Here is a 72,089-nt window from a genome sequence, read left to right on the forward strand (position 1 = left end):
TTAATATCTAATGACCCCATATGAAATTACTGAAAATATCTGTATAGAAAATGCACAATATATAAATTTAACCATAACAAGACATAAAGCCTCCAATTCCATACATTTTAACACATTTGATATGCAGAAAAATGAGAAAAGGCTTTAAAAATTAAAAAAATATCACCTATTAGGGCCACAAAATTCAATTTCTTAAATTATTAATCGTGTTATGCAACAAAACGTTAATAATAACGTCACAGGGATATAAAAAATCATCGCAATTAATTTTATATCATAACAAACGGAATATTTTGATTTAAAAGAGGAAAGGATTAAAATGATAATAACCATAAAAGCGTTAATTTGAATATTGTTGATTTCCGGCCACGATAACATATAATTCCGGCCAACGCAACGTAATCAGCAGCCTGTTTCCGTGTTCGAATCTGTCGATTGCAATTTCAGATTCAAATGCATATATTGTTTTATTGCTCAATGAATTGATTGATGAATCCGGATTCTGCATGGGTGGTGCGTGTATGAGATAGAGGAAAAATGAGAGCAAAAGAAAAAAAAGAATGAATGATGGGTTCACCTAATTCAGGCGTCTTCTTCTTCCCTCCAATTTTTTGTTACTAATAGAAATTTAATTTTAATTATGTGTGTGTGTTTTGATCTTCTTTAAAAGAGTGAATTACATAAATGGTCCTTAGACTTTTATTTATATTTTCACTTTTTAGTTACACAATGTAAAAAATGATGACTATATACATGTTAGAATAAAAGAATTAATAAAGTATAGTTTTATATTTACAATTTACGATTCATATACATGATATCATGTGAGATTAAAAGTATGTATAAAATTACTTATCAACCTTATTACTATATTTATGCTACTCAAAATTTGTTAAAGTTTAAGTGGTCTAGTTCGACTAGACTCTACTTGACCGACTAGGCTCTATCCCGATTTGAGAGATTAGTCCCCGACTAGTCCCTACGCTACGACTAACGATTTTTACAACCTTGTTTCATTGAAGTTGTATCAAACCGGTTAAGTTACCGCATTTAACTGAATAGAAAATGATTCAGATGCATAAAACCTTCTACGTCACTTTATCAGGGAAAAAAAAAGTTAGATTATCATTGAAGGCTCAAAGGGACTATTTAGCAGAAGCATACCGAAAAGTATACATGTTCCAGCTTCTCCTATTACATTCAAGGATGGTATTTATAGATTGAGCTATTGTCACACTTCATAGATAAAAGATAATCAAAATCAAGTTATTTGGACAAAGATGAATATGGTAAGAGTATAACGATTGAGAGCAAGAAAGCTTATGGAAATACTGTAATGTGCAACACATCAAATGTAGCATACAATTTTTAATTAGAACTCGAAATTCAATTCAAATAGCAGCAGCACACAAATTCATCACTAGTATATCCAAAATGTACAATATAAGCCTGTATCTGACCAAACCTTCATGTTACTTTTATTACTACACAAAGACTAGTAAGTTAGATTCCTATTTATTCACCGTTTTAACGCGAAGGATAAATCAATCTCAACAACACTTGCATATTTTCACGAAACCTGGAGGAGCAGCATCACATTTTTCACATTCTTTCTCCAGTAAGAGCGGCGGTGTTTTAGCCAAATTCTCGTGTTTTGGACGACGAAGAACTCCCCAAAGAAAGTGATTCCCTCGAAATTCTATAAACAACCAAAAAAGTTGAGAAATGAAATGGATTAAACTAATAGAACCTAAATTTTTTTCACATATAATTAGTCATAGATTTTTTTTATGAAGTTACCTTGAGAATTTTGTTGTAGAACTCTTGACGAAAACACGAGTAAGTCGAAACTTACTACATTGCTTTTCATCATCAATTTTTCTCTCCAAAGGAAGTCGGTTATAGAGAGATCATTCTCCAATCTACAAATAATTAAAAAAATAAGATGTTTTCGAATCAATGTTATTATTATAAATGAAAGAATGTAAATATAAATTTAAATTTCAAATATTTTCCAACTAGGCTTGCTTCCAAGTAGATAAGATGTGTTATGAACAACCAAAAGGTAATGAGTTAAAATTGTGTTTTACAGAGGATGAAATGGGCGGGTTGGGTAATTGTCAAAGGATTCGTGTTAGATAGCAAGAATATAGGATAGGTAAAAATGGGACCGGCAGGGTCAGATTGGTTGACCTGCTAGCATCATGTTATAATAATAAGCATATTAACCACCTCATTTTTCATGGGCTGCTCTTAACCTGACCAACTCGTTCAAACGTTTCCCTGTTAAAGTTTTGAACTTTATTCATTTGACTCTGCTAGCATAAAAATAAGACCCCAATTTTAACCTGTTTTCACTAAAACAGAACAGAACAAAATCTATACACATAAATACATAATAGAATGAAATCTAGGGTTGAGATGTAAACCTCTTTTTGAAAGTTGGGAAGAAGTACAAGCCGATGTCATTGGTATCAGGAACGTAGCCTGGAAATACTTGCATCCATATGTCTTGAGTAGGAAGTAGCGTAAACACAAGTTCTTTATGCATTTCTTTCATATTTTTAACAGTCTCGTACACGTTATAGTCTACTCTTGATGGCAGATGAGCCTTGAAGGCATCGTTCAACTTTTCATGGCCATTTGGTAGAATAAAACTTCCCCTACCAAATTAATATAATCTAATGTCAACCATCTTTTTCTAACACACAACCATATTTATTATATATTCAGTTAGCAACCTTTTGACTTAAAAAAAAAAAAATAAAAAAAAAAAAAAAAATAAACCGTCGAGTTTTTGACTCTAAACTCATCGATAGTCTTGTGATGTTAAATAACTAAAAAGATAAAGTAATAACAAATTGATAATCCTGCTTCTGATATAAGTAAGAACAAATTGGCAGATTACATGGTTGGAAATTGCTAAAATGAGTGCAAGAATAAATAATTTGTATACCTCCAGTAAGAAAGATACGAAGGAATATATGGATTATCCTCTTCAGAAAAGGGCAATGCAACCATTAAATGTGGTTCCCAAACATCACAACTCCCTGTTTCCACGCCAGCACCTATTAAGAAAGATATTGAAAAGAATGATATGTATGCTGCAGCTAGAGGTGACAAAATGGGCAGATTCGGCGTAAACAATTAAACAGTGAAAATACATTTTGGATAAGTTTTACCCATTTCATCAGTTTAAATAAAACATAATATAATATAATATTAATATATAATATAAATCGACAAATGACATAAATCTGTGTACCTGGTTTTGTATTGGTTTTCTCAAGTTTTTCAGAAGATTCAGGCATATCGTTTTGTTTACCAACATCCAATTCTTCGTTTCTGGGTGACGCGACCACAGCCTTTGCTGAATGATTTCAAGAACAATATATGACAATTATAAATAGCTACAATAACATAATAGCGAAAACAATGAACAAGGACAAGATAAAGATAAAGTTGCTCAATTTACAAGTAAATGGGTCGAAATTGCAACTAGTCTTTCTGAATATAAGCTAAAAAGTTTGAGACAAAGACTTCTACAAAGAACACACAGATATTATACCTAATTTCATACCTGTTTCCTTGACTTGTTCAGTAGATTTAGGCGACTTTACATGTTTACCCCTATCAGCTTCTTTTCGGGAATACACAACCACACTCTTAGCTGAACAATTTTATAGAAATACATGTAATTAAGCAAGGTAACATAATAACATAAAGACCACAACATATCAGAATTTAAGATAGCATAAACTCTTATTATTATATTAATAATTAATAATTAATACAAACCTTCAATAAACTTTCTTTTACCTCCCGTACAAGGAGCAGATCGGTTACCGGGTAGTACTGCATCATCACCTCCATTTTTAGAACCCATGGCAATATTAACTAAAGCATTAATTAAAAAAAAAAATTTAACTTTCAATCACAAACAAACACAAATTATAATGATTTTTACCTTTTTGGCCCGCTGATTGTTTAACAGCAGATTTCTGCACATCTGTCTTCTTAGGAGACTTTAGAGACGATGTTGTATCACCTCTATTTTGTAAAGGTGAGATAACAGTTTCTATAAGGAGATTATGAAAGTTACATCAGCACTTGCAACATGAATTTCCTTATAATTTGTATTGACAAACTGTAAATTTGTAAACAAATGCATTCATTCTAAAAAAAAATTCATAAAGCTTTAACCTTTTGCGACAGTTGATCGTTGGACGACATGTGGCTCAAACTCGGTACTCCTTTTAGGTGTTGGTGATTCAACAGATTTCGTTTCACGTGCAGGAGGCTTGATAGAGGATGTAGCAGTACCCTTGTGTTGAAAATACTGGACAACTTTTTCTACATAACCATTTATGAACAAATTATTTCAAAAACAAACTACATATATGAATATGTATTATACCTGGCAAATGGGTCAGGTTGGATCGGTTTGGGTAACGGGTCAAAACGGTTTTGACGAGAAATGGGTCATGGGTCAAACAGGTAAAAATTTTAAACGGGTCCAAACGGGTCAGGTTGGGTCGGGTTGGGTGACAGGTCGAAATAGGTAATGGGTCAAATAGGTCCAAACAGGTCATATACTTTTACATTTGATTTTTTTACATTTATTATATTGTTTTAGTTATTATTATTTATTATATATAAAAAATATTAATATAAATAATAATTGATATAACCATTCATGGTTTTATAAATGATTGACAGATGAATCTTGTTATATTCGACCCATTTGACCCATTTACAAGACCCATTAGACCTTGTCTATTTATTGAACTTTAGGATTTGATACCCATTTGACCCGTTCTTTTATATTTTGTATAAGACCCAATAGGTTGAAGAAAAACTCATTGGACTTTTTTTTTTTTAGTTTTGCTTTACATTGCCAAACCTAATTTTTTTTAAGACCCAATTGACCCGAAAGCTTGACCCAATTCACCCAAATTAGAGAGGTAATGAATTATGAATATCAAGAAAAAGATTTTCACCTCTCGGGCTTGTTGACTTTTGACTCCGATCATGTAACACTGATTTAATAGGCGTCCTCGGTTGTGGTGGTCGCATACGAGCAGTTCTTGAGGGGTTATTAGAACCCGATGAAAGCTTTACAGCCTCATCACAGGTGATGTACTGTGTTTTACCCGTATCGACCCGTGCCTCTTTGAAACGGTGGCGGCTAGCCGGACTCTTTTTGTTTGGTGTAAAATTTGATCTTTTCGGTGCAGAACAAGATTCGCGTTTGTGATCTCTTAATGTTTTTGTTGGTGAAAGCAGCTTACTTTGTTCACATTCGTCACACGTCCAAAATGCGGGAGCCTCGTCCATAACTACCCTCATGCAGTAACTGAAAAACCAGTCAACATATTATTTAAAGAAAATAAAAGTTGTTTATAATAAACACTTGACCAAAATACCCCACCTACTGTCCAAAACACCACTCACTGGTTTCCACCCCTGTGCCAGAATTCTAACTGTATTGACACATTTGACCCGGCCGTTTCCACGACCCAATACACGACCATATGACACCAAAACGAGCAGTTTACTACTACTATATAACATAAAAATGACTTATAGGAGATAATTCTTACAGATGCTGGCGAGAACTTGTACACTCGCAACATGTTATGATTGCTGAAGAGTCACCGATATCACCACATATATCACAAACTTTCACCTACAATTTAGTACATATTTTGAGAAATGTTAAATCATATTTTTTAAGAAGTTCATTGTAATGTTGCTTTTGTTCAACTTGTATGGTAAAAGGTCAAGTAGTATACATCATGAATGTCATTAAATTCTAGGATGACTTTTATCAGATGATCAAAACTGGTAACAGTGGATGCCTGATTATGGAATCTAATCAGTCAATCCACAAATCAAATTTCCAATTAATTTTGAATTAAGCAGAAAAAGAAAGTTATCAAAGAAACTGCCATGTAAATTGTTCACATAATCTGCAGTGGAAAGATATCTATTATCAGTACAGTGTATAAATCTTCTTTTTATTATCCTATCCTATTATATTATATTTATGAAAAAACATCACCCCACTAAAAATTTAATACAAATAAAATAAAAAATGAATACAAAGCTGTCCCCCCACCACCCAACTGTTGCAAAACAAGGGGACTACTGTATGTTATTACTTGGTCCCACATCAGAAAAATGATAACCACATGTCCAGTTTGAACATGATACTATCATGTTCCAAGTGAAGTAGATTTCAAAAAATATTTAGCACATGTCTATAGCAACTTTAAGATAACAACTTTTTTAAGAGCCATAAAAGAAACAACAAATATCAACTTATAAAAGCTTTCTTTCATGTTTTTTGGAAGAAAGTTCCTGTTTCTATACAAGTTTCCCCCAAAAAAAAATATAAAAAAAATCAACTTATAATAATGAATGCAATGTATTACTCATGGATGGGTCATTGACTCATTGTTATCCACAAGTTTTCATAGAACATATGAAAGAAAGTACAACTAAAAGCTTCATTCAAGTACAGAACATAAATGATAACCAAAAATTATTAATTGAATATTGATTACATAATATACATATAATTAATATATAATGTAAATAATGATCATTTCAACCCTACACATATGAATAAGATATGAATAACATATAATGTAAGCCAATCATTAAGACTCGGAATGGTAAATCGGTTGCTAGGTAATTTGTTTGGGCGTTTTCCTTTTGTTTTTTAGAGTTTTATTTTGTGTTGGTCTTTGTAGTGGCGCTTATTCTTGTTTACGTTCCGGTATCGTTGCTTCTTTAAGTTGCTTAAAGCTCGGATTTAGTTAGCTCTTGCTCATTGTTTAGTAATTATAGTTTGTTTACTGCTTCCGAGCCTTGCAGTCGTTTATGGATTCGATTGTAACTTTGTTCATTCTTTTCATCTTCTGATGAAAAGATTCGTTATAATGTTGTAGTTTTTGCAAAAAGAAAAAAAAATAGGAATATCATACAAAGGTAATCTGTGAAACACAATGTGTCTTTTATTTTTATTATAATTATAAATATAAAAATATAATAATAATAATTAGTACAGTAATTAGTAATAATCTAGTAATATAACATATACGGAATAACATGTACAAACTTAGGGTATCCTAATAAACAAATTCCAAATAATCAGTCGAACCTACAAGTAAAAACCAAAACCAAATCATTTTAGAAAAAAAAGTAAAACCCTAAGCACACACTATTTGAAGTTTGACCAGTACAAAGACTTGGTCAACTTAAGTAGTACAGTAACAAAAATGCAAAAACTATGTATATATAGTTGTTGAGTGTCATATAAACTCAACTTAGCTTCTTAACTTCATCATCATCCACCAAGAAATCAAAACCCCATTTTGTAAAACCAAAAAAGTTTTTTACTTTTTATAGTAAAATTGTAGTATCTGAAGCAAAACATCATTTTTAGCAAAACCCTGATACAATCTAACAAATGGGTTTCGATTAATGGGGTTTTAGTAAAGAACTAGCAAATATTTGGAATAATTAGTAAATAAACAGAAGATTAATTAACATCTAGGGTTTGTAGTACAGAAATACCATATTTTGTTGGCGAGTTGGGTGTACACAAATGACACAAAATTCAGCTTCTATGATTGATCCAAAAACTGCGATCAAAAGTTTGGTTGATGTTCTGTACTCGTATAATAGAACACAGGTAGTGTTTGTTTTTTGTGTTCTGAAATTAAATTAGTTAATTAATTAAAATTTTAAAGAAATACGAGTAAGAATGTTTTGATTGGATGCAGAGAAGACAAAATTACAATTGGCGCAAAAGAGGAGTATTTTATAACGGTACGGAAAGACATGAATGTATATTTTTATTCATGAATAAAAAAAGGCCTGATCCTTGCATCAAAAAAATTTAGCCTTACACCATCAAATATGCATTACAATGTTGTACAGTACAATAGTTTAATGCACTTTTGGTGACGTATGGTTAAAATTTAGTGGTGTACGAATCAGCTACCATAAAAAAAAGAGGTGATTTTCGCACACCACTTTTAATTCATGTACACCTAATTACCTATTTTACCCTTATATATATATATATAATAATAATAATAATAATAATAATAATAATAATAATAATAATATAAGTTCAACTCTTTAGGAGTATAACTGTAAGTTTATGAGGCAAAAGTGTACATGAATTAAAAAGTTGTGTGTGAGGATCACCTCTCATAAAAAAAAAATACAGTAATATAATAATATTATAATTATATATTAAGGAGTATATTATATTATTATATCTTAAAATAATACTGCGTATATAATATATTATATCAAGCCGTAAAATACTCGCCATCCCCAGTAATCTAAACAGAGAAAAATCATAACTAACTAAAGGCAGCCTCAAAATCCTAACTAAAAGTTATAAGGTTATTCATGTTCGGGTTAACAGCAATCTATCACCGGGCATCACAATATTCGAACCTTAAACTTCTTGCAAAGCTATCAGGGACCTAACAATTGGCCTTGCAAAGCTATCAGGGACCTAACAACTGGTCTATCTTGTGATGATTTCAAAAATCCTAATTATAATTATTTATTAAGTTTCTATGCTTTTTATTATATGACGAGGTTCTTATAATATATTATAGGGAGTGATTATAATGCTTGTATTAAGTAATGCCTAAAGATTGAAGCATATGAAGATTAAACTTGAGTCTCCTTTAAAAATTCTCAAATCTCTAATCATTAAATTACCCTTTTAAAGAGATAACGAGGCGGGGTGGCCTCGTACTGCGGAAGGAAACGTTTGGTACATTCGTTAGACAAAAAGGATAAGAAACATGCAACTTGACCTTCTTCTCCCTTCACATTCTTCATTTTGAAAAACGAAAAAAATATATATAAATGAAAATAAGCACACTCCAACGGATTGTTTTTTAAAATAATCCAAACTCCAACGATGATCAACCCAACTCGAAAATCCGACTTGGACCTCGACGCAGACCCACGACACCGAGCCGACGCCTAGCAAGAGTGGTGCGACGGTCGGTTCTTCGCTGATGCCCCACGCCAACGCCGAAGGTCGACTTCTAGTGCTCTTAGTTGTCAAGAGAACCACATTATCGTGTGGCAATCTTGTTCCGTGAGACTAAATGTACTACTGTGTAATATTTGGAGTCATAATCTATTACGGAGTAGTAAACATGTAATTTTACTGAATGACTTGTGTGATTATGATTCACAAGACTTAATTTTGTACATTAATTAATTGATTGCTATATCTTCCTTATACTTCTAGTAGTGAATCCTAGCAATAATACGTGAGAATCAATCAAAACAGAGTTATCCATTTTCGAAGCTTGAAATTCAAAATTCACGATGAAATATTAATGAAACTGTATAAACTTGATTGCAATAGATGTTGGTTTATTTTGGCTAGTAGAAGATATGTTTATCCCACATTGGTGGGAGGAAGATGTGAGGGGTGAGTGACTTGGTTATATAAGAGGGGCTAAGTCTTCATTCCAAATCGCACCAATCAATACACTTTAAGTATTTGATTATTTCTTTCTTTCTTACCCTTGTTTGAGAGTTGTATTAGTTAAATATTTTGGAGAGTGTAGTTGGCTTAAGAGAGTCGTCTATATCATTGTAACAATTTGTGATATAGTGTATTTCTCTCTTTGGGGGCCGGTGGTTTTTCTCCTGTTTTGGAGTTTCCACGTTAAATCTTGTGTTGTGTATTGTTCTTATTTCTTTACTATTATTGTTGGGCTGGGTGGTGAGAATTAGTGAGACCGTAATTTCCCAACAACTGGTATCAGAGCGTCAGGTTTGACGGGGGTCTCGGTTATAGGAGTCGGAGTATGCTCTGTGGTTGCCACGTGAGTGGATCGTCCACATCAGAAACGAGTTCTATTGATCGTATAGGGTATCTGGTTAGACAATATTTTTTCTGATTCGTAGTAATAGTTGGATTTGTTAGTGGCCTAGTTGTGGATTTCCGATTTAAAGGGTCCTGGCTACCTGCTACATCTTTTGGCTATTCGAAACGTGAGCAAAATCAGAGAAAGTTGTTGTCTATAGGATACGGATACGATGTCGAAGTTCAGTCCAATGAGGTTTGATGTAGAGAAATTTGATGGGATGTGTCATAACCCGTCCTTAACCATAAGAACGAGTTAGATAACGTATGATTTCATTGCGAGGTATTGACCTCTATATGCGACATTTTTAAAAGAACAACTGCATTTATTTTACATTACAAACCATAACTCTTATTTTAATACAAGCTTTAGACAATAAAAAGATGATTATCGTTTAGCGATAATCTTAGACTTACAAACTTTACATGTGATGATAACAATACGATTTCTAGCATATTTTACATTACAAATCCTCCGATATGCAGTTTTATTTTTGACACAAATATGCATACTCAAGATCTTGTTTAAATTCAACATGTTGCAGCGGAAGCTTTTAGTTATCACCTGAGAATAGACATGTTTAAAACGTCAACATAAAGTTGGTGAGATATAGGTTTAATGCCGGCAGCGATATAGATATATAGACCACAAGATTTCATATATAAACATTTTAATAAAAATATTCTAAGTGGTTGAGCACTTGATAACCATACTTAACATTTAATCACGTCGCATATTCCCTTTATTATGAAATCTTACTACACCGTACCAAGTGTAGTCACGAAACGAAGTACTGTGCAACCGTTGAATACTGGTCGTCCAGTCCGGTTGGGGTTGTCAGGCCCGATAGATCTATCAACAGGATTCGCGTTTACAATACCGCTGTAAATAATAGTTACCAAGCTACAGGGAAGTATGCCAGTGGTACAACTCAACGTAGAATATATTTTTCAGTTACTTGTGTCCATAACGTAAAACATAAAATACATGTATTCTCATCCCGAAATACTTAGAGTTTAAAAGTGAGACTATATACTCACTTTTGCCTTGAAGATATATATATTTTGACTTGGTCTCCGATTGATATCACGAACCTATCCATATATAATATATCAATATATTTTCATTTTAAACAATCGTCACATATATATACTTATAATACTTTTAATGTCTTCTTAGTCCGTAGTTAGCAATTCAATTTTAATGGTTCATATTTAGGTGTTTAATAAATAAATAAAACCCCCCCTCGAAATAAATAAAACCCCATCGTATTCGTATTGGTCGGGATTAATCTTGACCCACGGTACCGGTGTTGTCAAATGACGTGTTGCGTACATAAAGTACCGGTGTTGTCAAATGACGTGTTGCGTACAATCATGGGATCTTATGATTAATCTTCTCGTATTGTTTACGGGTGATCCTGAAATATATAAAATTAAATTATGAGTACATATATATAAAATATCATGTTATTTTAAAAAGATGTGATTTATTTAATTTTTCTCCAATTATTTTCGTGGCTAAACTAGTCTTGGATATCTGATTTTGTTTTGGTCATAGTTTCTTCGTTACAACTCCGTTTTCGTTGGTTCAACTTGCCACTTCCTTGGATCGAGTCCTTCTTTAAGAATATGAACTGTAAATACCTTAGTTTGTATTCGAAATCACAGGTCATAGGTCAAACTTTGGTGAAACTTATGAAGTTAATCATTTTCCATCATGTAAACAACCTTAAATGATTATTTTTCTAAAAGTACTTATACTTTGAGTTAAATCATGAAATTTTTATGTGTTATCATATTCATAGTAAATATCATTTTTCCAGAAAATAAACCTCCAATTCAAGGTTCAAGATAGTTTTTAATTATCCAACCCAAAACAGCCCCCGGTTGCACTCCGACGTCGTAAAAACAGTTTTTAAGGTGTTCTTTGAAAAACCAAGTTATACCTTGTTAAATTAGAATATATTTATGATATATTACAGGTCTTGAAGTATTTTAAAAGTTAAGTTATAAGGATCTATTTAGTTTGCAAACAAGTTTGAAATCATTCAAACTATGTTCTTGTTGTTAAAATTGTATACCATAAAATAAGATAGCTATATATATATGAATCGAATAAGTTTATGAACAAAGTTACTACCTCAAGTTACTTGGACAAGATTTCTGTAAAATAGGAGTAAAAACCTAGAACCAAAAGAGTGGTGGAGTTGGATGAAAGATTGGAAGTAAACTTGTGTTCTTGGAAGGATTCTTGAAGTGTTTTTGTAAGGGTTTTCTTATGGTGTTTAAGTGATGTTCTTGAAGCTAGATTTTCATGGTGATAGGCTGAGATGGTTAAGGTGTTTAAGGGTTATGAAAGGGTGTTCCTAACTAGCAAAATGATGTAGCAAAGTTGAAGATGGATGGAGTATTTAAGGTGGTGGTGGTGGCGTGAATGATGAGGAACAAAGACATGATCTTTGTTGTATTTTTGTGTAATAATTCATGCATGCATCCAAACTCTAATTACCTCTCATCTAGGGCAGTAATAATGGCTAGTTAGGTGGTGATTTGATGTGTATATACTAATAGTAAATATGTATAGAAGCTAGGTATGATACGAGTACATATACTCTAGATATACGTATAGAAATCTTGTGAAAAATGGAATGAGAATTCAAATATAGCTATCTTTTGTGAATATACTTATATGGTTTTATGTATTTAAGTCCTTAAAAAGTGATTAAATACATTATATATACGATATATGTATAAACATTATAGGTCATAAGTATTTATGTCAAATGACGTTACGTATGGTTATCGTTTTGAAAACTTAAGTTAGTAGTTTCAAAATATACTTATAACTTATTGTTATTAATACAAAATGAGGTATTAAAACATTCTTAGATCATGTTAAATATGTATATATACATATATATACACAAACGTATAATTATCATATGTTATATAGTTCGTGATATCATCGGTCAAACTAGACGGTCAAACGTTGTGTAAAACTCTTTTCAAAAACATAAATCTCAACAATTTGGATTGCTTATCATGTTGGTAAGGTTTAATTTATGTAAATATTAATCTTATAAGTATAGAACGATCGAAAAAGTGCGGGTCATTACAGTACCTACCCGTTAAATAAATTTCGTCCCGAAATTTTAAAATTGTACCTATTTTGCGTCATCGAGAAACAAGTGTGGATACTTTTGTTTCATCTGACCCTCTCGTTCCCAAGTAAACTCAGGACCTCTTCGAGCATTCCAACGAACCTTAACGATCGGTATGTTGCTCTGCTTGAGCTGTTTAACTTCACGGTCCATGATTTCGATTGGTTCTTCGATGAATTGTAGTTTCTCATCGACATGGATTTCTTCAAGAGGAATGGTGAGGTCTTCCTTTGCAAGACACTTTTTAAGGTTTGAGACGTGAAAGGTATTATGTACTCCGGCGAGTTGTTGCGGTAACTCGAGTCGATAAGCTACTGGTCCAATGCGTTCGATGATCTTGAACGGGCCTACATATCTTGGGTTCAGTTTACCCCTTTTGCCGAAACGTATTACACCTTTCCATGGTGACACCTTTAACATAACCATGTCACCGATCTGAAACTCTAATGGTTTCCTTCGAACATCGGCGTAGCTCTTTTGGCGACTACGGGCTGTTTTCAATCTCTCCTTAATTTGTACTATCTTCTCAGTCGTTTCGTGTATGATCTCGGGACCAGTTAATTGTCGATCTCCTACTTCATTCCAACAAATAGGAGATCTACACTTCCTTCCATACAGTGCTTCGAATGGTGCAGCTTTAATGCTCGCATGATAACTATTATTATACGAGAATTCTGCTAACGGTAAATACTTATCCCATCCGTTTCCAAAATCGATCACACATGCCCTGAGCATGTCTTCAAGAGTCTGAATTGTTCTTTCACTCTGCCCGTCAGTTTGCGGATGATATGCGGTGCTCATATCCAAACGAGTTCCTAGGGCCTCTTGTAGCGATTGCCAGAACTTTGATGTAAATCTACTATCACGATCGGATATAATGGAAATAGGTATTCCATGCCTTGAAACAATTTCCTTTATATACAATCGTAATAGTTTCTCCATTCTATCCGTTTCCTTTATAGGCAAGAAATGTGCAGACTTGGTGAGACGATCAACAATCACCCAAATGGTGTCGTATCCCCAGGCAGTCTTTGGTAATTTCATGATGAAATCCATGGTAATACCATCCCATTTCCATTCTGGGATTTCTGGTTGTTGAAGTAACCCTGACGGCTTCTGGTGTTCTGCTTTGACCTTGGAACAAGTTAAACACTCCCCAACATATGTTGCAATGTCTGTCTTTAAATTAGGCCACCAATAATGTGTCTTAAGATCTTGGTACATCTTTCCAACTCCAGGATGTATCGAGTATCTTGTCTTATATGCCTCATTCAATATCAACTTCCTTAATCCACCCAACTTTGGTACCCAAATACGATTTGCAAAATATCGAATTCCGTCTTCCCGTTGAACGAGTTGCTTCTCATACTTCTTCATTGTTTCATTTCCTATGTTTTCTTTAGTAAGTGCTTCTCGTTGAACCTCTTTGATTTGTGAGTTGAGATTCATGCGAATTTTTATGTTCATCGCTCGTACTCGAATTGGTTCTCGTTCTTTTCTGCTTAGAGCATCGGCCACCACGTTCGCTTTTCCGGGATGATAGCGAATTTCGCAATCATAGTCGTTTATCAGTTCGACCCACCTACGTTGCCTCATGTTCAATTGTTTCTGATCAAAAATGTGTTGAAGGCTTTTATGATCAGTAAACATAGTGCATTTAACCCCATATAAGTAGTGTCTCCATATCTTCAATGCAAACACGACTGCTCCCAGTTCTAGATCATGCGTCGTATAATTCCGCTCGTGAATCTTCAATTGTCGGGATGCGTATGCAATAACTTTCTTTCGTTGCATAAGAACACAACCAAAACCTTGTCGCGAAGCGTTACAATATATTTCAAAATCATCGTTCCCTTCTGGTAACGATAAAATAGGCGCCGTAGTTAACTTCTTCTTTAGTAATTGAAATGCACTCTCCTGCTCAGAGGTCCATTCATATTTCTTCCCTTTTTGCGTTAACGCTGTCAACGGCTTAGCTATTCGGGAAAAATCTTGAATAAGCCTTCTATAATAACCGGCTAAACCCAAAAATTGGCGTATCTGTGTTGGTGTCTTAGGAGTCTCCCATTTTTCAATGGCTTCAATTTTTGCTGGATCAACCTGAATTCCTTTGCTACTAACAACGTGGCCAAGAAATTGCACTTCTTTCAACCAGAAAGCACATTTAGAAAATTTAGCATATAGCTGTTCTTTTCTCAACAACTCTAATATCAACCTTAAATGCTGCTCATGCTCTTGCTCACTCTTGGAATAGATAAGAATATCATCAATGAAAACGATAACAAACTTATCTAAATATGGACTACAAACTCGATTCATGAGGTCCATGAATACAGCTGGCGCATTCGTCAATCCAAACGGCATGACCAAAAATTCGTAATGACCATAACGTGTCCGAAAAGCAGTTTTCGGAATGTCCTCTTCTTTGACACGTAATTGATGATAGCCCGACCTTAGGTCAATTTTTGAGTACACACATGATCCTTGGAGTTGATCAAATAAGTCGTCAATTCTCGGTAGTGGATACCGATTTTTGATAGTTAACTTATTTAATTCACGATAATCTATACACATCCTAAAAGATCCATCTTTCTTTTTAACAAATAGAATCGGAGCTCCCCATGGTGAAGTACTTGGTCGTATGAATCCACGATCCAGTAATTCTTTTAACTGACTCTGAAGTTCTTTTAACTCGGACGGTGCAAGTCTATATGGAGCACGGGCAACTGGTGCAGCTCCTGGTACTAAATCTATTTGAAATTCTACAGATCTAAATGGAGGTAATCCCGGCAACTCTTCCGGAAAAACTTCAGGAAAATCTCTTGCCACAGGCACGTCGTTGATGCACTTCTCTTTTTATTTCTTTTCGACTTTATTAACATGTGCTAGAATAGCATAACATCCCTTTTCTAAACACTTCTTGGCTTTCAAACAGCTAATGAGTTTTAGCTTTGAGTTACCCTTCTCTCCATAAATCATCACCGGTATTTTATCCTTACAAGGAATGCGAATTGCCTTCTTGGCACACACAACTTCAGCTCCTACTTTGGACATCCAGTCCATGCCGACTATTACATCAAAACTTCCTAATTCTATGGGTATCAAGTCAATTTTAAACGTTTCTCCGACTAAATTTATTTTACAATCACGACAAATTTTATCGGCTTTAATTAGTTTACCATTAGCTAACTCAATCATGTACTTAGCATCTAGAGGTAATGATGAACAATTCAATTTAGCGTAAAAGCCTCTACTCACGTAACTTCTATCGGCACCAGTATCAAATATAATAGATGCGGATAAGTTATTAATGGTAAACGTACCCGTAACAAGCTCCGGGTCTTCACACGCCTCTCTAGCATTAATAACAAATGCTCTTCCACGTGCAGATCCATTATTCTTCTCTGGATTCGGACACTGGCTCTTATAATGACCCTGTTTTCCACACCCATAACAAGTAATGGTAGCCAAAGTAGTTCTATTTGCATTGGTGGCAGGAGTCTTGGTACCATTTGTATTTGTAACGAGAGCCCTACAATCTTCAGCAAGATGACCCTTTCGATTACATTTGTTGCATACTACATTACAGTAGCCAGAGTGATGTTTGTGGCATCGGTTACATAAAGGATTTTGTCCTTTGTAACCAAAGATTAAACCACTACCCGCACCTTGCGTGATTTCTTGTTTTTTAAAAGATTGTTGTTGGTTACCTCGATCATAATTTCCATTCCACTTTCTTTTGTTACCTGATACCTTCACATCAGTATTGGATACTTTCTTATCCATGATGACCTGATCCATTAGCTAGTTTGCCATGGTTATAGCTTCATGAATTGTCTTAGGTTTCGATGCTGTAACATTTGCCTTGACCTTTTTGGGCAAACCATCTTTGTACATTTCAATCTTCCGTTCTTCGGTTGGAACCAATTCAGGACATAGCAAAACTAATTCCATGAATCGCTGAGTGTAGTTGGTGATTTCAGTACCAACAACCTTCAGGCTTCGTAACTCATCTTCCAACTTCCTAACCTCGTTCCTTAGACAATACTCGTTGATTAACATTGTTTTGAATTCTTCCCATGGAGTATCATAAGCTACATCTCCTCCTACAGCCTTCACAAAATTTTTCCACCACGTGAGTGCACTATCTTGTAAAGTGCACGATGCATACTTGGTCATGTCCTTTTCAACACAACCACTGATTTTAAACACAGTCTCCATCTTTTCTATCCACCGGGTTAAACCGATCGGTCCTTCTGTTCCACTGAATGATGAGGGCTTGCAAGCTTGAAAAGTTTTGTAGGTGCATCCTACACGAGGATTTGGGTTAACTGCAGCAGCTCTTGCAGCCTCGACCCATAACATTCTGTCGTTTACTCGCTGGTTGATGAATTCCTCGACTTCTTGTTCCGTCATTCGATTCAATCGCGCCATATTCTTCTATAAGAATGAAAAGAAAATAATTATTCACATGGAATATTATAGATGTAGTGTATATTTACAGTACATTATAGCTTATTAATAATATGAACCAGGTATTATTATAAAAGCCTTTTCTTCTTATTAGCGTTTTATAATTATATCTAGGGTAGTACCTACCTGTTAATGTTCATACTTAATAGCTTAGTACAGAACCAATTACTACTATCTAAATAATATTTAACCATGGAAAATTATTGCATTTCATACTTCACTATTTTACATATGCTTATCTTACATCGAACATTAAGCAAACCATACTAATAATATTATACAAAACATTATATGATCCCATGGTTTAATACGGCAGCGCATCGTTTGGTCTATTTTCTAGGACGTTTAGGTTCAAAGAATCGCTTAACGCTTATCCTGGCTGTCTGCCTATATTTTGGCTGTGGGGCTGAAGAACTGGATGCCGGGATAGAACGAATAGGAATAGCGGGAATAGGGGTGGTAGTGTCTAGTGGAGTTGGTGCCACATCATCCTTACTAAACTCGGGATTTGAATTTTCTAATTCATTAGCCTTTCGTTTCTTTCCTAGTTCGAACTTGTCTTTTGTAATTTCCTGTATTTCTTCCTCGGGTTCACTTTCCTCCTCGAGTTCACTTTCCTCCTCGGGTTCACTTTCCTCCTCGGGTTCACTTTCCTCCTCGGGTTCACTTTCCGGGTTCTCTATAGTCGGTTCATCCGGAATTTGTGAGTCTTCCCTAAAGATATTATTTTCGTCTTCGGATAGGTTAATGACTGGAACACCATCTGAAGATTCTGGTTCGGAGTCGCTGAATGTGATAACAAGTTTTGAGCCCGACATCTATCACACAACAACTAACCCATTAGTACTATATAATATTTACATATAAATTTTAACCAACAATGATAAGCAATGGTTTTTAAATCAGACCCGGTCAAAGTCCAGACTTACTAATGTATCCTAACGACTTATCAGTTAGACACACTAATGCAAACCTGGTTCGCTAAGACCACCGCTCTGATACCACATGTCATAACCCGTCCTTAACCATAAGAACGAGTTAGATAACGTATGATTTCATTGCGAGGTATTGACCTCTATATGTGAAATGTCCCGTTCTTATTGATTAAAAACGTTCCATATTAATTGATTTCGTTGCGAGGTTTTGACCTCTATATGAGATGTTTTTCAAAGACTGTATTCATTTTAAAACAAACCATAACCTTTATTTCATCAATAAAGGTTTAAAAAGCTTTACGTAGATTATCAAATAATGATAATCTAAAATATCCTGTTTACACACGACCATTACATAATGGTTTACAATACAAATATGTTACAACAAAATAAGTTTCTTGAATGCAGTTTTTACACAATATCATACAAGCATGGACTCCAAATCTCGTCCTTATTTAAGTATGCGACCGCGGAAGCTCTTAATAATCACCTGAGAATAAACATGCTTAAAACGTCAACAAAAATGTTGGTGAGTTATAGGTTTAACCTATATATATCAAATCATAATAATAGACCACAAGATTTCATATTTCAATACACATCCCATACATAGAGATAAAAAATCATTCATATGGTGAACACCTGGTAACCGACATTAACAAGATGCATATATAAGAATATCCCCATCATTCCAGGACACCCTTCGGATATGATATAAATTTCGAAGTACTAAAGCATCCGGTACTTTGGATGGGGTTTGTTAGGCCCAATAGATCTATCTTTAGGATTAGCGTCAATTAGGGTGTCTGTCCCCTAATTCTTAGATTACCAGACTTAATAAAAAGGGGCATATTCGATTTCGATAATTCAACCATAGAATGTAGTTTCACGTACTTGTGTCTATTTTGTAAATCATTTATAAAACCTGCATGTATTCTCATCCCAAAAATATTAGATTTTAAAAGTGGGACTATAACTCACTTTCACGGATTTTTACTTCGTCGGGAAGTAAGACTTGGCCACTGGTTGATTCACGAACCTATAACAATATATACATATATATCAAAGTATGTTCAAAATATATTTACAAAACTTTTAATATATTTTGATGTTTTAAGTTTATTAAGTCAGCTGTCCTCGTTAGTTACCTACAACTAGTTGTCCACAGTTAGATGTACAGAAATAAATCGATAAATATTATCTTGAATCAATCCACGACCCAGTGTATACGTATCTCAGTATTGATCACAACTCAAACTATATATATTTTGGAATCAACCTCAACCCTGTATAGCTAACTCCAACATTCACATATAGAGTGTCTATGGTTGTTCCAAAATATATATAGATGTGTCGACATGATAGGTCGAAACATTGTATACGTGTCTATGGTATCTCAAGATTACATAATATACAATACAAGTTGATTAAGTTATGGTTGGAATAGATTTGTTACCAATTTTCACGTAGCTAAAATGAGAAAAATTATCCAATCTTGTTTTACCCATAACTTCTTCATTTTAAATCCTTTTTGAGTGAATCAAATTGCTATGGTTTCATATTGAACTCTATTTTATGAATCTAAATATAAAAAGTATAGGTTTATAGTCGGAAAAATAAGTTACAAGTCATTTTTGTAAAGGTAGTCATTTCAGTCGAAAGAACGACGTCTAGATGACCATTTTAGAAAAACATACTTCCACTTTGAGTTTAACCATAATTTTTGGATATAGTTTCATGTTCATAATAAAAATCATTTTCTCAGAATAACAACTTTTAAATCAAAGTTTATCATAGTTTTTAATTAACTAACCCAAAACAGCCCGCAGTGTTACTACGACGGCGTAAATCCTGTTTTACGGTGTTTTTCTAGTTTCCAGGTTTTAAATCATTAAGTTAGCATATCATATAGATATAGAACATGTGTTTAGTTGATTTTAAAATTCAAGTTAGAATGATTAACTTTTGTTTGCGAACAAGTTTAGAATTAACTAAACTATGTTCTAGTGATTACAAGTTTAAACCTTCGAATAAGATAGCTTTATATGTATGAATCGAATGATGTTATGAACATCATTACTACCTTAAGTTCCTTGGATAAACCTACTGGAAAAGAGAAAAATGGATCTAGCTTCAACGGATCCTTGGATGGCTCGAAGTTCTTGAAGCAGAATCATGACACGAAAACAAGTTCAAGTAAGATCATCACTTGAAATAAGATTGTTATAGTTATAGAAATTGAACCAAAGTTTGAATATGATTATTACCTTGTATTAGAATGATAACCTACTGTAAGAAACAAAGATTTTTTGAGGTTGGATGATCACCTTACAAGATTGGAAGTGAGCTAGCAAACTTGAAAGTATTCTTGATTTTATGTAACTAGAACTTGTAGAATATATGAAGAACACTTAGAACTTGAAGATAGAACTTGAGAGAGATCAATTAGAAGAAGAAAATTGAAGAATGAAAGTGTTTGTAGTTGTTTTGGTCGTTGGTGTATGGATTAGATATAAAGGATATGTAATTTTGTTTTCATGTAAATAAGTCATGAATGATTACTCATATTTTTGTAATTTTATGAGATATTTCATGCTAGTTGCCAAATGATGGTTCCCACATGTGTTAGGTGACTCACATGGGCTGCTAAGAGCTGATCATTGGAGTGTATATACCAATAGTACATACATCTAAAAGCTGTGTATTGTACGAGTACGAATACGGGTGCATACGAGTAGAATTGTTGATGAAACTGAACGAGGATGTAATTGTAAGAATTTTTGTTAAGTAGAAGTATTTTGATAAGTGTATTGAAGTTTTTCAAAAGTGTATAAATACATATTAAAACACTACATGTATATACATTTTAACTGAGTCGTTAAGTCATCGTTAGTCATTACATGTAAGTGTTGTTTTGAAACCTTTAGGTTAACGATCTTGTTAAATGTTGTTAACCCAATGTTTATAATATCAAATGAGATTTTAAATTATTATATTATCATGATATTTTCATGTATGAATATCTCTTAATATGATATATATATATATATATATATATATACATTAAATGTCTTTACAACGATAATCGTTACATATATCTCTCGTTTAAAAATCATTAAGTTAGTAGTCTTGTTTTTACATATGCAGTTCATTGTTAATATACTTAATGATATGTTTACTTATCATAGTATCATGTTAACTATATATATATCCATATATATGTCATCATATAGTTTTTACAAGTTTTAACGTTCGTGAATCACCGGTCAACTTGGGTGGTCAATTGTCTATATGAAACATATTTCAATTAATCAAGCCTTAACAAGTTTGATTTCTTAACATGTTGGAAACATTTAATCATGTAAATATCAATCTCAATTAATATATATAAACATGGAAAAGTTCGGGTCACTACAGTACCTACCCGTTAAATAAATTTCGTCCCGAAATTTTAAGCTGTTGAAGGTGTTGACGAATCTTCTGGAAATAGATGCGGGTATTTCTTCTTCATCTGATCTTCACGCTCCCAGGTGAACTCGGGTCCTCTACGAGCATTCCATCAAACCTTAACAATTGGTATCTTGTTTTGCTTAAGTCTTTTAACCTCACGATCCATTATTTCGACGGGTTCTTCGATGAATTGAAGTTTTTCGTTGATTTGGATTTCATCTAACGGAATAGTGAGATCTTCTTTAGCAAAACATTTCTTCAAATTCGAGACGTGGAAAGTGTTATGTACCGCCGCGAGTTGTTGAGGTAACTCAAGTCGGTAAGCTACTGGTCCGACACGATCAATAATCTTGAATGGTCCAATATACCTTGGATTTAATTTCCCTCGTTTACCAAATCGAACAACGCCTTTCCAAGGTGCAACTTTAAGCATGACCATCTCTCCAATTTCAAATTCTATATCTTTTCTTTTAATGTCAGCGTAGCTCTTTTGTCGACTTTGGGCGGTTTTCAACCGTTGTTGAATTTGGATGATCTTCTCGGTAGTTTCTTGTATAATCTCCGGACCCGTAATCTATCTATCCCCCACTTCACTCTAACAAATCAGAGACCTGCACTTTCTACCATAAAGTGCTTCAAACGGAGCCATCTCAATGCTTGAATGGTAGCTGTTGTTGTAGGAAAATTCTGCTAACGGTAGATGTCGATCCCAACTGTTTCCGAAATCAATAACACATGCTCGTAGCATGTCTTCAAGCGTTTGTATTGTCCTTTCGCTCTGCCCATCAGTTTTTGGATGATAGGCAGTACTCATGTCTAGACGAGTTCCTAATGCTTGCTGTAATGTCTGCCAGAATCTTGAAATAAATCTGCCATCCCTATCAGAGATAATAGAGATTGGTATTCCATGTCTGGAGACGACTTCCTTCAAATACAGTCATGCTAACTTCTCCATCTTGTCATCTTCTCTTATTGGCAGGAAGTGTGCTGATTTGGTGAGACGATCAACTATTACCCAAATAGTATCAAAACCACTTGCAGTCCTTGGCAATTTAGTGATGAAATCCATGGTAATGTTTTCCCATTTCCATTTCGGGATTTCAGATTGTTGAAGTAGACCTGATGGTTTCTGATGCTCAGCTTTGACCTTAGAACATGTCAAACATTCTCCTACGTATTTAGCAACATCGGCTTTCATACCCGGCCACCAAAAATGTTTCTTGAGATCCTTGTACATCTTCCCCGTTCCAGGATGTATTGAGTATCTGGTTTTATGAGCTTCTCTAAGTACCATTTCTCTCATATCTCCAAATTTTGGTACCCAAATCCTTTCAGCCCTATACCGGGTTCTGTCTTCCCGAATATTAAGATGCTTCTCCGATCCTTTGGGTATTTCATCCTTTAAATTTCCCTTTTTTAAAACTCCTTGTTGCGCCTCCTTTATTTGAGTAGTAAGGTTATTATGAATCATTATATTCATAGATTTTACTCGAATGGGTTCTCTGTCCTTCCTGCTCAAGGCATCGGCTACCACATTTGCCTTCCCCGGGTGGTAACGAATCTCAAAGTCGTAATCATTCAATAATTCAATCCACCTACGCTGCCTCATATTCAGTTGTTTCTGATTAAATATGTGTTGAAGACTTTTGTGGTCGGTATATATAATACTTTTGACCCCGTATAAGTAGTGCCTCCAAGTCTTTAATGCAAAAACAACCGCGCCTAATTCCAAATCATGCGTCGTATAATTTTGTTCGTGAATCTTCAATTGTCTAGACGCATAAGCAATCGCCTTCGTTCGTTGCATTAATACACAACCGAGACCTTGCTTTGATGCGTCACAATAAATCACAAAATCATCATTCCCTTCAGGCAATGACAATATAGGTGCCGTAGTTAGCTTTTTCTTTAATAACTGAAACGCTTTCTCTTGTTCATCATTCCATTCAAATTTCTTCCCTTTATGCGTTAATGCAGTCAAGGGTTTTGCTATTCTGGAAAAGTCTTGGATGAACCTTCTGTAGTAACCAGCTAGTCCTAAAAACTGGCGTATGTGTTTCAGAGTTTTCGAGGTTTCCCACTTTTCAACAGTTTCTATCTTTGCCGGATCCACCTTAATACCTTCTTTGTTCACTATGTGACCGAGGAATTGAACTTCTTCCAACCCAAATGCACACTTTGAAAACTTAGCGTACAATTCTTCCTTCCTCAATACTTCTAACACCTTTCTCAAATGTTCACCGTGTTCTTGGTCATTCTTTGAGTAAATAAGTATGTCATCAATGAAAACAATGACAAACTTGTCAAGGTATGGTCCACACACTCGGTTCATAAGGTCCATGAACACAGCTGGTGCATTAGTTAAAGCAAACGGCATGACCATAAACTCATAATGACCGTAACGTGTTCTGAAAGCAGTCTTTGGAATATCATCTTCTTTCACCCGCATTTGATGATACCCGGAACGTAAGTCAATCTTTGAATAAACAGACGAGCCTTGTAGTTGATCAAATAAGTCGTCGATTCTCGGTAGTGGGTAGCGGTTCTTGATGGTAAGTTTGTTCAACTCTCGGTAGTCGATACACAACCTGAATGTACCATCTTTCTTCTTGACAAACAAAACAGGAGCTCCCCACGGTGATGTGCTTGGTCGAATGAAACCACGCTCTAAAAGTTCTTGTAATTGGCTTTGCAGTTCTTTCATCTCGCTGGGTGCGAGTCTGTAAGGAGCACGAGCTATTGGTGCAGCTCCTGGTACAAGATCTATTTGAAATTCAACGGATCGATGTGGGGGTAATCCCGGTAATTCTTTCGGAAATACATCGGGAAATTCTTTTGCAATGGGAACATCATTGGTGCTCTTTTCTTCAGTTTGTACTTTCTCGACGTGTGCTAGAATAGCATAGCAACCTTTTCTTATTAGCTTTTGTGCCTTCAAATTACTAATAAGATGTAGCTTCGTGTTGCCCTTTTCTCCGTACACCATTAAGGGTTTTCCTTTTTCTCGTATAATGCGAATTGCATTTGTGTAACAAACAATCTCTGCTTTCACTTCTTTCAACCAGTCCATACCGATTATCACATCAAAACTTCCTAACTCTACTGGTATCAAATCAATCTTAAATGTTTCGCTAACCAGTTTAATTTCTCGATTCCGACATATATTATCTGCTGAAATTAATTAACCATTTGCTAATTCGAGTAAAAATTTACTATCCAAAGGCGTCAATGGACAACTTAATTTAGCACAAAAATCTCTACTCATATAGCTTCTATCCGCACCCGAATCAAATAAAACGTAAGCAGATTTATTGTCAATAAGAAACGTACCCGTAACAAGCTCCGGGTCTTCCTGTGCCTCTGCCGCATTAATATTGAAAACTCTTCCGCGGCCTTGTCCATTCGTGTTCTCCTGGTTCGGGTAATTTCTAATAATGTGGCCCGGTTTTCCACATTTATAACAAACTACATTGGCATAACTTGCTCCGACACTACTTGCTCCGCCATTACTCGTTCCGACACCATTTGTTCCTTTCGTTCTATTAACCCCTGGTCCGTAGACCTCACACTTCGCCGTGCTATGACCATTTCTTTTACACTTGTTGCAAAATTTGGTGCAGAACCCCGAGTGATACTTTTCACACCTTTGGCATAGCTGCTTCTGATTGTTGTTGTTGTTGCGGTTATTATTGTTGTTGGGATGATTGTTGTAGTTGCTGTTGTTGTTGTTGGGCCGTTTGTTATAGTTGCGATTGATGTTGCGATTGTTGGGATAATTGTTGCAATTATTGTTGTAATTGCTGTTGTTGTTGTATTGGTGATTCTTATGACCGTTTTCCTCCCACTTTCTTTTGACTTGCTTCACATTGGCCTCTTCAGTAGTCTGTTCTTTAATTCTTTCTTCAATTTGGTTCACTAGTTTGTGAGCCATTCTACATGCCTGTTGTATGGAGGCGGGCTCGTGTGAACTTATATCTTCTTGGATTCTTTGCGGTAATCCTTTCACAAACGTGTCGATCTTCTCTTCCTCATCTTCGAATGCTCCCGGACACAATAGGCACAATTATGTAAATCGTCTTTCGTACGTGGTAATATCAAATCCTTGGGTTCGTAACCCTCTAAGTTCTGTCTTGAGCTTATTGACCTCGGTTCTGGGACGGTACTTCTCGTTCATCAAGTGCTTGAATGCTGACCACGGTAGTGCATACGCATCGTCTTGTCCCACTTGCTCTAGATAGGTATTCCACCATGTTAACGTAGAACCTGTGAAAGTAGGCGTAGTGTACTTCACTTTGTCCTCTTCAGTACACTTACTTATGGCAAACACCGATTCGACCTTCTCGGTCCACCGTTTCAATCCGATCGGTCCTTCGGTTCCATCAAATTCCAAAGGTTTGCAGGCAGTGAATTCTTTGTAGGTGCATCCTACACGATTTCCTGTACTGTTAGATCCAAGGTTATTGATAATGCTAAAAACGAACATATATTTCATAGCATTATTCCTCAAGAAAGACAAGCTTTTAGTTGCAATTGTTCTATTTACAAGTGATATTCGTTTAAATAATAAAAGGTGAAGACAAAAGACAGATTCGACGAATTGAAGACGCAAACGACCAAAAAGCTCAAAAGTACAAAAGACAATCAAAGAGGTTCCAATTATTGATAAGAAACGTCTCGAAATTACAAGAGTACAAGATTCAAAACGCAAAATACAAAATATAAAATTGTACGCAAGGACGTTCGAAAATCTGGAACCGGGACCAGAGTCAACTCTTAACGCTCGACGCAACGGACTAAAAATTACAAGTTAACTATGCATATAAATATAATATAATATATAATTAATTATATTAATTATATATATATTATATATATATTATAAAACCGTCGGCAGAGAAACTCCAAGGGTGTGAGCTGTAAATACATTCTCCGCGACTCGCGGAGTTTGAAGGGGATTTTGCCGCGAGTCGCGGAGCCCCAAATTTCAACTCTGGCTATAAAGCAAACCGAATTCTGATCATTTTTCATATTCTATTTTCTCTCTTCTCTATCTATACGATATATATATATATATAATTTATATTTTAATTTTAATTTTAATTATAATTCTAATAATAAGGGTATGTTAGCGAATGTTGTAAGGGTGTAAGTCGAAATTCTGTCCGTGTAACGCTACGCTATTTTTAATCATTGTAAGTTATGTTCAACCTTTTTATATTAATGTCTCGTAGCTAAGTTATTATTATGCTTATTTAAAACGAAGTAATCATGATGTTGGGCTAATTACTAAAATTGGGTAATTGGGCTTTGTACCATAATTGGAGTTTGGATAAAAGAACGACACTTGTGGAAATTAGACTATGGGCTATTAATGGGCTTTATATTTGTTTAACTAAATGAAAGTTTGTTAATATTAATATAAAGATTTACAATTGGGCGTCCCTATAAATTACCATATACACTCGATCGGACACGATGGGCGGGGTATTTATATGTACGAATAATCGTTCATTTAACCGGACACGGAAATGGATTAATAGCCACTAGAATAATTAAAACAGGGGTGAAATTACATTCAAGGGTAATTGGTGTAATTGTTAACAAAGTAGTAAAACCTTGGTTTACACGCAGTCGATAACCTGGTGTATTCATTAAACAAAGTATTAAAACCTTGTTACAATTCGAATCCCCAATTAGTTGGAATATTTAACTTCGGGTATAAGAATAATTTGATGAGGACACTCGCACTTTATATTTATGACTGATGGACTGTTATGGACAAAAACCAGACGGACATATTAAATAATCCAGGACAAAGGACAATTAACCCATGGGCATAAAACTAAAATCAACACGTCAAACATCATGATTACGGAAGTTTAAATAAGCATAATTCTTTTATTTCATATTTAATTTCCTTTATTTTATATTTAATTGCACTTCTAATTATCGCACTTTTATTTATTGTTATTTAATCGCACTTTTAATTATTGTACTTTTTAATTATCGCAAGTTTATTTTATCGCACTTTTATTATTCGCAATTTCATTATCGTTATTTACTTTACGCTTTAATTTAAGTCTTGTATTTATTTTATATTTTACATTAGGTTTTAACTGCGACTAAAGTCTTAAAATCGACAAACCGGTCATTAAACGGTAAAAACCCCCCTTTATAATAATAATATTACTTATATATATATTTGTATTTTTAATAAAAGTAAACTAATATAGCGTTGAGCTTTGTTTAAAGATTTCCCTGTGGAACGAACCGGACTTACTAAAAACTACACTACTGTACGATTAGGTACACTGCCTATAAGTGTTGTAGCAAGGTTTAAGTATATCCATTCTATAAATAAATAAATATCTTGTGTAAAATTGTATCGTATTTAATAGTATTTCCTGCTAAAATTAATAACTATTTTATATACACCTCGCAAAACATCAAGTATTTTTGGCGCCGCTGCCGGGGAACACTCTTAAAAGCCGGAAGCGCAACGCTAATATAAAAAAAAAAGATTTTTTGTTTACTTTTATTAAAATTCGCTTTTGTAAAAATACGTTTTAATTATTCAAAAATATAAAAAGAAAAACAAAAATATAAGTATTTTTTTTTAAGATTTTGTTAAATATTTAAGTTTTATAAGTTTCTTTATCTTTATTTTAGTTTATAATAATATAAATTTTATTAAACATCTTTCATTTATATAAAAATAGAAAACAGAAAATAAAAAATAAATAAATAAAGGAAAAATGCGTAAAAATTCAAATCTGTCAGCTGAATTCTGGAACCCCGCGACTCGCGGGGTTTGAAGCATTAAATGCCGCGACTCGCGGAGCTTCTCTGACAGGCGACAGGAAGCCCTAATTCAGCATTAATTACGGTTTATTATTAATTATAATTATTATTTAACCCTAATTATTATTATTATTATTATTAGTTTTATTTTTACTTTTACTTTTTATTTATATATTTTAGTTAAATTAGTTTTATTAAATTGTAAAATTAATAGTTTTATAAAATAAATAATATAAAAATAATATTTTTATAAAAATTGTACTTTTTACAACTTTTTGTATATTTTTATATTTTGTCCCTTTTTAATCGTTGTAGCGTAATATTTGTATTTTTAGCTCATTTTTAATTTTAAACTTAGTTTTTGCTATAGTTATTTTTACTCCTAGATTTTTAGGCTTTGCCGTAGAATTCCTTAAGTGCTTTTTCTTTAGACTAAGATTTAGGTGCTTTAGAATTTTGCGACGCCATTTTAAGTTTTAGTTTCTTTTTAAGTTATTTCCATTTGGAATTTAGTTTTTCCTGTAAGCTTTAATATTTTTAGACCTTTTACTATGTATCAATTATCATTCCAATTAGTAATTTCAATTTGCGATTATAATTTTAAGTTAGTTGTAGTAATAAGGTTAGGTTAGTTAAGTATTTTTAAGTTTTTATAAGTTTCTTTTATGTTTCCGTCACCTTTTATTTTTCAACCATTTTTTCTTTTTCAACCTTTTTCGACGAACTCTTTTTCTCTCTTATTTCTCGCCATTCTAGTTTTTAGGACTTAGAATTTTTTCTACTTCTTATCTAAATTTCTTAAAATTACAAAAATTTATTTTGAGTGGTTAAATTGATAGACATCAAAATTTTCTGGTTAGTAGTAATAGTTGGATTTGTACGTGGACCGGGTTATTGGAGCCAAACAGTCCTCAATTATATTGAGACCAAACGAATCCTGCCCCTCTGCTGCATCTTTTGGCTATTCGAAACGTGGGCAAAATCAGAAAAGTCTATTAATTGGATAACTTATTATAATTTTTCTTTCCTTTTAAAAACTAATAGGATATTCAGTGAATGCACCGAGCAAGACGTTCACCACCTTTTGTACGTTCACCACCTGTAACTAGATCAAGACATTTAGCAAATATAACCGCCGTTGATTTTTCTTTAGAATCGTCATCCAGTAGACCAAGTACTTCAGTTCAAATTTCCGATAATCCATTTTTTGAACCCAACCTCACAATTGAGAATCCGGAGAATATTCAGGAACGGTTCGTAGATCCTGAACCACTAAACTTTCCTCCGGAACCACCAATCATTCAAACAGAGATTGTTGAGGAACGAACCATTAAATCAGAATCATCTAGTGATACCGATTCAACAAATTCAATTATGGAGAATCTGGAACCTTTAAGTATGGAAGACCGAATGAGAGCTAAACGCACTGGCCAAGGTCACGCAATTACTCATCCAGACATTAATGCGCCAGATTATGAAATCAAAGGACAAATTCTACACATGGTGACTAATCAATGCCAATTTAGTGGTGCGCCGAAGGAAGATCCAAATGAACATCTACGTACCTTTAATAGGATCTGCACACTATTTAAAATCCGAGAAGTGGAGGATGAACAGATATATCTCATGTTATTTCCCTGGACTTTAAAGGGAGAAGCCAAAGATTAGTTGGAATCGTTACCTGAAGGGGCGATCGATACATGGGACGTTTTAATTGACAAATTTCTTAAACAATTCTTTCCTGCATCTAAAGCCGTAAGACTTCAAGCAGAAATTGTTACGTTCACACAGAAACCAAATGAAACTCTATATGAGGCGTGGACAAGATATGGAAAGTTGTTAAGAGGATGTCCGCAACATGGTTTAGACACCTGTCAAATAGTACAAATATTCTACCAAGGATGCGACATCACTACAAGGAAAGACATAGATATAGCAGCTGGTGGTTCTATTATGAAGAAAACCGAAACTGATGCTTACAAAATTATTGATAATACTGCTTCCCACTCACATGAGTGGCACCAAGAAAAAGATATCATTAGATCATCTAAAGCAGCTAGAGCCGATTCTAGCCATGACTTAGATTCCATTTCCGCAAAGATAGATGCTGTGGAGAGACGAATGGAAAAGATGACTAAGGATATTCACTCAATACGAATTAGTTGTGAGCAGTGTGGAGGACCACATTTGACAAAAGATTGTCTCAGTATTGAATTAACAATGGAACAAAGAGAAAATATTTCATACATAAACCAAAGGCCTGGAAATAATTATCAGAATAATTATCAACCGCCAAGACCGATTTATAATCAAAACCAGAATTATAACCGAAATATTCCATACAACAACCAACAAGGTCCTAGCAATCAACAAGTATCCAATAATACTTACAATCAGCAAAGACCTAATTTTCAAAACAAACCACCACAACAAACCGATGATAAAAAGCCAAATTTAGAAGATATGATGACGAAGCTAGTTGAAACTCAAACGCAGTTTTTCACATCTCAAAAACAAACTAATGAACAAAATGCTCAAGCATTTAGAAATCAACAAGCTTCTATTCAAAATCTGGAACAAGAAGTAAGTAACCTAGCAAGGTTAATAGGTGAAAGAAAACCGGGAAGTTTACCAAGCGATACAAATGCTAACCCCCGGAATGAAACAGCTAAAGCTATTACCACAAGAAGTGGTACAACACTTAAACCACCTGAAATACCTGTAACTTCTGATGAAACTATTCCTACTCCACAAGAACCACAACCTGATCAAGATAAGGAAAAAGAACCGGTAGTTGAAAAGGTTAATGAAGATAACACAGTTAAGGATAAACCTTATGTTAAACCATACCAACCACCACTTCCTTACCCGAGTAAAATGAAGAAAGAAAAACTTGAAGCCGAGCAATCCAAATTCTTGGATATGTTTAAACAGATAAATGTAAATCTTCCTTTCATTGATGTGATTTCAGGAATGCCTAGATATGCTAAATTCTTGAAAGATCTAATCTCAAATAGAAAGAAAATGGAAGAACTCTCGGCTGTTACTATGAATGCTAATTGTTCAGCAGTGCTGTTGAATAAGATACCAGAAAAACTATCTGATCCAGGAAGTTTCACAATTCCATGTTTTCTGGGTAGTCTTAGTTCAATAGAAGCATTGGCAGACTTAGGTGCTAGTATAAATCTAATGCCGTATTCACTATACGCTAAACTAGACCTTGGAGAATTGAAACCAACAAGAATAAGTATACAACTAGCCGACCGATTAGTAAAATATCCTAGAGGGATAATGGAGAACATGCTAGTTAAAATTGGTACTTTAGTATTTCCAGTAGATTTTGTTGTTTTAGACATGGAAGAAGATTCTCAAGTTCCTCTCATATTAGGAAGACCATTCTTAAACACGGCTAAAGCAATGATAGACGTGTTCGGTAAGAAACTGACCCTAAGTATAGAGGATGAGAGTGTTACCTTTTCAGTTGATAGAGCAATGCAACAACCACAATCTGCAGATGATACATGTTATTATATTCAAACTATAGATGCACATGCAGAATTATTAGAAGAATTTCCAGAATTACAAGGAACAGGAGAATGTTCTTTAGGAGAAGGTAATGAACCAATTGATGAAGCTGGAATGTTAGCTACACTTATAGCTAATGGATATGAACCAACAACAGAAGAAATTCAAATGCTAAAAGAAGAAGACAGATATCGATATAAATCATCGATAGAAGAACCTCCGAAATTAGAGTTAAAGCCACTTCCAAATCATTTGGAATATGCTTATTTACATGGTGAATCTGAATTACCTGTAATAATATCGTCTTCTCTTACTGAAAATGAGAAATCACAACTCATTTCTGTGTTGAAAGCTCATAAACCAGCCATTGCATGGAAGATTCATGATATTAAAGGAATAAGTCCTTCGTATTGCACACATAAAATCCTTATGGAAGAAGGTCATAAAACGTATGTGCAACGCCAACGAAGACTAAATCCTAATATGCAAGATGTAGTTAAGAAAGAGATTATTAAACTGCTAGATGTAGGTTTGATATATCCAATTTCTGATAGCCCATGGGTAAGCCCAGTTCAATGCGTACCTAAGAAGGGTGGCATGACTGTCATTACAAATGAGAAAAATGAGCTTATTCCTACTAGGACTGTAACAGGATGGCGTGTATGTATTGATTATAGAAAATTAAATGACGCCACCAGAAAAGATCACTTTCCCTTACCTTTCATAGATCAAATGTTGGAAAGATTAGCCGGAAATAGTTACTATTGTTTTCTAGATGGATTTTCCGGATATTTTCAAATTCCAATAGCACCCGAGGACCAAGAGAAAACCACATTCACGTGCCCTTATGGTACTTTTGCTTATAAACGCATGCCATTTGGACTTTGCAACGCCCCTGCAACCTTTCAAAGGTGTATGATGGCGATTTTTCACGACATGATAGAAGAATGCATGGAAGTATTCATGGATGACTTTTCAGTCTTCGGTGATACATTTAAATCATGTCTAGTTAATCTGGAACGAATGCTAATTAGATGCGAAAAATCAAATCTAGTACTTAATTGGGAGAAATGCCATTTCATGGTTAAAGAAGGCATCGTTCTTGGACATAAAATTTCAAAAGAAGGAATTGAAGTGGATAGAGCTAAAGTAGATGTAATTGCTAAACTTCCACATCCCACAAATGTTAGAGGAGTTAGGAGTTTTCTAGGGCATGCCGGTTTTTACCGACGTTTCATAAAAGATTTTTCTAAAATTGCCACTCATATGAATAAACTCCTAGAAAAGGATGCGCCATTCATCTTTTCAGATGAATGTATCAAATCTTTTAATATTCTTAAAGAAAAACTCACTAATGCGCCGATCATGATAACACCAAATTGGAATCTATCATTTGAACTAATGTGCGATGCAAGTGATTTTGCAATGGGAGCCGTTTTAGGACAAAGGATTGAAAAACGATTTCAACCTATATATTATGCTAGTAAGACGTTACAAGGAGCACAAACGAACTATACAACTACTGAAAAAGAACTCCTTGCTATTGTCTTTGCTTTTGACAAATTTCGATCATATCTCGTTCTAGCAAAAACGGTGGTCTATACCGACCATTCTGCTCTTAGATACCTATTTTCAAAACAAGATGCTAAACCAAGATTAATCCGTTGGATCTTACTCTTACAAGAGTTTGATATTGAAATCCGAGATAAAAGAGGAGCAGAAAATCTCGCCGCTGATCATCTTTCTCGTCTTGAAAATCCCGAATTAGAAGTTCTAAATGAATCAGCCATACAAGACAACTTTCCTGATGAATATCTATTGAAGATAGATTATAAAGAAATCCCATGGTTTGCAGACTATGCAAACTACTTAGTTTGTGGATTCCTTGAAAAAGGATTATCGTACCAAAGACGAAAGAAATTCTTCAGTGATATAAAACACTATTTCTGGGAAGATCCACATCTGTTTAAAAGTTGTCCCGATGGAATAATACGCCGATGTGTATTTGGAGATGAAGCTAGTAAAATTTTAAACCATTGTCACACAGGACCAACAGGAGGGCATTATGGGCCTCAACTAACAGCAAGAAAAGTTTATGATGCTGGATTCTATTGGCCTACAATTTACAAAGACGCACACCTTCTTTGCAAATCCTGTGATGCATGTCAAAGGGCCGGAAAAATAAGTCAACGTGATGAAATGCCACAAAATGTCATCCAAGTATGTGAAGTATTTGACATTTGGGGTATTGAATTTATGGGTCCATTTCCAAAATCTCATAATAATCTATATATACTCGTAGCCATTGATTATGTATCTAAATGGGCGGAAGCACAAGCTCTCCCAACTAACGATGCACGAGTTGTAGTCAACTTTTTAAAACGTCTTTTTGCAAGGTTTGGAACACCGAAAGCTTTAATAAGTGATCGGGGTACTCATTTCTGTAATAATCAACTTGAGAAAGTTCTTAAAAGATATGGAGTAACTCATAAAATCTCCACCGCATATCATCCACAAACAAGTGGACAAGTTGAAAATACCAACCGAGCTTTAAAACGTATTCTAGAGAAAACTGTAGGATCAAATCCGAAGGAATGGTCCATTAAATTGGAGGATGCACTCTGGGCTTTTAGAACAGCCTACAAAACTCTAATTGGAACCACACCTTTTAGACTTGTTTATGGAAAAGCATGTCATCTTCCAGTAGAAATTGAACACAAAGCATTTTGGGCTTTGAAAACATGTAATCTTGATTTACATGAAGCCGGACGTCTACGATTAAGTCAACTAAATGAATTAGAAGAATTAAGACATGAAGCATACGAAAATTCGTTAATCTATAAAGAAAGAACGAAGAAATGGCATGATAAAAGAATCAGAAGTTCAAAAGAATTTAAAGAAGGAGACAGAGTTCTTCTTTTCAATTCACGATTCAAGCTATTTCCTGGAAAATTGAAATCAAGATGGTCTGGACCATTCATAGTCAAAAGAGTTTTCTCATACGGAACGATAGAATTAATAAATTCAAATGGGATTGAATTTAAAGTTAATGGTCACAGAGTTAAACATTACATACATGGTCCGATGGAGGTCGACAACGAAGTTAATCACAATTTCGACACCACAGCTAACTAAGTGTGGGGAGAATCAAGTCTTTAAAGGATAATATGTATTTCTGTTAGAGTTAGATTGTCTGTTTTCGTGTAGTTCTCGAAAATGGAACCCGAATGGTCTTTCCCTAGCAGACCCTAAAGAACTAGTCTTCTCCCCCCATTCTGAATTTTTATTTTTTTAGGTTTTTACAAAATGAAGACTGCCTGTGAACTAAACCATGGTCTAATGCTACACGCTTTGATCACTAAAAGAAATAATGACATACTACCGAGTGAATTAGTATCAGTAATCAGAGAAAGAATGGACGGAGTTAGAAAAGAATCCAGATGCGAAGATAATAAGTTACAATTTGGTAAAGGAAAATCAAAATCCGCAGCGAAAAGAAGAGCATGACACCTAGAACGATGTCACAAATGCGGAAAATGGTCACATGGAGGTAAATGTTCAAATAATCAAACCTATTCAAATACCGAATTTGTTACTTTATGCAGAGACGGACCGTTCATATGTTTAGAAGAAAAGACACTGAATGCTCGAGGTTACGCCTATGTAGCCATGGAAAACCAATTAAACCGACTATCTTATGAATGGGATAGATCATATAACTAAGAAATCTATTTCACAGGTATGTCTGTACAGTTTTTATTTTTTTTTATTTTTAACCTTTTGATAATAAACGCTAATTTGTTCGCTAAAAAGTATTAAATTGGTATTAAATAAAATTAGGTTTGGCGACCGAAATTATTGATATCATTCAAAAATTTATTACATCACTGCGAAATTTAACGTTTATTCTTAAGGTATAAATATCTTTAATCAATCAACCCAAAATATTTCAAAAATTCGTCATGAGTTAAATTAGGTCTTGGAACCGAAATTACTTTACCGAAAAGAGGGGCGCATATTTTTGATAATATTTGATTGATTAAAGTGGGATAAAAAGACAAAAAGATTTTTAATTTTATTTTTACCATGTTTTTTTTAAAATTAATATTTAAATCTTAAATTAATATTGTAAACTTTGTAAAAACAATATATTTAAAATTATAAATATTTAAAAAATTAATATAAGTTTGATATGAATTTATGAATTTTTAAATTAAGTTTGGTGTGAATTTTTAATATTAATTTTGAATTTCATATTTAAGTTGTGTGAATTTAAAAACAAAAATTTACTTTATCTCATTAAGTTAAGAATATGATTTTTAAATTCGTCGTAAGTTGAAGACTAGGTCTTTGAACCGAAATTGCTTTACCCGAGGGAGGGACGAGAACTTTTATTATCATTATTTTTAAATCTTATTGAAATAGAGTATGCCAAAAACATTGAAAAAACCCAAAAATCTTAGCTTTTAAAACAATCGCTACAAAAAGACAAATTTTAAAATTTTGTCGAAGGACGGACTAGGACATCGATCCGAAACGACCTCGTCCTAAATAACAAGGGAAACAAAATTTTAAAATTAATTACTTAATTGTTTTAATAAGTTAATGATTATATATAAAAAAAAAAAAAAAAAAAAAAAAAAAACCAAACTCCGCGACTCGCGGAGTTTGGTGCTTAAATCTCCGCGACTCGCGGAATGACCGAAAATCAGAAAAAAAAATATAAAGAGTTGAACGATCAGTGCACTCCAAAACCCAAAACACAGAAAAAATACTGCGAAAAACACCCCGAAAAACCACCCAAAAACACCCCAAAAATCCCAATTTTTAACCGTTAATCACCAAATTTTTTGCTAAAATCATGTTGAGAAGGATGCTATCTAAGAATTACTCAAGAAAAACGGTAAATTTCTACACCTAAACACCATTTAATTCGAAATTTGATGTTCTTGAGCTATTTTTTCCCCAATTTGATTTTGAAGCTTTTTAGTGTAATTAGGCTTAAATTGTTTATGTATTATGCTTGTATAACCTAGATTGATGCTGTTTAACATGATTAGAAGCCTTAAACTTCAAATTTTGAGTAATCTAGGGTTTGTGTTCTTGAGCAAATTTGGGGCTTTTTGATATAAACATGTTATGGTCGATTTTTGTCATGAATTGTTGCTAAATTAAGTAGTGTAACATGTTTAGGTAGTTAAATGATCCAAACTTTGAGCCTAAACATGATTTTGAGAATTAAAGTGGACTTTTTCAAGTCTAAAATTCATGAACTTTATTTTTGAAAGATAATGTCATTTGAGACTTGTTTAATTGCTAGTAATGATTATTTTGATATGTTATTTGAGTTGAATGTTTATGAACTTGGCGAACATTTTCGTATATGCTTATTTGAAAAAGTGTAGATTTGACAAAAATGTGAAAATGAGCTTAAGTTTGATATAAATTGATAATGTCATTGTAATTATTTTGCTTGATGATTTTGCTGACACTAATGCATATTTGGATGCACAAAATTTGTGTTTGATGTGTTTTGCAGAATGAAAGGGGTGAATCTTCATCCCAAGCCCGCAATGCTCCTGCCGAGAATTTGGAACAACAGGAGGTGGATAACTACTACAAGCAGGATGTGCCTCATCCAGTCATGACTTTTTCCGATATGCACTTGGAAGAGTTGCACCCGAACCTGAGATTTGACAGACTTTGGATAGATTATCCAAAATATCAAAGGGGTTTGCATACTCTTCATTCCAAGGTTGTTGAAGTACCGAGGGTCATAGAATGGGGACCCTTAGAAGCTGTAGAATTGGCCGGGCCAATTAGGGAATTACTTGTACAGAGGTATGGTAATTCTTCTTTTAATGACTGGATATGTTTATTCACCATACGCAGACCTGTATATAAAGTATGGTGTGAAGAGTTGTTATGTAGTATAGAGTTGAATGATCGGGTAGCTAGTTTAACCGATCGTTCTTTTATTAGATTTTTGTTAGGCGGTTCGATGCGCCACATGTCTTTACTGGACATGGCTCAGGCTTTACGTATATATACGCCTGAGGAGTTAGCGTCTGCCGATTGTAGAGGATTGATACTAAACGGTAGAAAGATAGATGAGAATTTTGATACACACGGTGTGTGGAGTCAAATGACAAGCCATCACCGTTTCAAAGGGGGAAATTACTCTTATTTGGATATAGATAGAGCCGAATTAAGAGTGATACATAGGTTTTTAGCTAATTCGATTACACAAAGGGGTAAGAACAAAGAAAAAGTAAATGAACAGGATTTGTTTTACCATATGTGTATTCGAGACCCACAAAGCGCTGTAAGTATACCATATCGTGTGGGTTATTATTTATCAGCTATGGTTCGGGGGATGCGACCACATAGCATAATAGGAGGTGGTATTTTTATTACTTTGATTGGTGAATATCTCGGTGTGGATATAAGTCGGGGGGGATTATTACTAGAAGAGCCGGAACCCCGCGATACTATAGGTTTAAATGTATACCATGGTGCGAAAGTTTTGAAGAGGCGAAATAACACCGCAGTACGATACCATGGTAGACATCCACAGGTGGAGAGAAACCAGCAACAAGGTAATGTAGGAGGGGGGAATGAGATGCAAGAAATGCATAGGTTTATAGCTTCTCAGGAATACGAAAATGCTAGACAGAGAGCATTTGAAGATTGGCAAGTTCATCAGAACCAGATCATAGCTCATTGCCAACATATAGGTAGAAACTATATTCCTACACCGAAACCCATCTTCCCTCCTTGGTCGATAGAGATGCAGCCACCATATCCTACGTATGACCCTGCCGAAGCATTCTATAGCACTTATGGTTATGCCTGGAACCCCTATTGGTACCAATATCATCCTTAGTTTACTTATTTTTTTTTTTTTGTAATTTGTAATTATTGATACATTTAATATTTTTGTTAATATTGTAATCATTTTTATAATTATCTAACTTTTATTCTTAGATTTTAATAATTTTTGAATGTGAGGTAATATACCAAACTTCAAAAATAGGTATATATGTTTGCAGTTTATCTTATGTACACAACAGGGTAAAACAACGCATTTTCAAAGACTGGCATTAAGTTCAGCAAAAGCAACTAATTTTGACGACAAGATGCAAAATATATGTGAAATAACAACAAGACGGAATGAACAAATGATGTGCACCATTTATCATTCAGCAAACAAACGCCAATATATTTGGAAACTTTGGTAAAAATTTAATCATTTTCACACAAATCACCCTCAATAATTTAAATTGTTACTGATTTCTTGCAAATGAGGGCATTGCAAGATCTTAAGTGTGGGAAGGGGTTAAATTCTTTCGGATTTTAAAATTTTTATATTAAACACTTGGTTACCATTAAAAATACTAGTAAAGCAGTAGTTGTATTAGAATCTAGTGCTCTCTGATAAAAAAGAACAGCCCTAGTCTTATATACTGACTACCCAATTCTAGTAAAATTTTTCAAAATTTTCAATTAAATGAATTCAAAATCATGTTTATACATATTTATGAACGATAAAACTAGGTTTTAACACCGAAATTATTGTTACCTCGGAAAGGACATAAATTGAGAAACAAACTAAAATGTTAAAATTCATTTAAAATGGAATAGAGGACGATAAAAAGGAAAATAAAAGCCAAGTGTGGGAAAATTTACCAAGTTATTTTAAACATATGTCACATATATCTGTAACAAATAACTGAAAATACTTTTGCTTTGGACTAAATTAAACTATTTTACCCGATGAAAGAAAAGAAGAGATGGATCTACATGATGAATCAATTCCATCATTAAAAGGAAGTAAAGTCTTCCGAAAAAGACACGCGCTTCTTGATTTAGGTCATGAAGTTGTCGTTCAGACCAGCTGTAGGTTGACGAAAAATCTAGAAAAGTCATCACTAAAATCAGCAGGAAATCCACGGACCTCAGCATTAAACAGGGTCGCCAAGTGGTCAGATTTATCCTAACCATGAGAAGGATTTATCTCGTACAATGGGGGGGCACCATGCAAATTAGCTGGATAAGACTAATGAATCAGATCCCCAGAAAGGATAATCTCCTTAAAGATTAAAAATCAGCTTTTAAGACTAATATTACTCAATCCTAGAGATTGACCTTAAAGATTGAGAATTACAAACTCATGGAATTCAATGATATCTAAACTCGAGCTTGAACGAGAAAATATTTTGATCAAAATTACAAACCGATTTGTTTTCTGAAAACCCTATTTTCAATGCGTTCATTACCATTGAACGTAAAATCCTAGGAATTCACCTGGAATTCATTAGGTCACCTGAACTAAATCGGGTGTCAACCGTAAGAACAGTGGTTGCATAGTGGTCAAAGACAGGAGCTTGTGCCAGGCCGAAAAATTATAAGGGTGAGCTTTACTATTGCTCCTACCAAGGATAGTAATTGCGTCCGACACGTTATAGACCATAATTAAAAGCATGTCACGGGACATTGCCTTAACAGTTGCTTGTTCAACGCTTTCCCTTACAACCGGACGGTAGTTTGCCGAAAGGTAATATACGGGACAAGTAAACTGGACGTGTTGCTTTCCAAATACAAGGTTAGCAAGTGGGTGACACAAAACCGCAAGTTTTGAGCTAAAATTTTCAAATCTGAAACCCACCAAAATATTTTGCAAACACCGGTAAAGGGTTATTCCGGAAAACTTATCTAGGGTAAAAACTAGATTTCAAAAGATCAAATGTTTTCATAAAGATCCAATTTCCTTAATGGATCTAAATTTTTATAGTCATGTGGGACTGTAAACCATATCGTTACTACCATTGTTTATACCGCCGTATAGAAATCACTGATGTACAAAGTGTGAAGAATAAAGAAGTGATTCTTGTATTTCAAGACAATATTGCTTGAGGACAAGCAACGCTCAAGTGTGGGAATATTTGATAATGCTAAAAACGAACATATATTTCATAGCATTATTCCTCAAGAAAGACAAGCTTTTAGTTGCAATTGTTCTATTTACAAGTGATATTCGTTTAAATAATAAAAGGTGAAGACAAAAGACAGATTCGACGAATTGAAGACGCAAACGACCAAAAAGCTCAAAAGTACAAAAGACAATCAAAGAGGTTCCAATTATTGATAAGAAACGTCTCGAAATTACAAGAGTACAAGATTCAAAACGCAAAATACAAAATATAAAATTGTACGCAAGGACGTTCGAAAATCCGGAACCGGGACCAGAGTCAACTCTTAACGCTCGACGCAACGGACTAAAAATTACAAGTTAACTATGCATATAAATATAATATAATATATAATTAATTATATTAATTATATATATATATATTATATATATATATTATAAAACCGTCGGCAGAGAAACTCCAAGGGTGTGAGCTGTAAATACATTCTCCGCGACTCGCGGAGTTTGAAGGGGATTTTGCCGCGAGTCGCGGAGCCCCAAATTTCAACTCTGGCTATAAAGCAAACCGAATTCTGATCATTTTTCATATTCTATTTTCTCTCTTCTCTATCTATACGATATATATATATATATATATAATTTATATTTTAATTTTAATTTTAATTATAATTCTAATAATAAGGGTATGTTAGCGAATGTTGTAAGGGTGTAAGTCGAAATTCTGTCCGTGTAACGCTACGCTATTTTTAATCATTGTAAGTTATGTTCAACCTTTTTATATTAATGTCTCGTAGCTAAGTTATTATTATGCTTATTTAAAACGAAGTAATCATGATGTTGGGCTAATTACTAAAATTGGGTAATTGGGCTTTGTACCATAATTGGGGTTTGGATAAAAGAACGACACTTGTGGAAATTAGACTATGGGCTATTAATGGGCTTTATATTTGTTTAACTAAATGAAAGTTTGTTAATGTTAATATAAAGATTTACAATTGGGCGTCCCTATAAATTACCATATACACTCGATCGGACACGATGGGCGGGGTATTTATATGTACGAATAATCGTTCATTTAACCGGACACGGAAATGGATTAATAGCCACTAGAATAATTAAAACAGGGGTGAAATTACATTCAAGGGTAATTGGTGTAATTGTTAACAAAGTAGTAAAACCTTGGTTTACACGCAGTCGATAACCTGGTGTATTCATTAAACAAAGTATTAAAACCTTGTTACAATTCGAATCCCCAATTAGTTGGAATATTTAACTTCGGGTATAAGAATAATTTGATGAGGACACTCGCACTTTATATTTATGACTGATGGACTGTTATGGACAAAAACCAGACGGACATATTAAATAATCCAGGACAAAGGACAATTAACCCATGGGCATAAAACTAAAATCAACACGTCAAACATCATGATTACGGAAGTTTAAATAAGCATAATTCTTTTATTTCATATTTAATTTCCTTTATTTTATATTTAATTGCACTTCTAATTATCGCACTTTTATTTATTGTTATTTAATCGCACTTTTAATTATTGTACTTTTTAATTATCGCAAGTTTATTTTATCGCACTTTTATTATTCGCAATTTCATTATCGTTATTTACTTTACGCTTTAATTTAAGTCTTGTATTTATTTTATATTTTACATTAGGTTTTAACTGCGACTAAAGTCTTAAAATCGACAAACCGGTCATTAAACGGTAAAAACCCCCCTTTATAATAATAATATTACTTATATATATATTTGTATTTTTAATAAAAGTAAACTAATATAGCGTTGAGCTTTGTTTAAAGATTTCCCTGTGGAACGAACCGGACTTACTAAAAACTACACTACTGTACGATTAGGTACACTGCCTATAAGTGTTGTAGCAAGGTTTAAGTATATCCATTCTATAAATAAATAAATATCTTGTGTAAAATTGTATCATATTTAATAGTATTTCCTGCTAAAATTAATAACTATTTTATATACACCTCGCAAAACATCAGTTATTGTTGGTATGTAGCGCAGCCTGTACTGCGGATATGTTTGAAGCTAGAAAAGTACGAAATTCCTCTTCATTCATATTCACGGTGTGTCGAGTAGTCGGTGCCATTTCCTTCAAAATAGTCAAATGGAACAAGTTAATCATACAGAATACTAAGAGTAGTTAATAGTATTTCGTAGCATAATATGAACTCATTTATAAAAGCTTTTTCTTCATATTAGCGTTTTATAAGTTTAAATTCGGGTAGTACCTACCCGTTAAGTTCATACTTAGTAGCTAATATACAATTCAACTACTACAATTCTATATGAAAAACTGATTATAATAATATTTCGCGTTCAAACTTTTACACAATATTTTACAAACTTACAATTCCGCTTATTTTACATATAGCATGAAATATAGCACACAATAAATTTGATACAAGATGGTTGTGAAGATAATTCTAGCTAGTACACAAGTCGTTCAGCAAAGGCAATAAAGACACGTAATTCATACGTCCAGAAACAAGTCATGCATTCTGGTTTTACTAGGATTACTTCCCATCGTTGGTCTTGTGGAACATAACCGTTATGGCCGTTGATAAGACAGCGTGTTGTAACATCGTCAAAGGGATGAGGGTTACGTAATGTCCAACAGTCCCGTAACAATCTAAAAACCTCATTTCTTACCGTAATTACCGACTCCGTCACTTGTGGAAACGTTTTGTTTAATAGTTGTAGCCCGATGTTCTTGTTCTCACTTTGGTGAGAAGCGAACATTACTAATCCGTAAGCATAACATGCTTCTTTATGTTGCATGTTAGCCGCTTTTTCTAAATCACGAAGTCTAATATTCGGATATATTGAGTCAAAATAATTTCTTAACCCATTACGTAAAATAGCATTTGGGTTCCCCGCAATATATGCGTCAAAGTAAACACATCGTAACTTATGGATTTCCCAATGTGATATCCCCCATCTTTCGAACGAAAGCCTTTTATAAACCAAGGCATTCTTGGAACGTTCTTCGAATGTCTTACAAACTGATCTCGCCTTAAATAGTTGTGCCGAAGAATTCTGACCGACTCTAGACAAGATTTCATCAATCATGTCTCCGGGTAGGTCTCTTAAAATATTGGGTTGTCTATCCATTTTGTGTTTTTATACTGTAAAATAGACAAGAGTTAGATTCATAAAAAAAATACTTATTAATACAAGCAATTTTTACATATATCATAAAGCATAAGCACACTATATTATATATATTACACCACACGAATACAACTATCTTATTCCGACTCGCTTGTTTCTTCTTCTTCGGTTTTGGTTCGTTTTGCCAAGTTTCTAGGGATATATGATGTTCCTCTAATACGAGCCGTCGTTTTCCACATTGGTTTAGAAAAACCTGGTGGTTTAGAGGTTCCCGGGTCATTGTTACAACTTAAGGACTTCGGGGGTTGACGATACATATAAAGTTCATCGGGGTTGGAATTAGATTTCTCTATTTTTATGCCCTTTCCCTTATTATTTTCTTTTACCTTTTTAAATTCAGTTGGGGTAATTTCTATAACATCATCGGAATTCTCGTCGGAATCCGATTCATCGGAGAATTGGTAATCCTCCCAATATTTTGCTTCCTTGGCGGAAACACCATTGACCATAATTAACCTTGGTCGGTTGGTTGAGGATTTTCTTTTACTTAACCGTTTTATTATTTCCCCCACCGGTTCTATTTCTTCATCCGGTTCCGATTCTTCTTCCGGTTCCGACTCTTCTTCCGGTTCCTCTTCGGGAACTTGTGAATCAGTCCACGAATCATTCCAATTTACATTTGACTCTTCATTATTGTTAGGTGAGTCAATGGGACTTGTTCTAGAGGTAGACATCTATCACATAATATCAAACGCGTTAAGAGATTAATATATCACATAATATTCACATGTTAAAAATATATAGTTTCCAACAAAATTTGTTAAGCAATCATTTTTCAAGTAAACACGGTCGAAGTCCAGACTCACTAATGCATCCTAACAAACTCGATAAGACACACTAATGCAAAATTCTGGTTCTCTAAGACCAACGCTCGGATACCAACTGAAATGTCCCGTTCTTATTGATTAAAAACGTTCCATATTAATTGATTTCGTTGCGAGGTTTTGACCTCTATATGAGATGTTTTTCAAAGACTGTATTCATTTTAAAACAAACCATAACCTTTATTTCATCAATAAAGGTTTAAAAAGCTTTACGTAGATTATCAAATAATGATAATCTAAAATATCCTGTTTACACACGACCATTACATAATGGTTTACAATACAAATATGTTACAACAAAATAAGTTTCTTGAATGCAGTTTTTACACAATATCATACAAGCATGGACTCCAAATCTCGTCCTTATTTAAGTATGCGACAGCGGAAGCTCTTAATAATCACCTGAGAATAAACATGCTTAAAACGTCAACAAAAATGTTGGTGAGTTATAGGTTTAACCTATATATATCAAATCATAATAATAGACCACAAGATTTCATATTTCAATACACATCCCATACATAGAGATAAAAAATCATTCATATGGTGAACACCTGGTAACCGACATTAACAAGATGCATATATAAGAATATCCCCATCATTCCGGGACACCCTTCGGATATGATATAAATTTCGAAGTACTAAAGCATCCGGTACTTTGGATGGGGTTTGTTAGGCCCAATAGATCTATCTTTAGGATTAGCGTCAATTAGGGTGTCTGTCCCCTAATTCTTAGATTACCAGACTTAATAAAAAGGAGCATATTCGATTTCGATAATTCAACCATAGAATGTAGTTTCACGTACTTGTGTCTATTTTGTAAATCATTTATAAAACCTGCATGTATTCTCATCCCAAAAATATTAGATTTAAAAAGTGGGACTATAACTCACTTTCACAGATTTTTACTTCGTCGGGAAGTAAGACTTGGCCACTGGTTGATTCACGAACCTATAACAATATATACATATATATCAAAGTATGTTCAAAATATATTTACAACACTTTTAATATATTTTGATGTTTTAAGTTTATTAAGTCAGCTGTCCTCGTTAGTTACCTACAACTAGTTGTCCACAGTTAGATGTACAGAAATAAATCGATAAATATTATCTTGAATCAATCCACGACCCAGTGTATACGTATCTCAGTATTGATCACAACTCAAACTATATATATTTTGGAATCAACCTCAACCCTGTATAGCTAACTCCAACATTCACATATAGAGTGTCTATGGTTGTTCCAAAATATATATAGATGTGTCGACATGATAGGTCAAAACATTGTATACGTGTCTATGGTATCTCAAGATTACATAATATACACTACAAGTTGATTAAGTTATGGTTGGAATAGATTTGTTACCAATTTTCACGTAGCTAAAATGAGAAAAATTATCCAATCTTGTTTTACCCATAACTTCTTCATTTTAAATCCGTTTTGAGTGAATCAAATTGCTATGGTTTCATATTGAACTCTATTTTATGAATCTAAACAGAAAAAGTATAGGTTTATAGTCAGAAAAATAAGTTACAAGTCATTTTTGTAAAGGTAGTCATTTCAGTCGAAAGAACGACGTCTAGATGACCATTTTAGAAAACATACTTCCACTTTGAGTTTAACCATAATTTTTGGATATAGTTTCATGTTCATAATAAAAATCATTTTCTCAGAATAACAACTTTTAAATCAAAGTTTATCATAGTTTTTAATTAACTAACCCAAAACAGCCCGCAGTGTTACTACGACGGCGTAAATTCGGTTTTACGGTGTTTTTCTAGTTTCCAGGTTTTAAATCATTAAGTTAGCATATCATATAGATATAGAACATGTGTTTAGTTGATTTTAAAAGTCAAGTTATAATGATTAACTTTTGTTTGCGAACAAGTTTAGAATTAACTAAACTATGTTCTAGTGATTACAAGTTTAAACCTTCGAATAAGATAGCTTTATATGTATGAATCGAATGATGTTATGAACATCATTACTACCTTAAGTTCCTTGGATAAACCTACAGGAAAAGAGAAAAATGGATCTAGCTTCAACGGATCCTTGGATGGCTCGAAGTTCTTGAAGCAGAATCATGACACGAAAACAAGTTCAAGTAAGATCATCACTTGAAATAAGATTGTTATAGTTATAGAAATTGAACCAAAGTTTGAATATGATTATTACCTTGTATTAGAATGATAACCTACTGTAAGAAACAAAGATTTTTTTGAGGTTGGATGATCACCTTACAAGATTGGAAGTGAGCTAGCAAACTTGAAAGTATTCTTGATTTTATGTAACTAGAACTTGTAGAATATATGAAGAACACTTAGAACTTGAAGATAGAACTTGAGAGAGATCAATTAGAAGAAGAAAATTGAAGAATGAAAGTGTTTGTAGTTGTTTTTGGTCGTTGGTGTATGGATTAGATATAAAGGATATGTAATTTTGTTTTCATGTAAATAAGTCATGAATGATTACTCATATTTTTGTAATTTTATGAGATATTTCATGCTAGTTGCCAAATGATGGTTCCCACATGTGTTAGGTGACTCACATGGGCTGCTAAGAGCTGATCATTGGAGTGTATATACCAATAGTACATACATCTAAAAGCTGTGTATTGTACGAGTACGAATACGGGTGCATACGAGTAGAATTGTTGATGAAACTGAACGAGGATGTAATTGTAAGAATTTTTGTTAAGTAGAAGTATTTTGATAAGTGTATTGAAGTTTTTCAAAAGTGTATAAATACATATTAAAACACTACATGTATATACATTTTAACTGAGTCGTTAAGTCATCGTTAGTCGTTACATGTAAGTGTTGTTTTGAAACCGTTAGGTTAACGATCTTGTTAAATGTTGTTAACCCAATGTTTATAATATCAAATGAGATTTTAAATTATTATATTATCATGATATTTTCATGTATGAATATCTCTTAATATGATATATATATATATATATATATATACATTAAATGTCTTTACAACGATAATCGTTACATATATGTCTCGTTTAAAAATCATTAAGTTAGTAGTCTTGTTTTTACATATGTAGTTCATTGTTAATATACTTAATGATATGTTTACTTATCATAGTATCATGTTAACTATATATATATCCATATATATGTCATCATATAGTTTTTACAAGTTTTAACGTTCGTGAATCACCGGTCAACTTGGGTGGTCAATTGTCTATATGAAACATATTTCAATTAATCAAGCCTTAACAAGTTTGATTTCTTAACATGTTGGAAACATTTAATCATGTAAATATCAATCTCAATTAATATATATAAACATGGAAAAGTTCGGGTCACTACAATATGCGACATTTTTAAAAGAACAACTGCATTTATTTTACATTACAAACCATAACTCTTATTTTAATACAAGCTTTAGACAATAAAAAGATGATTATCGTTTAGCGATAATCTTAGACTTACAAACTTTACATGTGATGATAACAATACGATTTCTAGCATATTTTACATTACAAATCCTCCGATATGCAGTTTTATTTTTGACACAAATATGCATACTCAAGATCTTGTTTAAATTCAACATGTTGCAGCGGAAGCTTTTAGTTATCACCTGAGAATAGACATGTTTAAAACGTCAACATAAAGTTGGTGAGATATAGGTTTAATGCCGGCAGCGATATAGATATATAGACCACAAGATTTCATATATAAACATTTTAATAAAAATATTCTAAGTGGTTGAGCACTTGATAACCATACTTAACATTTAATCACGTCGCATATTCCCTTTATTATGAAATCTTACTACACCGTACCAAGTGTAGTCACGAAACGAAGTACTGTGCAACCGTTGAATACTGGTCGTCCAGTCCGGTTGGGGTTGTCAGGCCCGATAGATCTATCAACAGGATTCGCGTTTACAATACCGCTGTAAATAATAGTTACCAAGCTACAGGGAAGTATGCCAGTGGTACAACTCAACGTAGAATATATTTTCCAGTTACTTGTGTCCATAACGTAAAACATAAAATACATGTATTCTCATCCCGAAATACTTAGAGTTTAAAAGTGGGACTATATACTCACTTTTGCCTTGAAGATATATATATTTTGACTTGGTCTCCGATTGATATCACGAACCTATCCATATATAATATATCAATATATTTTCATTTTAAACAATCGTCACATATATATACTTATAATACTTTTAATGTCTTCTTAGTCCGTAGTTAGCAATTCAATTTTAATGGTTCATATTTAGGTGTTTAATAAATAAATAAAACCCCCCCTCAAAATAAATAAAACCCCATCGTATTCGTATTGGTCGGGATTAATCTTGACCCACGGTACTGGTGTTGTCAAATGACGTGTTGCGTACATAAAGTACCGGTGTTGTCAAATGACGTGTTGCGTACAATCATGGGATCTTATGATTAATCTTCTCGTATTGTTTACGGGTGATCCTGAAATATATAAAATTAAATTATGAGTACATATATATAAAATATCATGTTATTTTAAAAAGATGTGATTTATTTAATTTTTCTCCAATTATTTTCGTGGCTAAACTAGTCTTGGATATCCGATTTTGTTTTGGTCATAGTTTCTTCGTTACAACTCCGTTTTCGTTGGTTCAACTTGCCACTTCCTTGGATCGAGTCCTTCTTTAAGAATATGAACTGTAAATACCTTAGTTTGTATTCGAAATCACAGGTCATAGGTCAAACTTTGGTGAAACTTATGAAGTTAATCATTTTCCATCATGTAAACAACCTTAAATGATTATTTTTCTAAAAGTACTTATACTTTGAGTTAAATCATGAAATTTTTATGTGTTATCATATTCATAGTAAATATCATTTTTCCAGAAAATAAACCTCCAATTCAAGGTTCAAGATAGTTTTTAATTATCCAACCCAAAACAGCCCCCGGTTGCACTCCGACGTCGTAAAAACAGTTTTTAAGGTGTTCTTTGAAAAACCAAGTTATACCTTGTTAAATTAGAATATATTTATGATATATTACAGGTCTTGAAGTATTTTAAAAGTTAAGTTAGAAGGATCTATTTAGTTTGCAAACAAGTTTGAAATCATTCAAACTATGTTCTTGTTGTTAAAATTGTATACCATAAAATAAGATAGCTATATATATATGAATCGAATAAGGTTATGAACAAAGTTACTACCTCAAGTTACTTGGACAAGATTGCTGTAAAATAGGAGTAAAAACCTAGAACCAAAAGAGTGGTGGAGTTGGATGAAAGATTGGAAGTAAACTTGTGTTCTTGGAAGGATTCTTGAAGTGTTTTTGTAAGGGTTTTCTTATGGTGTTTAAGTGATGTTCTTGAAGCTAGATTTTCATGGTGATAGGCTGAGATGGTTAAGGTGTTTAAGGGTTATGAAAGGGTGTTCCTAACTAGCAAAATGATGTAGCAAAGTTGAAGATGGATGGAGTATTTAAGGTGGTGGTGGTGGCGTGAATGATGAGGAACAAAGACATGATCTTTGTTGTATTTTTGTGTAATAATTCATGCATGCATCCAAACTCTAATTACCTCTCATCTAGGGCAGTAATAATGGCTAGTTAGGTGGTGATTTGATGTGTATATACTAATAGTAAATACGTATAGAAGCTAGGTATGATACGAGTACATATACTCTAGATATACGTATAGAAATCTTGTGAAAAATGGAATGAGAATTCAAATATAGCTATCTTTTGTGAATATACTTATATGGTTTTATGTATTTAAGTCCTTAAAAAGTGATTAAATACATTATATATACGATATATGTATAAACATTATAGGTCATAAGTATTTATGTCAAATGACGTTACGTATGGTTATCGTTTTGAAAACTTAAGTTAGTAGTTTCAAAATATACTTATAACTTATTGTTATTAATACAAAATGAGGTATTAAAACATTCTTAGATCATGTTAAATATGTATATATACATATATATACACAAACGTATAATTATCATATGTTATATAGTTCGTGATATCATCGGTCAAACTAGACGGTCAAACGTTGTGTAAAACTCTTTTCAAAAACATAAATCTCAACAATTTGGATTGCTTATCATGTTGGTAAGGTTTAATTTATGTAAATATTAATCTTATAATTATAGAACGATCGAAAAAGTGCGGGTCATTACAGGATGATCAATTTTGGCTTATGGCAGGTTCAAGTCAAGGATGTGTTGATTCAGTCCGGTTTACACAAGGCTTTGAAGGGTAAACCCACCCTTGTTCCTGGCAGTGATTCTAGCAGTAAGTTCGATGAAGAAGAATGGGATGATATGGATTTGTGGGCAGCAAGTGCGATTCGTTTGTGTCTTGCAAAGAACGTGCTTGCAAATGTGCACGGGTTATCAACGGCAAAGGAGCTTTGGGTTAAACTAGAGCAGTTGTACCAGGGCAAGGGCATCTCAAATCGGTTGTGTCTTAAAGAACAATTTCATACTCTGCGTATGGATGGGGGTTCAAAGATTTCAGATCATCTAAGTATTCTTAACGGTATTGTTTCAGAACTGGAGGCTATTGGAGTTAAAACGGATGATGAAGATAAAGCTTTGAGGTTGATATTATCTTTATCATCGTCTTATGAACACATGAAACCTATTTTGATGTATGGGAAGAAAACTCTGAAGTTTGAAGACGTTACTAGCAAGCTCCTATCCGAGGAGAAAAGAATGGAAGGTAACGGGGTCTCGTCATCAGGAGATACGATAGTGTTGTGTTCGGATAGGCAGAAGAGAAACTCTAGAAAGAATCTGACATGCTGGAAGTGCGGGAAGACTGGACATGTAAGGGTTAATTGTCCCGGTGGAGCTAATCCGGCAAATGGCTTCAAAGACGCTAACATTGTCTCCGTTGTTACGGAGAGTGACGAATTCCTCTGAAGTCACGTCATCCTCATGGTGTGTCCGCGCCACCGTGGAAAGGGATGTTCGTTAGCGGTTCCACAATTACACATGGGCATTGGTTTGGCGTTGATGCAGGCTGTGTGGTGGAAACTGATGTTGTAGCTGATGGGACTTTCGGGAAAGCCAAACAAGGAAGTTGCACCATAAAGTTTCAGCTGGTTGTTCAACAACATGTGTCGAGGTGAAATGCTTGGAATGTGATATTCTAAGTGCTATACTCTTAATGGTGGAGTATGATAATTCTTGTTAAGAGTTATGATTGTCTGTGATGACAATGATTGTCGGTTTAGACAATGTTCGATGAAGATGCAAGTTTTGTCTCTTGGGAGATAATGTCAACGGCATGAAGATGAGGATCTTGAAGTTGTCGTCGAGGAAGCGTCTACATCAGTTATCCTTGCAATGTGGAAGCATGGTTATCTTCTTCTATCCAAAAGGTGGAGATTTGTTGGTTTATTTTGGCTAGTAGAAGATATGTTTATCCCACATTGGTGGGAGGAAGATGTGAGGGGTGAGTGACTTGGTTATATAAGAGGGGCTAAGTCTTCATTCCAAATCGCACCAATCAATACACTTTAAGTATTTGATTATTTCTTTCTTTCTTACCCTTGTTTGAGAGTTGTATTAGTTAAATATTTTGGAGAGTGTAGTTGGCTTAAGAGAGTCGTCTATATCATTGTAACAATTTGTGATATAGTGTATTTCTCTCTTTGGGGGCCGGTGGTTTTTCTCCTGTTTTGGAGTTTCCACGTTAAATCTTGTGTTGTGTATTGTTCTTATTTCTTTACTATTATTGTTGGGCTGGGTGGTGGAAATTAGTGAGACCGTAATTTCCCAACAATAGATTCATCGTGATCTAATGTAGCTATTTCTATCAAATTCAATTCAGATTTTATCCTCAATCTCTATATCGAATGATCTTTCACTAAACCAAATAGAAACACCAAAAATAGCTCAAACATTTGATAATTTGGATCTGTAATTGAATGAGATTCGAGCTAAACCAAAGATGATGATTTCATTGATAAACTGCAGAGAAAGTTACGAGGAGTATAGAGTCTAACTCATTCCACACCTTTACTTGAACTCAAATGATAGCATACACAAGTAAGTTTACTAGAGGTGGTAACATGACCAGATTGGATGATGGGTTTTAAATGGGTCAGATCAATATGGTTAGTTTCCTGCTATGTGACAAAGTGGGTCAGGTTTTGAAAGTCTTTCAAATATACGAATATCCAAGTAGTCAAATTTATATATTAGTATCTTTTTTAAAAGATACGTAACACACATCAAGTTATCTGGACTATACATTGTAACACATCAAATGTAGCATAGAGTTTTGGATTACAACTTCGAAATTCAATTCAAATGCAGCAGCACACAAATTTATCACTAGTATATTCAATGTACCATTTAAGCATGTATCTGACTCAACCTTCATGTTACTTTTACTATAACCCAAAACTATCTATAGATATATCTATCAACATGTTCTCTTTAAATAAAGGTAACTACACAAAGACTAGTAAGTTAGATTCCTATTTATTATTCACCGTTTTAACGTGAAGGATAAATAAATCTCAACAACACTTGCATATTTTCTTGAAACCTGGAGGACCATCATCACATTTTTCACAGTTTGTGTCCAATAATAAGAGTGTTGGTGTTTTAGTCTCGTCCTCGTGTTTCGGGCGACGAAGAACTCCCCAAAGAAACTGACTCCCTCGAAATTCTGAAAACAACCCAAAAAATTAAATTAAAAATTGAACTTTTATTAAAACTGATAGAATCTAAATTTGGTTGTAGGAGTCTAGAGGAGAACACTAATAACTCCAAACCTTCCAAATTGCATTTCATCACCAATTTTTTCCTCCAAAGGATGTCAGTTATAGACAGATCATTCTCAAATCTTCAAATAAACAAAATAAGATGTTTTAGAATAATAATAATGGTTATCATAAAGAAACAATTTATAAAGTATATATCTAAGTTTCAAATAGTGTCCAACAAGGCTTTCTTCCAAGTGGATAAGATGTGTTATGAACAATCAAAAGTAATAAGTTAAGATCCTATGATTGTGTTCTGCCAAGCGGTACAGAGGATGAAATGGGCGGGTTGGGTAGTTGTTGTTATATAGCACATGTCAAAATGGGAATGGTCCAGTCAGATTGGTTCTGCTAGCATAAAACGTGCAGTTTACTACTACATAACATAATGACATTTCAAATTGTTAGCTTCATAATTTGACATCATTTAACTCAATTGGATCCATGACCCGAAAATATCTCAAGTCATGTGTTAAAATGACATATAGGAGAGAGTTCTTACAGATGCTGGCAAGAACTTAAACACTCGCAACATGTTATGATTGCTAAAGCGTCACCGATATCACCACATATTTCACAAACTTTCACCTGCAATTTAGTACATGTTTTGAGAACGACTAATCATATTTTTTAAGATGTTCATTGTAATCTTAATTTTGTTCAACTTGTATGGTAAAAGGTCAAGTTGGATATATCATGAATGACATTAACTTCTCAAATGAACAAAACTAGTAACTAGTAATGGTGGATGCATAATTTGAAATCTAATTAGTCAATCCAAATTTCAAATTTCCAATTAATTTTGAGTATGAGCAGAAAGGGAAAATTATTAAAGAATCTGCAAAGTAAATTGTTCACAGAATCTGCAGTGAAAAGATAACTATACAGTATAAATCTTCTTATAATAAACCTCGCCCTATAATTTTATGAAAAAACCTCATCCCACTAAAAATTTAAGGCAGATATAAAAATATAACTTATAAGCTGTCTCCCCACCACCCAACTGTTGCAAAACAAAGGGACTATTCTATTTCTTGGTCCCACATCAGAAAAATGATAACCACATGTCCCCAAGTGAAGTAGATTTCAAAAACATTTAACACATGTCTGTAGCAACTTTCAGTTAACAACTTTAAGAGCATTAAAAGAAACAACAAATATCAATCAACTTATAATAATGACTGCAGTGAATTACTCATGGATGGGTCATTGATTCATTCTTATCCACATTTTTACAGAGCATATATAAGAGAGTACAATCCAGCTTCATTCAAGTGCATAACATAAATGATAACCACACATTCTTATTTGATTGAACATATATTTATACTCCGTAATATAATACATATAGTAAACTGTAAATAATGACCACTTCAACCTTACTCATACAAATAACATAGAGATATCATACAAACATATAGTCTGTGAAAGTGTGAAAAACTATGTGTCATAAAATATAACTCATGGATTAAATAAAAACTTATGGTATCCTAATCAACAAAATGCAAATAATCAGTCAAACCTACAAGTAAAATTGTAAAAACCAAATCACTTCAAAAAGAAAGTAAAATCCTAAGCAAACACTATTTGAAGTTTGACCACTCCAAAGTGTTGGTCAACTTAGGTAGCACAGTAACAAAAATGCACAAACTACGTATATATAGTTGTCATATTAACTCAAGTTAGCTTCTTTTCATCGTCATCTTCCACCGAGAAATCAAAACCCCATTTAGTACTTTTTATAGTAAAAATCAATGTAGTATCTGAAGCAAAGCATTATTGTTGACGAAACCCTGATACAATCTAACAAGAGCGTTTTTATAAATGGGGGTTTTAGTAAAGAACTAGCAAAGATATTGAATAATTAGAAGATAAACTGAAGATTACTGTATTTAATTAATAATAGCTAGGGATTGTAGATAATATTAAAATACCATTATTTTGTTGACGACTTCGGTGCACAGAAATGGCAAAAAAAGAAGCTTCTAGAATCCAAAAACAGCGATAACAAGTATCAGACGATCTAAAAACAAAATGCAGCTTCTTCAGTGCACACAGGCACTATCTGTTTTTTTTTTTTTTTTTTTTTTTTTTTATATATGAAAAATGATACGGATTATTAATTAAATCAAATTCCAGAGGAATACGAGTAGAATGTTTTGATTGGATGCGGAAAAAGATGAAATTTTCCATTAAGAATGTTTTTGATTGGTTGTGGAAAAAAACGAAATGTCTATTGGAGCAAAAGAGGAGTATTTGATACACAGAAAGACATGAATGTAGTATGTATTATTTTATTCACGAATAACAATAATATTATAATTATATGTAATATGTAAATGTAAATGAATAATGAGATTTTGCTAACAAGATACTTAAAAGGAAAATTTCATAACTAAATGATGACAGCAACATATAAATGTTACGTACAACACTTTAGTGTATATGACAGTTAAAATGTTGAAATATTAATGGTGAAAGGTGGGTGGTTGATACATTTGGTCAAACACCACATATATATTGTGGTAATAAGTTGGTGCCTACAATTTGTGTAGACAAATTTGACTAGGTAAACTTTCTTACACATTCACTTACCACCACTGTTGTAAACGGCGTCCGTTGCGTCCGTTGCGACGCCCGTTGCGGCGTTTTAGTGACTAAAACGTTTCGACCCCGTCCCGTTTTCTTATAAGCCGGTCAACGGTCAAACTTCGGGTCAAATGCAGGAAAAATTGGGTCAACGCCGATCAAAAGTCAGAAATTCTGTTAAAATCAGTCATAAGTCGGTCAAATCAATCAAAATTGACTTAGTTTAGTATTCCATTTTGTATTATATTAACGCTAATAGCAATTATAGGTACAAACTTGTCAATGCAGGTTTTTTAGCTCTATAATATGTGTAAATATATATTTATATATATATAAGTCAACATTAGTCAACATCCGTTTCGACCCCGTCTCAGCCCCGTTTTTTCCGTTGCGACGTTTTGAGGTCGCTACCGTTTCGGCCCCGTCTCGCGTCTTTTTCAACCTTGCTTACCACATTTCTAGTAGTATAAATATGAGCCTTAACCATGCTCATTTCTCATCCCAAAATCATTTCTTTCTTTCATGTACTAAAAGAGTTAAATAGAGAGTTTGTGAGTAATCTCCTAATTACAAGAGATATAAAGATTAATGTTTATCCTTGTAATTAGAGAGAAGCGTAATTCCTATTATTCTTATTAGTGAAGCGTTTCTTTCTTTGCCCGTAGTTTTTACCCTTTTGAGGTTTTCCACGTTAAATCTCGGTGTCCTATTATTGTCGTTATTTCAATTATTACTAGCTGTTTGCTATAATTCGGTGTCGCTTTTCTCAACAAGTGGTATCAAGAGCTAAGGTTCTAATATCTAGTGTGTATTAATTTACTTATCGTTGTGGTTGCCACGGGAGTGGATCGTCCACATCAAAAAATAAGTAAGATTAATTTCACTCGATAAAAGTTCTCGGGTACTATTTCTCGGAAAAATAGTATTTTCGAAAAGAAGATTGTGATTATAGCAATGTCTACGAAAATCGAAATTGAAAAGTTCAACGGGAGTAACTTCTCGTTATGGAAACTAAAGATGAAAGCTATCCTGAGAAAGGATAAGTGTTTGGCGGCCATCAGTGGACGTTCTGAAATGTCCCGTTCTTATTGATTAAAAACGTTCCATATTAATTGATTTCGTTGCGAGGTTTTGACCTCTATATGAGACGTTTTTCAAAGACTGCATTCATTTTTAAAACAAACCATAACCTTTATTTCATAAATAAAGGTTTAAAAAGCTTTACGTAGATGATCAAATAATGATAATCTAAAATATCCTGTTTACACATGACCATTACATAATGGTTTACAATACAAATATGTTACATCGAAATCAGTTTCTTGAATGCAGTTTTTACACAATATCATACAAACATGGACTCCAAATCTTGTCCTTATTTTAGTATGCAACAGCGGAAGCTCTTAGTATTCACCTGAGAATAAACATGCTTTAAACGTCAACAAAAATGTTGGTGAGTTATAGGTTTAACCTATATATATCAAATCGTAACAATAGACCACAAGATTTCATATTTCAATACACATCCCATACATAGAGATAAAAATCATTCATATGGTGAACACCTGGTAACCGACATTAACAAGATGCATATATAAGAATATCCCCATCATTCCGGGACACCCTTCGGATATGATATAAATTTCGAAGTACTAAAGCATCCGGTACTTTGGATGGGGTTTGTTAGGTCCAATAGATCTATCTTTAGGATTCGCGTCAATTAGGGTATCTGTTCCCTAATTCTTAGATTACCAGACTTAATAAAAAGGGCATATTCGATTTCGATAATTCAACCATAGAATGTAGTTTCACGTACTTGTGTCTATTTTGTAAATCATTTATAAAACCTGCATGTATTCTCATCCCAAAAATATTAGATTTTAAAAGTGGGACTATAACTCACTTTTACAGATTTTTACTTCGTCGGGAAGTAAGACTTGGCCACTGGTTAATTCACGAACCTATAACAATATATACATATATATCAAAGTATGTTCAAAATATATTTACAACACTTTTAATATATTTTGATGTTTTAAGTTTATTAAGTCAGCTGTCCTCGTTAGTAACCTACAACTAGTTGTTCACAGTTAGATGTACAGAAATAAATCGATAAATATTATTTTGAATCAATCCACGACCCAGTGTATACGTATCACAGTATTGATCACAATTCAAACTATATATATTTTGGAATCAACCTCAACCCTGTATAGCTAACTCCAACATTCACATATAGAGTGTCTATGGTTGTTCCGAAATATATATAGATGTGTCGACATGATAGGTCGAAACATTGTATATGTGTCTATGGTATCTCAAGATTACATAATATACAATACAAGTTGATTAAATTATGGTTGGAATAGATTTGTTACCAATTTTCACGTATCTAAAATGAGAAAAATTATCCAATCTTGTTCTACCCATAACTTCTTCATTTTAAATCCTTTTTGAGTGAATCAAATTGCTATGGTTTCATATTGAACTCTATTTTATGAATCTAAACAGAAAAAGTATAGGTTTATAGTCGGAAAAATAAGTTACAAGTCGTTTTTGTAAAGGTAGTCATTTCAGTCGAAAGAACGACGTCTAGATGACCATTTTAGAAAACATACTTCCACTTTGAGTTTAACCATAATTTTTGGATATAGTTTCATGTTCATAATAAAAATCATTTTCTCAGAATAACAACTTTTAAATCAAAGTTTATCATAGTTTTTAATTAACTAACCCAAAACAGCCCGCGGTGTTACTATGACGGCGTAAATCCGGTTTTACGGTGTTTTTCGTGTTTTCAGGTTTTAAATCATTAAGTTAGCATATCATATAGATATAGAACATGTGTTTTGTTGATTTTAAAAGTCAAGTTAGAAGGATTAACTTTTATTTACGAACAAGTTTAGAATTAACTAAACTATGTTCTAGTGATTACAAGTTTAAACCTTCGAATAAGATAGCTTTATATGTATGAATAGAATGATGTTATGAACATCATTACTACCTCAAGTTCCTTGAATAAACTTACTGGAAATGAGAAAAATAGATCTAGCTTCAAAGGATCCTTGGATAGCTTGAAAGTTCTTGAAGCAGAATCATGACACGAAAACAATTTCAAGTAAGATTTTCACTCGAAATAAGATTGTTATAGTTATAGAAATTGAATTAAAGTTTGAATATGATTATTACCTTGTATTAGAAAGATAATCTACTGTAAGTAACAAAGGTTCCTTTATCTTGGATGATTACTTGGAATGGATTTAGAAAACTAGGAAGTAAACTTGCAATCTTGGAAGTATTCTTGATTTTATGAAACTAGAACTTTTGGAATTTATGAAGAACACTTAGAACTTGAAGATAGAACTTGAGAGAGATCAATTAGATGAAGAAAATTGAAGAATGAAAGTGTTTGTAGGTGTTTTTGGTCGTTGGTGTATGGATTAGATATAAAGGATATGTAATTTTATTTTCATGTAAATAAGTCATGAATGATCACTCATATTTTTGTAATTTTATGAGATATTTTATGCTAGTTTCCAAATGATGGTTCCCACATGTATTAGGTGACTCACATGGGCTGCTAAGAGCTGATTATTGGAGTGTATATACCAATAGTACATACATCTAAAAGCTGTGTATTGTACGAGTACGAATACGGGTGCATACGAGTAGAATTGTTGATGAAACTGAACGAGGATGTAATTGTAAGCATTTTTGTTAAGTAGAAGTATTTTGATAAGTGTCTTGAAGTCTTTCAAAAGTGTATGAATACATATTAAAACACTACATGTATATACATTTTAACTGAGTCGTTAAGTCATCGTTAGTCGTTACATGTAAATGTTGTTTTGAAACCTTTAGGTTAACGATCTTGTTGAATGTTGTTAAACCATTATTTATTATAACAAATGAGATGTTAAATTGTTATATTATCATGATATTATGATATATAATATATCTTAGTATGATATATATACAGTTAAATGTCGCTACAACGATAATCGTTACATATATGTCTCGTTTCGAAATCATTAAGTTAGTAGTCTTATTTTTACATATGTATTTCATTGTTAATACACTTAATAATATATTTACTTATCATTTAACATAATTAACCAAGTGTATCAATATCTTAATATGATTCATATGTACCTAGTAAGACGTTGTTATAACGATAATCGTTATATATATTGTTTTCGAGTTTCTTAAATTAATAGTCTCATTTTTATGTATATAACTCATTGTTAAAATACCTAATGAGATACACACTTATAATAAAATCATGTTAACTATATATATAACCATATATATATCATCGTATAGTTTTTACAAGTTTTAACGTTCGTGAATCACCGGTCAACTTGGGTGGTCAATTGTCTATATGAAACCCATTTCAATTAATCAAGTCTTAACAAGTTTAATTGCTTATCATGTTGGAAACACTTAATCATGTAAATAACAATTTCATTTAATATATATATAAACATGGAAAAGTTCGGGTCACTACAGTACCTACCCGTTAAATAAATTTCGTCCTGAAATTTTAAGCAGTTGGAGGTGTTGACGTATCTTCTGGAAATAAATGCGGGTATTTCTTCTTCATCTGATCTTCACACTCCCAGGTGAACTTGGGTCCTCTACGAGCATTCCATCGAACCTTAACAATCGGTATCTTATTTTGTTTAAGTCTCTTAACCTCACAATCCATTATTTCGACGGGTTCTTCAATGAATTGAAGTTTTTCATTGATTTGGATTTCGTCCAACGGAATAGTGAGATCTTCTTTAGCAAAACATTTCTTCAAATTTGAGACGTGGAAAGTGTTATGTACAGCCGCGAGTTGTTGAGGTAGCTCCAGTTGGTAAGCTACTGGTCCGACACGATCTATAATCTTGAATGGTCCAATGTACCTTGGATTTAGTTTCCCCCGTTTACCAAATCGAACAACGCCTTTCCAAGGTAAAACCTTAAGCATGACCATTTCTCCCATTTCAAACTCTATATCTTTTCTTTTACTGTCCGCGTAGCTCTTTTGTCGACTCTGGGCGGTTTTCAATCTTTGTTGAATTTGGATGATTTTCTCGGTAGTTTCTTGTATTATCTCTGGACCCGTAATCTGTTTATCCCCCACTTCACTCCAACAAATCGGAGACCTACACTTTCTACCATAAAGTACTTCAAACGGCGCCATCTCAATGCTTGAATGGTAGCTGTTGTTGTAGAAAAATTTTGCTAACGGTAGATGTCGATTCCAACTGTTTCCGAAATCAATAACACAAGCTCGTAGCATGTCTTCAAGCGTTTGTATCGTCCTTTCGCTCTGCCCATCAGTTTGTGGATGATAGGCAGTACTCATGTCTAGACGAGTTCCCAATGCTTGCTGTAATGTCTGCCAGAATCTTAAAATAAATCTGCCATCCCTATCAGAGATAATAGAGATTGGTATTCCATGTCTGGAGATGACTTCCTTTAAATACAGTCGTGCTAACTTCTCCATCTTGTCATCTTCTCTTATTGGCAGGAAGTGTGCTGACTTGGTGAGACGATCCACTATTACCCAAATAGTATCATAACCACTTGCAGTCCTTGGAAATTTAGTAATGAAATCCATGGTAATGTTTTCCCATTTCTATTCCGGGATTTCAGGTTGTTGTAGTAGACCTGATGGTTTCTGATGTTCAGCTTTGACCTTAGAACACGTCAAACATTCTCCTACATATTTAGCAATATCGACTTTCATACCTGGCCACCAAAAATGTTTCTTAAGATCCTTGTACATCTTCCCCGTTCCAGGATGTATTGAGTATCTGGTTTTATGAGCTTCTCTAAGTACTATTTCTCTCATATCTCCAAATTTTGGTACCCAAATTCTTTCAGCCCTATACCGGGTTCCGTCTTCCCGAATATTAAGATGCTTCTCCAATCCTTTGGGTATTTCATCCTTTAAATTTCCCTCTTTTAAAACTCCTTGTTGCGCCTCCTTTATTTGAGTAGTAAGGTTAGTGTGAATCATTATATTCATAGATTTTACTCGAATGGGTTCTCTGTCCTTTCTGCTCAAATCGTCGGCTACCACATTTGCCTTCCCCGAGTGGTAACGAATCTCAAAGTCGTAATCATTCAACAATTCAATCCACCTACGCTGCCTCATATTCAGTTGTTTCTGATTAAATATGTGTTGAAGACTTTTGTGGTCGGTATATATAATACTTTTGACCCCATATAAGTAGTGCCTCCAAGTCTTTAATGCAAAAACAACCGCGCCTAATTCCAAATCATGCATCGTATAATTTTACTCGTGAATCTTCAATTGTCTAGACGCATAAGCAATCACTTTCGTCCGTTGCATTAATACACAACCGAGACCTTGCTTTGATGCGTCACAATAAATCACAAAATCATCATTCCCTTCAGGCAATGACAATATAGGTGCCGTAGTTAGCTTTTTCTTCAATAATTGAAACGCCTTCTCTTGTTCATCCTTCCATTCAAATTTCTTCCCTTTATGCGTTAATGCAGTCAAGGGTTTTGCTATTTTGGAGAAATCTTGGATGAATCTTCTGTAGTAACCAGCCAATCCTAAAAATTGACGTATATGCTTCGGAGTTTTTGGGGTTTTCCACTTTTCAACGGTTTCGATCTTTGCCGGGTCCACCTGGATACCTTCTTTGTTCACTATGTGACCGAGGAATTGAACTTTTTCCAACCAAAATGCACACTTTGAAAACTTAGCGTACAATTTTTCTTTTCTCAATACTTCTAGCACTTTTCTCAAATGTTCTTCGTGCTCTTGATCATTCTTTGAGTAAATAAGTATGTCATCGATGAAAACAATGACAAACTTGTCAATATATGGCCCACACACTCGGTTCATAAGGTCCATGAACAAAGCTGGTGCGTTAGTCAATCCAAACGGCATAACCATAAACTCGTAATGACCATAACGCGTCCTAAAAGCAGTTTTTGGAATATCATCCTCCTTTACTCGCATTTGATGATATCCAGAACGTAAATCGATCTTCGAATAAACCGACGAGCCTTGTAGTTGATCAAATAAGTTGTCAATTCTCGGCAGTGGATAACGGTTTTTGATGGTAAGTTTGTTCAACTCTCTGTAGTCAATACACAACCTAAATGTACCATCCTTCTTCTTGACAAACAAAATAGGAGCTCCCCATGGTGATGTGCTTGGTCGAATGAAACCACGCTCTAAAAGTTCTTGTAATTGGCTTTGCAGTTCTTTCATCTCGCTGGGTGCGAGTCTGTAAGGAGCACGAGCTATTGGTGCAGCTCCTGGTACAAGATCTATTTGAAATTCAACTGATCGATGTGGGGGTAATCCCGGTAATTCTTTCGAAAATACATCTGGAAATTATTTTGCGACGGGAACATCATTGATGCTCTTTTCTTCAGTTTGTACTTTCTCGATGTGTGCTAGAACAGCATAGCAACCTTTTCTTATTAGTTTTTGTGCCTTCAAATTACTAATAAGATGTAGCTTTGTGTTGCCCTTTTCTCCGTACACCATTAAGGGTTTTCCTTTTTCTCATATAATGCGAATTGCATTTTTGTAACAAACGATCTCTGCTTTCACTTCTTTCAACCAGTCCATACCGATTATCACATCAAAACTCCCTAACTCTACTGGTATCAAGTCAATCTTAAATGTTTCGCTAACCAGTTTAATTTCTCGATTCCGACATATATTATCTGCTGAAATTAATTTACCATTTGCTAATTCGAGTAAAAATTTACTATCCAACGGCGTCAATGGACAACTTAATTTAGCACAAAAATCTCTACTCATATAGCTTCTATCCGCACCCGAATCAAATAAAACGTAAGCAGATTTATTGTCAATAAGAAACATACCCGTAACAAGCTCCGGGTCTTCCTGTGCCTCTGCCGCATTAATATTGAAAACTCTTCCGCGGCCTTGTCCATTCGTGTTCTCCTGGTTCGGGCAATTTCTAATAATGTGGCCCGGTTTTCCACATTTATAACAAACTACATTGGCATAACTTGCTCCGACACTACTTGCTCCGCCATTACTTGTTCCGACACCATTTGTTTCTTTCGTTCTGTTAACCCCTGGTCCGTAGACCTCACACTTCGCCGCGCTATGACCATTTCTTTTACACTTGTTGCAAAATTTGGTGCAGAACCCCGAGTGCTACTTTTCACACCTTTGGCATAGCTGCTTCTGATTGTTGTTGTTGTTGTTGCGGTTGTTATTGTTGTTGGGATGATTGTTGTAGTTGCTGTTGTTGTTGTTGTTGTTGGGCCGTTTGTTGTAGTTGCGATTGATGTTGCGATTGTTGGGATAATTGTTGCGATTATTATTGTAATTGCTGTTGTTGTTGTATTGGTGATTCTTATCACCGTTTTCCTCCCACTTTCTTTTGACTTGCTTCACATTGGCCTCTTCAGCCGTCTGTTCTTTAATTCTTTCCTCAATCTGGTTCACTAGTTTGTGAGCCATTCTACATGCTTGTTGTATGGAGGCGGGCTCGTGTGAACTTATATCTTCTTGGATTCTTTCCGGTAATCCTTTCACAAACGCGTCGATCTTCTCTTCCTCATCTTCGAACGCTCCCGGACACAATAGGCACAATTCTGTGAATCGTCTTTCGTACGTGGTAATATCAAATCCTTGGGTTCGTAACCCTCTAAGTTTTGTCTTGAGCTTATTGACCTCGGTTCTGGGACGGTACTTCTCGTTCATCAAGTGCTTGAATGCTGACCACGGTAGTGCGTACGCATCATCTTGTCCCACTTGCTCTAGATAGGTATTCCACCATGTTAACGCAGAACCTGTGAAGGTATGTGTAGCGTACTTCACTTTGTCCTCTTCAGTACACTTACTTATGGCAAACACCGATTTGACCTTCTTGGTCCACCGTTTCAATCCGATCGGTCCTTCGGTTCCATCAAATTCCAACGGTTTGCAGGCAGTGAATTGTTTGTAGGTGCATCCTACACGATTTCCTGTACTGCTAGATCCAAGGTTATTGTTGGTATGTAGCGCAGCCTGTACTGCGACTATGTTTGTAGCAAGAAAGGCACGAAATTCCCCTTCTCTCATATTCAAGGTGTGTCGAGTAGTCGGTGCTATTTCCTTCAAAATAGTCAAATGGAACAAGTTAATCATACAGAATATTAAGAGTAGTTAATAGTATTTCGTAGCATAATATGAACTCCTTTATAAAAGCTTTTTCTTCATATTAGCGTTTTATAAGTTTAAATTCGGGTAGTACCTACCCGTTAAGTTCATACTTAGTAGCTAATATACAATTCAACTACTACAATTCTATATGAAAAACTGATTATAATAATATTTCGCGTTCAAACTTTTATACAATATTTTACAAACTTACAATACCGCTTATTTTACATAAAGCATGAAATATAGCACACAATAACTTTGATACAAGATAGTTGTGAAAATAATTCTAGCTAGTACACAAGTCGTTCAGCAAAGGCAATAAAGACACGTAATTCATACGTCCAGAAACAAGTCATGCATTCTGGTTTTACTAGGACTACTTCCCATCCTTGGTCTTGTGGAACATAACCGTTATGGCCGTTGATAAGACAGCGTGTTGTAACGTCGTCAAAGATACGAGGGTTACGTAATGACCAACAGTCTCGTAATAACCTAAAAACCTCATTTCTTACCCCAATTACCGACTCCGTCACTTGTGGGAACGTTTTGTTTAATAGTTGTAGCCCGATGTTCTTTTTCTCACTTTGTTAAGAAGCGAACATTACTAACCCGTAAGCATATCATGCTTCTTTATGTTGCATGTTAACCGCTTTTTCTAAATCATGAAGTCCTATATTCGGATACATTGAGTCAAAATAATTTCTTAACCCGTTGCGTAAAATAGCATTTGGGTTCCCCGCAATATATGCGTCAAAGTAAACACATCGTAACTTATGGGTTTCCCAATGTGATATCCCCCATGAAAGTCTCTTATAAATCAAGACATTCTTGGAACGTTCTTCGAATGTCTTACAAACTGATTTCGCCGTAAATAGTTGTGCCGAAGAATTCTGACCGACTCTAGACAAGATTTCATCAATCATGTCTCCGGGTAGGTCTCTTAAAATATTGGGTTATCTATCCATTTTGTGTTTTTATACTGTAAAATAGACAAGAGTTAGATTCATAAAAAAAATACTTATTAATACAAGCAATTTTTACATATATCATAAAGCATAAGCACACTATATTACATATATTACACCACACGAATACAACTATCTTATTCCGACTCGCTCGTTTCTTCTTCTTCGGTTTTGGTTCGTTTTGCCAAGTTTCTAGGGATATATGATGTTCCCCTAATACGAGCTGTCGTTTTCCACAACGGTTTAGAAAAATCTGGTGGTTTAGAGGTTCCCGGGTCATTGTTACAACTTAAGGGCTTCGGGGATTGACGATACATATAAAGTTCATCGGGGTTGGAATTAGATTTCTCTATTTTTATGCCCTTTCCCTTATTATTTTCTTTTGCCTTTTTAAATTCAGTTGGGGTAATTTCTATAACATCATCGGAATTCTCGTCGGAATCCGATTCATCGGAGAATTGGTAATCCTCCCAATATTTTGCTTCCTTGGCGAAAACACCATTGACCATAATTAACCTTGGTCGGTTGGTTGAGGATTTTCTTTTACTTAACTGTTTTATTATTTCCCCCACCGGTTCTATTTCCTCCTCCGGTTCCTCCTCTTCCGGTTCTGATTCTTCTTCCGGTTCCTCTTCGGGAAATTGTGAATCAGTCCAATATATATTCGACTCTTCGTTATTATTAGGTGAGTCAATGGGATTTGTGCTAGAGGTAGACATCTATCACACAATATCAAACATGTTAAGAGATTAATATATCACATAATATATACATGTTAATAATATATAGTTTCCAACAAAAATGTTAAGCAATAATTTTTAAAGAAAACACGGTCGAAGTTCAGACTCACTAATGCATCCTAACAAACTCGATAAGACACACTAATGCAAATTTTCTGATTCTCTAAGACCAACGCTCGGATACCAACTGAAATGTCCCGTTCTTATTGATTAAAAACGTTCCATATTAATTGATTTCGTTGCGAGGTTTTGACCTCTATATGAGACGTTTTTCAAAGACTGCATTCATTTTTAAAACAAACCATAACCTTTATTTCATAAATAAAGGTTTAAAAAGCTTTACGTAGATGATCAAATAATGATAATCTAAAATATCCTGTTTACACACGACCATTACATAATGGTTTACAATACAAATATGTTACATCGAAATCAGTTTCTTGAATGCAGTTTTTACACAATATCATACAAACATGGACTCCAAATCTTGTCCTTATTTTAGTATGCAACAGCGAAAGCTCTTAGTATTCACCTGAGAATAAACATGCTTTAAACGTCAACAAAAATGTTGGTGAGTTATAGGTTTAACCTATATATATCAAATCGTAACAATATACCACAAGATTTCATATTTCAATACACATCCTATACATAGAGATAAAAATCATTCATATGGTGAACATCTGGTAACCAACATTAACAAGATGCATATATAAGAATATCCCCATCATTCCGGGACACCCTTCGGATATGATATAAATTTCAAAGTACTAAAGCATCCGGTACTTTGGATGGGGTTTGTTAGGCCCAATAGATCTATCTTTAGGATTCGCGTCAATTAGGGTGTCTGTTCCCTAATTCTTAGATTACCAGACTTAATAAAAAGGGGCATATTCAATTTCGATAATTCAACCATAGAATGTAGTTTCACGTACTTGTGTCTATTTTGTAAATCATTTATAAAACCTGCATGTATTCTCATCCCAAAAATATTAGATTTTAAAAGTGGGACTATAACTCACTTTTACAGATTTTTACTTCGTCGGGAAGTAAGACTTGACCACTGGTTGATTCACGAACCTATAACAATATATACATATATATCAAAGTATGTTCAAAATATATTTACAACACTTTTAATATATTTTGATGTTTTAAGTTTATTAAGTCAGCTGTCCTCGTTAGTAACCTACAACTAGTTGTCCACAGTTAGATGTACAGAAATAAATCGATAAATATTATCTTGAATCAATCCACGACCCAGTGTATACGTATCTTAGTATTGATCACAACTCAAACTATATATATTTTGGAATCAACCTCAACCCTGTATAGCTAACTCCAACATTCACATATAGAGTGTCTATAGTTGTTCCGAAATATATATAGATGTGTCGACATGATAGGTCGAACCATTGTATACGTGTCTATGGTATCTCAAGATTACATAATATACAATACAAGTTGATTAAGTTATGGTTGGAATAGATTTGTTACCAATTTTCACGTAGCTAAAATGAGAAAAATTATCCAATCTTGTTTTACCCATAACTTCTTCATTTTAAATCCTTTTTGAGTGAATCAAATTGCTATGGTTTCATATTGAACTCTATTTTTTAAATCTAAACAGAAAAAGTATAGGTTTATAGTCAGAAAAATAAGTTACAAGTCGTTTTTATAAAGGTAGTCATTTCAGTCGAAAGAACGACGTCTAGATGACCATTTTAGAAAACATACTTCCACTTTGAGTTTAACCATAATTTTTGGATATAGTTTCATGTTCATAATAAAAATAATTTTCCCAGAATAACAACTTTTAAATCAAAGTTTATCATAGTTTTTAATTAACTAACCCAAAACAGCCCGCGGTGTTACTACAACGGCGTAAATCCGATTTTACGGTGTTTTTCGTGTTTTCAGGTTTTAAATCATTAAGTTAGCATATCATATAGATATAGAACATGTGTTTAGTTGATTTTAAAAGTCAAGTTAGAAGGATTAACTTTTATTTGCGAACAAGTTTAGAATTAACTAAACTATGTTCTAGTGATTACAAGTTTAAACCTTCGAATAAGATAGCTTTATATGTATGAATAGAATGATGTTATGAACATAATTACTACCTCAAGTTCCTTGGATAAACCTACTGGAAATTAGAAAAATAGATCTAGATTCAAAGGATCCTTGGTTGGCTTGAAAGTTCTTGAAGCAGAATCATGACACGAAAACAATTTCAAGTAAGATTTCCACTAGAAATAAGATTGTTATAGTTATAGAAATTGAATTAAAGTTTGAATATGATTATTACCTTGTATTAGAAAGATAACCTACTGTAAGTAACAAAGGTTTCTTGATCTTGGATGATTACTTGGAATGGATTTAGAAAACTAGGAAGTAAACTTGCAATCTTGGAAGTATTCTTGATTTTATGAAACTAGAACTTTTGGAATTTATGAAGAACACTTAGAACTTGAAGATAGAACTTGAGAGAGATCAATTAGATGAAAAAAATTGAAGAATTAAAGTGTTTGTAGGTGTTTTTGGTCGTTGGTGTATGGATTAGATATAAAGGATATGTAATTTTGTTTTCATGTAAATAAGTCATGAATGATTACTCATATTTTTGTAATTTTATGAGATATTTTATGCTAGTTGCCAAATGATGGTTCCCACATGTATTAGGTGACTCACATGGGCTGCTAAGATCTGATCATTGGAGTGTATATACCAATAGTACATACATCTAAAAGCTGTGTATTGTACGAGTACGAATACGGGTGCATACGAGTAGAATTGTTGATGAAACTGAACGAGGATGTAATTGTAAGCATTTTTGTTAAGTAGAAGTATTTTGATAAGTTTCTTGAAGTCTTTCAAAAGTGTATGAATACATATTAGAACACTACATGTATATACATTTTAACTGAGTCGTTAAGTCATCGTTAGTCGTTACATGTAAATGTTGTTTTGAAACCTTTAGGTTAACGATCTTGTTGAATGTTGTTAACCCATTATTTATTATAACAAATGAGATGTTAAATTGTAATATTATCATAATATTATGATATATAATATATCTTAGTATGATATATATACAGTTAAATGTCGTTACAACGATAATCGTTACATATATGTCTCGTTTCGAAATCATTAAGTTAGTAGTCTTATTTTTACATATGTATTTCATTGTTAATACACTTAATAATATATTTACTTATCATTTAACATAATTAACCAAGTGTATCAATATCTTAATATGATTCATATGTACCTAGTAAGACGTTGTTATAACGATAATCGTTATATATATCGTTTTCGAGTTTCTTAAATTAATAGTCTCATTTTTATGTATGTAACTCATTTTTAAAATACCTAATGAGATACATACTTATAATAAAATCATGTTAACTATATATATAACCATATATATGTCATCGTATAGTTTTTACAAGTTTTAACGTTTGTGAATCACCGGTCAACTTGGGTGGTCAATTCTCTATATGAAACCCATTTCAATTAATCAAGTCTTAACAAGTTTGATTGCTTAACATGTTGGAAACACTTAATCATGTAAATAACAATTTTATTTAATATATATATATATATAAACATGGAAAAGTTCGGGTCACTACACGTTCCGCCGAAGTCACTGATGAAAAATGGGAAGAGATGGACGGCCAGGCTATCGCAAATCTTTATCTGGCACTAGCAGATGGCGTTTTGTCTAGCATTGAAGAAAAGAAGACGGCCAAAGAGATTTGGGATCACCTCGTAAAATTGTATGAGACCAAATCACTCCACAACAAGATATTCCTTAAGAGGAAACTTTATGCGCTACTCATGAATGAATCTACTTCAGTTAATGAGCACATTAATTCTTTGAATACTCTATTTTCTCAACTCGCTTTATTAAGCTGCAATATAGAGCCAAAAGAACGTGCTGAACTTTTACTTCAGAGTCTACCTGACTCGTATGATCAACTCATTATTAACTTAACCAATAATGTTCTCTCGGAGTATCTAGTCTATGATGAAGTTGCGGCTGCTATTCTAGAAGAAAAAAATCGACGCAATAACAAGGAGGACAAACAGGTCGGTTCACGACAAGTGGAGGCCTTATTGGTGTCAGGAGGGAGATCAATGGAACGTGGCCCAAGTGGGAGTCACAATCATGGCAAACCGAAGTCTAAAAAGAAGAAGACCTATACATGCTACAATTGTGGCAAGAAAGGTCACCTGATGAAGGATTGTCAGAGTTTAAATAACTCAAATCCTCAAGGAAATATTGCAAGCACTTCAGATGATGAGACTGCTTTGGTTAGTGAGGCAGTGGTAGCAAATGAAGGCAGATAGATATTTGTTGATGTCTGGTTATTTGACTCGGGAGCTACTTTTCACATGACCCCTAGAAGAGAATGGTTCAAACAATATGAACGTATCTCAGGAGGATCTGTATACAGTTGCAATGATCATGAACTAAAAATCATTAAAATTGGAGATATCATTCTGAAGATGCACGATGGTACAGTTCGTACTATTCAAGGTGTACGATACGTGGAGGGTTTGAAGAAGAACTTATTGTCTTTAGGACTATTGGATGATCTTGGTTGTAAGTGAAATGTCCCGTTCTTATTGATTAAAAAC

The 72,089-nt window shown here is 33.9% G+C and overlaps 1 long non-coding RNA gene across 1 annotated transcript; it reads right to left on the reverse strand.

Annotated features, from left to right (window-relative positions):
- Positions 1-5,308: 5,308 nt before the first annotated feature.
- LOC139839500 (uncharacterized) lies at positions 5,309-56,064 on the reverse strand. The gene is made up of 3 exons (XR_011756972.1): positions 55,920-56,064; positions 54,488-54,573; positions 5,309-5,356 (listed from the first exon to the last, which is right to left on the reverse strand). It is a non-coding gene; the product is annotated as an uncharacterized lncRNA (long non-coding RNA).
- Positions 56,065-72,089: the final 16,025 nt, after the last annotated feature.

The sequence above is a fragment of the Rutidosis leptorrhynchoides genome, chromosome 4 (assembly GCF_046630445.1).
Source record: "Rutidosis leptorrhynchoides isolate AG116_Rl617_1_P2 chromosome 4, CSIRO_AGI_Rlap_v1, whole genome shotgun sequence".
Lineage (NCBI taxonomy): Eukaryota > Viridiplantae > Streptophyta > Magnoliopsida > Asterales > Asteraceae > Rutidosis > Rutidosis leptorrhynchoides.